At 44.1% G+C, this 60,471-nt stretch overlaps 1 protein-coding gene across 1 annotated transcript; it reads left to right on the top strand.

Moving 5' to 3' along the window:
• The first annotated feature begins 3,660 nt into the window (after positions 1-3,660).
• On the top strand, positions 3,661-33,244 carry LOC115021873 (forkhead box protein O3-like). Its single transcript, XM_029452609.1, has 2 exons — positions 3,661-4,281; positions 29,093-33,244. Exons 1-2 carry the CDS (start codon positions 3,793-3,795, stop codon positions 30,827-30,829), a joined length of 2,226 nt encoding a protein of 741 aa, XP_029308469.1. The 5' UTR covers positions 3,661-3,792; the 3' UTR covers positions 30,830-33,244.
• The last annotated feature ends 27,227 nt before the right edge of the window (positions 33,245-60,471 follow it).

Below are 60,471 nucleotides of genomic sequence, written 5' to 3'. Positions count from 1 at the left end.
AGATTTTCCGTGCATCAACATGGCACCGTTCACTCGCCTCTACTGTCTTTAAGCATCTTTGACATCTTCAGTTTATTATAATGCACTTCCACTGATTTTCCTCTTTGGGCAATTTGGTTGTTCTGTCTCTTTAAGAGTTAAATTCATTGTCTAAGGCAGATAGTGTTAGTTAATCATTTTTGCTAGACCTCTGAAAAGGGAGAGGCACCATTACCAGCACATGCCTTTTTACTTTCCATTCCACAACACAGTCTTAATTAAAACTCTTGGCACCAATTGTCTTTGATGCCTCTGAACATAATGTTCATAGTTGGCAGAGCACATGCCAAGATGCCACAGAAAGCTCGCTCTTGCTCGGGGCAGGAAGTCTTTAAGTCATCCTACTTTGGGCCAGTGCCATGGAAGGGTAAAATCCAGCTTTTACTACTCAGGAACATTTCCAATACTTGGATTTGAGCCCTCTCCTTCATGTGTCATTGGGAGCCCACATGCTTGTTAGAGAGTGTGGGTTGTTTGCTATGAGGGGAGGAGAACCAGGGGAAGTGTTTTCCCAAACAGGCATTGATCTCCCAAGGGTGTTGTTGTGGCTTCTCCAGCTTCCTCTCATCCTAATCCCAATGGGCAGAATGGTTGCAGGGATACGTTGCGCAACATCATTAGGTTAGCGAGGGCTGCCTGGAGTGGCCGGGCCAAGGAAGTGAGGATGGACCTTGCAGAAATGGGTGGAAAGAACGTGTCCTTTTTCCGCAAGTGAATGAAATTCCAGATAACTTTTTTCACAGTGCAAATTGATGGGCACAAAGCTCTGCCTTGTTGTTGATGTGGTGCTCTGCCTTGCTTGTGGCTGGCTGAGGTGATTACTGCTGTGCAGAACATGCTGTTCCAGGATCAGCCACTCAGCCTGAAGCCACGCTGCCTCTGGAATGTCTGGTATGGGGACAGCGTAGCAGTTAGCCTGGAGGGGACCGAACACATATGTAGTTTTTAAAGTTGTGCTGTCTGGGCCTCCCTCCTCTCTGTCTCTGATTCCTCTTCCTCAGAGTCTTGTTTTTGGAGATTCAGATCTGCTGTGAGCTTCTGAATCTGATCAAACGTCTTCAAAATGACTTTCACTTCATGTGTAATCAAAATGCACTGCGTAGTCTCGGGAGTATTACTCGTGAACAAGCGTCACACGTAGCACTCTGTGTTTCAGATTAGAGGATATATTTAAGTGGCAAAATGATGATTCAAATATAATAAATCATTTTTGCATTAATGAAATGCATAGTTGCAACAGGGCTCGAGGACACAAACAAACTATTAGCAACATGGCATTTTAACCATCTGATTAAATATTTCCTGTGACACACCATGACACATCCTCCCGCTTTTAAAAGCCTGCTATTTTTGACGCACATTTCTCAACATCATGTCTGAGTGCACACGGTTGTGGCTATGTTGTGCAACTTTTAAGTACAGCTTCCTTCCATGCACTCTTTGCACGAAGAGGGCGGGGTCCTCAGACGGTTTTAGCCACCTTGCTGCACAGGTGCTTGTTTTGACGAACTGTGCATGCGTCACTCTAGAATATGAGGGTGTTTTTATTTCAACTATAAGCTAAATATGTCGAGTACAATCCTCTCTTCAGATTGCGACTGCAGAGAATGTACATATCCGTGTCCAAGCACAATTTATTCAGCTGTTGAACATTTTGACTGCAGTCCATTCATACCAACATAGGTCATACTGATTACCCATGGGCGGTTAAAATGCCTGCATGGAACGGTTGCTTAACTTCCAAACATTATCAGAAATTGTAGCAGCCTGTGCGGTGTGTGTGAGCGAGTAGCAGGACTGCCTGTAAAAGTCCATGAATAAGTAATACTGTCCCCACAGCAACCATCAACATAACAGGTGTGAATGTGCATAAAAATGTGAGACAGACTGTTGCCGTAGAATAGCAGAAGAAAGTGAGCTCAGCAAATGTTTTGGACAAAGGTGAAAGGTGAAAGGTGAGGGGAAGTGTGAGGCTTCTATCCCCGTTTCTGTACAAAAAAAAATCTAAAGGGAAATAAACAGCCAATGGGATTCAAACCTGTGACTGTGTACACGCCCTGCTGTCAGATTTGGGTTGAGGGTGGTGGGATGGAGGGGCAGAATCCCTCATTGGTCAGTGTAGCAGAATTACGCACACGGGTCTGACCAGCAGGGCTGAGTCTGCCAGAGTACCGTGTCTTTGGCGTCGAGGCTTGGCAAATGCGATTTGAGATAATAATGTGCAAGTGATTTATGCCTTCTCACTTTGGTTGGAGTGCGGAACTCAGATGATCTTTCAATCTGGCCTCTGAAAACCTCCGTTTCACCTCACTCCTCCCAGATTAAAATCTAGGGTTACCTAATCTCTCTTAATCTGGACTAAATCTGTCTAATCGGCATAGGAAATTACACTGTCTGAGGTATAGCCCGCAAATAATCAGCAGAGTTGAAACCTGCTGCGCACCGTGAGTTCTCCCTGAGGGCATTTGGACGCTGCGCACGTTGCACGGGACTATTTGTTACGCACAAAGGCAGAACAGACACTGTATTTTTAAAAGACAAAAAAAAAAACCTTGTCGAGATTATGCAGGAATTTCCCCTTGTGTAATTTTCACATTGTCTTGTTTTATCACCGCTGGACTTGGGGGCTGGCACACAAAGCGCCTGGTGACGCTCCACTAGAATGATCATTATGCAGAGTTTTGATTAAGAATTTGAGGTTTGCTCTCTCCGTTCATATCAGAGACGTTGGAGAGAGAGAGAGAGAGGGAGGGAGGGAGGGGAAGAGAGAGCGAGCGAGAGAGAGAGAGAGAGGGAGAGAGAGAGTTCGGGATTTCTCTGTAATCATGTTCGGAGAGTATTGATTTCGTGAGCGCACTCCAATTGGCAGCATCTCCACTACAGCGCCGGCGCGTCATCCTCGGTTCACATCGACGGAACGAGTTGTAAGCAAATGAGAACATGTGTGGGATCATAGAGAGTGAGAAAAGGAAAGGGGGATAGAGGGGAGCAAGAGCATGTGTGATAAAAGACTATTTTATCAACCTGACAAGTGGATACGAAATTTGATCGCTGGACTTTTTTTTCTCTTTATATTTTTCAGACTGGGAATTTATCGATTCGTCACATGCGCACGCCTCTTCATTATAATTGCAGACAGTTGGGTGCTGTTCAGGCTGAATGGACTTGAATGTGCCGCTGCCAGCTTAATCCGTGCAGACTGGAAGATTTAATAATTCACGGTAATCACGCATTATCGCCTCAGTGGATGCTCTCAACACAGCTCTGGTGATTTCTCCCCCTCTTTCACCATTCTTCCTGTTGTCTTCTGGAGGATTTATCGACGACTGCTTTTCAAATATGCTCCTTATCTGAAATATCATCTGTTGCTGCAACTGGATTGAAAAGCCCCCATGACTGGCTCTGACACGCGTTTCAGATTGACTGTCTTGAGGTGATGTGGACTGTTAAATAAGAAGCATTTTCATCACCGATTGATATTTGTACTTCAGGTAAAATGGACGAAAAATTATTATTACTTTTATTACTTCTCTTATCTCTTCACGCGAGGATGTGATTTTGCTTGTGTTCATCATGATCCTTTTACTCCGTTGGATTGCTTCCTATTGATTCAGACTGTAAGCTAAATATATTACAAGGCGAATTTTAACGTGAAGTGAAAGCCTACTGAGGACAGTTGAATACGGGGATCGTGGAGGTATTTCCCTCCCTTGCTCTTCCTTTTGATTTATTCCATTTTCAACTGAAGGGTAAATGTTGATGATGGAGGACGACGAATTAGACGCTCATCAGGTTGATTCGGATTTCGAGCCGCAAAGCCGGCCTCGCTCATGCACCTGGCCGCTGCCTTGCCCGGAGGATTTCCCCGGTGGACACGAGGTCAGCGGGGGTCTTCCACTGGCCAACATCAAGGTGGAACCAGAGGACGTCCCGGCTTGCATAGCGGGGCTCGTGGGCGGAACGCCGGGAGAGCTGAAGCATCCAGCCGGCGCCCCGGCACCCACAGGCGCGACGCACCCATGCCTGGCTGGCGCGGCGCTCGATGTGACCGGACCGCTGCGCAAAGCCAAATCCTCGCGGCGGAACGCGTGGGGGAACCAGTCCTACGCGGATCTCATTACCCGCGCCATTGAGAGCACCCTAGAAAAGAGACTCACGCTGTCACAGATATACGACTGGATGGTCCGTTATGTGCCCTATTTCAAGGATAAGGGCGACAGTAATAGCTCAGCTGGCTGGAAGGTAAGGACTAAAACACATGATGGGGATTTGACGTGTTAATCACAGAGTCTCTAGTGATATTACCGAGTATTATTCCTATTCACTAAGCCATTATGATTTTTTTTCACCCCTCGTGCCATACACATGTCACCATGGGATTCCGTGTCGGTTACGCATGAATGGTGCCATGCGTTATCTTGTCTTAGTTCATTACTGCCGTCAGTCATTCTAGTAGATCATTGATAGCAGAATGTTATAGACTGGAGTATAGTCACTTGCTGTGTGTGTGTGTAACGAGGCTTTGCTCATCTCAGAGCAGCTCATGATGGGCAACAGCGTCCGTAGTAGTGCATGAAATCCTTTCACCAGGAGCAGGACCACAATGGTTAATGATTTATTTCCATATCTGCTGCGAACAAATGAGGCAGTTAAAGAGAAAAAAAAACCCTATTCAATCCACATTTTCAGACACATGTTCTTCTACTTATCAGTTTAAAAACACATCAAAAGAGGGAAACTTAGTAGTAGGAGATTACAGGTCAGCTGTCCACAATGTAAATATTCAGAATGGTGTTCACAACCGACCACAGTCCACCACCGCTGCCTGTCTGGCTGAGAGCCTAGAATAACCTCCTGGACATCTGCCCATGTTATCAGCCTCTGCTCCCAGCCTCATCATGTTGCTATTCATTATGGTCATCTGAGGACAGGAAGAAGAGGCAGGGAGATCAGCAGGGTAGCAGTGCATGTCCTCATGTTGCACCTTTGCTGAGCCGAGACCTTAAGGTCTGTACAGTATGATAACTCTGGACACTTGAATGCATTGTCACTGTCATCACAATCTGTTTTTAAACATGACTTCACATTGGCCAGCCATACTTCTTATTTTCCAGCATAAAGACATTACTGAATAGATGTATCCCATTTCATACTTACTTCCTGACTTGTTGATTTGGCAGCGTCCCATGACTTCGACCCGCCCAGAACCACCAAGGCGTGCCGATTCATATCATCAAAAACAAAATAATAGCCTGTTTCCAGCTACATGCATTATTATTTTTGCCTTTCTAAAGAAATCAGTCCGTTGTTAAAACTTGTTGCTGTTGCAAAAACATAAACTCTGTCACCGCTTGGAGTCTCTAATCTCAAGACCCTGAATGACACCTTAAGCCTGTCCCGTTAAAGTGAACTCCCCGGGTTTGTTTCATTAGCCCAGCAGTTGCACCAAGAGTCTTCGACCACAGAGCCTCTTTATCTTCAGTGCTAAAGTCCTAGTCTGCTATTTATGAAACTGCAAATTAGGGGGGGGTTAAGAGTGGCAGACTGAGGTCCGGGGCTATTTCAGGCCACAGGCGAGACATGGGGCCCATTCCATGTAATGACGGGGCATTAGGTAAGTCGTTTAAAGCAGTCAGCCATAATGCCAGTAACCGGGCTGACCTGGTTTTGGTCAGAGACAGAATGGTAATGTCAACATACACTTAGGAGTCACATGTAACTTACTTACAGGAACCAAACAAACAGCACATGGAAATATTCACATGTACAGTAAAACTCCCATTTCTGATGCAACTGCCTACCTTGGCTCTTGCAATACATTTGTTCAACTTTTAAGTAAACTTGGCTCGTCAAATGAGAATCCCATTTGAATTTGCTGGATTTCGAATACATAATGAAGCCCTGCAGAACGATTGTGACATAAATGTACATGCAAATTATTTCAGGAAGGTAGTTATGGAATAAAAAAACAAGGGTGTGGACACAAAACATCTGAGAGATCAACAGTGGGATAGCATGCAAAGCCTGCTCGTGAAAGTATGACGAGGTTTATATAAAGTCACATGTTAGGAGTCCATGAACCCAGGACCCCAAACCACGCTACCTCCCCCGTCACTTGCGCGCAACGCAGGTGCTCTACTCATACATGTAATTTTGCAATCATATCAGGCAATTATATTTGACAGCAGCATTTGCGAGTTGGAAAACATTACTTGTATCATTCACTACATTTTCATCTCAATCAAAAATATCATGCAGGAGCAAAGCATTTGATGCAAAACAGTCTGTTTTTTTGTTGTTGTTGTGGCAGGCAAAGGGGGGGGGGGGGAAGATAAAAGAATTGTTGGTAAGCTGCTGATGAAATAAAATGAAATGAAGTGGTATAGCTTGGCAGTTTTGCGTAGGAGGCGGGCGGGCAGGGGGTTGGGGTTGATGGCTTGGTGATGGGTGTTAGACAGCCAGTACACCTAGACAGATGCCATTAAGCTCTTTATAAATACCTAATGGCTTCTGATTTCTAGGAAAGATGCAGTATTCTGAGGTCATGACTTTCAAATCCCTTCCTTATGGAAAGGAGTTTACCTGGGACCGTGGACCTTATGGTACTTTCCCTCAGTCACTACTGCAGTGGAGATTAAAGGCAACTTCACTGGCCTTTTTTATTTCCCAGTGTTCTATAACTACAAGCTGATCCAACAAAGAAATGTGCAGGATGCTGTAAAGTTAGCAATTGTGTCTAAAGCCCCATATTTATGGTTGTGTTTTTATGTCTTTCTGGCTAATTATATCTAAATATATCCAAGAGTGCATGTGGATACATACTGCATTTGTGTGTGGGAGAAGCACATGTCAATTGCAACAAAGCATCAGTGTTGGGAGTGTTGTGTGTGTGTGTGTGTGTCTTTGTGGGGGCTAGTGCAGGGGGGAGGGGCTGTCTACTTCTATAGGCGTGTGTGTTTGGGCCTGCTGATTGGTCTGACAGCATGTCACTGCAGAGAATGCTGCGTAGTCTCGCTCTTGACTTCATAATGCCTCTAATGGTGGGGTTTAAAGGCAACTTGGTGTGGGGAATGCCCTGTAGGCGCCTAGAAGTTCATTAACTTCAAGGGGGTTAGATACTGCCATTGTTATGCTTGGGGGGGTTGCTTTATTCTGCATGTCAGTGTGGGGAGTTATGGGACATAGAAGTCCATAATACACCAATGCTTTTGGTGTGTTAAGTGTTTACACATTATGTTTTAGGTGTATGCAATTGTAACTACAGTGCATCTGTGAAGAATGTGTCTGTGTCTGCCTGCTTTAATGTACGACACTCAGTTTCACCCTGTATGTGTTTACGGGGCTTTTTCCGGCGCCTGGTCAGTCGGATGCCAGGGGATTGCGCAGCAGGTCGGCAAGGGTGCCAGGCAGTCACTCAGACACTTTAATCCAAAACGAATAGACTGTTATTTATAAAGTGTTTTTTGGTAGCCGCCTGTGCAGGGTCAGCAGGGCAAAAGGTCATAGGGCTTCCTTTAATGACAGAAATCAGACAGACAAGAGAGAGGGAGCTATGAAGAGTGCATGTGAAGACATTAAGAGAAGAGGAAGAAAGATGTCTCTCTAGGTATATGTCTCGTCTTATCTTCTGTAAAGGCACAGGCAGTAGTATTTATGATAGTGCTGGATCATATCACTTTATCTAATTGATTTATTAGTAAAGAGACAGACAGATTCTCGCGATCCTGTCACTACGAACGGGCTACGGCAGCTGCAGTCGAGAAACACTTGTCAAATATGAGGGATATGAATGTCAAATGTGCAGAAGAGAGTGTGTTTGACAGAAGCTTAGCATGGAGTGGAGAGACTTGAAACTTTCTGAGTGTGTGGAGTTGCTTGCTTTTTTCTGTTGTGTGTGTGTGTGTGTGTGTGTGTGTGTGTGTGTGTGTGTGTGTGTGTGTGTGTGTGTGTAGGAATGCATGCTTGCGTCGCTTGTTGATGGTTGGGGAGTCTGGAGAGACTGGAAAGTATCCTAGACTTCAGCTGATTCATTTTTTATCCTCCGTCTTGGCTCAGGGGAGCAGAGTAATTTAAGAGTGCGACAGACACACATTCACACACGTACACACTCAGAAAATGAGAGCATATGATGCATGCTGGACAGATTTATGGTGTAGGATTATGAGCACCTTACATCTCCCCATGACTCCTGCAGCGTGAGCCAGGTTTGGTTCAGGCAGTATATTCGGGTTGAGCTGGGGTTCTGATGCCAAGAAGCCTGTTCTCACTGCTGGTTTTTTTTCCCTCCCCCTGCAGCCGCCAGGCAGCCGTGGCAGTTCATTTCTCACAGAAAATGATTAATGTACATGCAAATTACCAAAGCATGGGCAAGCATTCAAATATGCGAGACAGCAATCAGGAGACAGTAATATGAAAAACAATATAATTTTTGCCTTAGATATTACTTTGCTCTCTCCTATCACTCCATCTAGCAGACACCCATGTCATCTCCTCTTTTATCTCTCCGCCTTTCCCTTTCGATCCGTCCGTCTATTAGACATTCTATACATTCTTTCTGTCTTAGTGGTTTTTGGTACAAGAGCCAATTGAGGTGAGGAGTCTTTCTCAAGAGAGCTACGGCGTCAGTCTCCTGCCACTGATCTAGATTGCCTTAAGCAGTGTGCCTCCTCTCATCTAAGAGAAATCTCATATCTCACATTATCTCAGAGATAATAGGATAACAATGCTGGATTTTCCTCAGCTCGACTCCTCTCAGCTACCGGGTCTTTTGGAGCAGAATACAAGAGGATGAGACCATCATGTTCCCAATTCGACAGGGTTGAACTAATTTGGATGTTCTTCTGAGCTGAACTGAACTTCAACTGTTGAAGCATTTCTTATCCAGCCTAAAACCCGTGGCTCTGCAATTACATTTGTATTTTACAGCCCCTTTGTTGACATTTCTCACAATATTAAACGCTCCTTTCACTTCCTTTAGTGTTCCTAAACTGAAGATGTAAAGAGAATTTGTCATTCTTTTCCCATCGCACTATTTAGGGTGATGGTTTCCAATATCCCTTCTGGCTCACGCAAACACACATTTGCACGAAACACACAACACACTTGTGCCTCCTCAAACCACCCATGGAGGAACACTCTGTTCTTGGGTGGGGTGAACCATTTTCGGGAGAGAAGGGGTCTGACCGAGAGCGGAAGCGACTTTCTGCGGTGCTGTTTTGCTGTCTGATTTGTTTTGAAACCTGTCTGACTCGCTGCGATTGGCTCATTTGGAAGGCGTGGCACTGTTTGGTAAGCGCCCGCGGATTTTTTGGCAAAACCGTTCACAGCTGCAGGGACAGAATGTGGTGTGTGTATCTCTCTGAGGCTGTGTAAGAGATGTCATGGAGATGATGGGAGAGGAGGGGACGGCGGCCTTGAGTGTTACACCAGCGCTGTGTGATTAGAACACATCTCTTTTTATTTCCATGGAAAGGGTTGTGAAACTGGGGAGGTAACAGAGAGAGGTCTTCTTCTGTTGAGGGCTCTGTATATCTAGACACACACTGAGCTCTAGGCATGCAGCCACAATGCCCACATTTCAATAAAACGGGAGTAAAAGTCCCAGTGTTCTTGCTCAGTTACCCTCCAGCCACATCCTATTGACACCAATACCCCTGTGACTTGTAGCCTTACTAATAAAAACTCCATGTGTTTCTTATATTCTGCTAGTTTAGAGGGAACACTCACACATTTTTGTCATCTGAGTTAATAGTAATATTACTCCCAGCGTACACTTCTTAGAATAAAAGCATTTTGCGTTCATGAACATAAATAATTTCCTAAATGACTCATCAAATAACTGGCTTACTTCTTAGAAATTACAAATTATTTCTCAATGCAATGCGGTTATGAAAATGCCCATTGTTATTACGCATGCTCGATCAGTAGAGTAAACTGAATGGACGGGACGCACTCATTGAAAAGGCTTTCTTCTACTATGTGAGATATTTGGCATTTCTCAAATTCAGTCAAGTGTTACGTCGAAGTCGCTTATTTTAATACAAAGAAAAGTCTGTCAGTTTCAATCTGATAGCGAGTTATTTTGTCCCAGAGAACGGTTATTTGTATTGCAAATGGCTTTGGATATTCACTTCAGCGTGTGAATAAAATGTGTTGGACCTTGTGGTGCTTGAAATCTTTGTCTCTGTGTGTGTAGCTGCATGCTTGTTGCTCATCTGTGTCAATGTGCATAATGTGTGATTGTCGCCGTGTGTGTGTGTGTGTGGATGTTTATGACTGCATTTCTTTCCCTTTTCCCTTGCATCAGTGTATGAGTGTGTGTCTGTGTGTGTGTGTGTGCATGTGGGTGTGTTGGGGGGGGTTGATGGGCTCAGTGGGAGCCCGGGTCCCGGGGGAACAGCTCTCGTTAATAATTCAGACGAGGCTCATTATCAAGGCAGCGCAGATTTCTCCCTGATTCCACCTTAATTGCAGGCAGGCTGCTCCACTCAGGCAGGCGGTAGTCACGCTGGGTCGACTCTCTCTGTCTTTTTCTCCACGACTACAGGGCCCGCTCTGCTCCGTCTTCAGTACTCACCCGTATCACGGCAAGACGGCCTCAGGCTAGCCTTATCCATGCTAGCGTACACCTTAATAGCCATAAATGTACTACGAACATGCTATTGTCTTTGTACTTAAAGGCATGCCTCATATATTTCTGATTAGATGCAGACCCGTGCACCGTTTGGGCATCGCTATGGAATGTTTGGATCAGAAAATTAATCTGCAACTATTTTTTGTTAAACTGAGAATCACTTCAGCCATTTGTCAGAGATAAAGTTTCCAGCCTCTCAGATGCCGCTTTTCATAGTTTAATACATTTAATATTCTGCATTTTATCTTCACACTTTTTTCCGACGAAAGGATTAACTGTACTGCATGTCATTTATTGATAAAGAATCATTAGTTGCAGCCTTTTGTAGGTTATATGGTTTATGGTTAATTATGGCTGAAGTACCATTTGTGCACTTGCAGATCCATCTAAAACATAAAGCCTTATGATGATGCACACTACAGAAGGCCTAATGTGTTTTCTTGTGGTTATATGCTTTGTGATATATTATAATGGCAAGTTTATCCTTGAAATAGCCTATAGCATATTATCATACTGATGACACTATAGAACGTGTGTTGCCATGATTGATATCCGGCTACAATAATACTCCTCTTCATGACCATCTGTAGGCTTATGTAATGTATCTTGTCTTCATAATTTACACTGACTGATGGGTTTCCATTCAATCCATTCACTGAAGCCCCGTCGAGAGAGCAACATAATGGGCCTGATCTTGTCATACATGTATATGAATATTTCAAATCAGGCCATTGTAACTAGATGGGGCTTTAGATAAACAACACAGATGCTTCTTCCTCTTTGCTCTCCCTATAAGATGAAGTGTGCTCAGAGCTGTATTTCTCTGCCGGCCACAAAACTCGCGTCCCACAAATCATGGTGCCCATATTTCCTAATTCAATTTTTCTATTCGTCAGATATCTCTTCCTGTATGCAAGGGATTGATGGCCGTGTGCGTGTGTGTAAATGTGTGTGTTTACGTGCACGCATATTGCCATATCTGTCCCTGAGAAAGAGATGATGTATACCGAGCTAAACGGTGTATTTCACAACGCTCCATCTCCGAGACCCTTCCTGGCAGCCACGTGCCGGGTCTCTCGCTCCTCTCTGCCTGTCCATCAAGCCCCTGTCATGAGCCAAAGGATTGTGGGAGGGGGGGAAAAGGGAGAGCATGAGGGCCGTCGATCAGTTTACCTGAGCTTGGCGGTCCCGGCAAGTGATGGAGGGAGCCGGCTCACAAAGGAAAATGTAGTTAACGTTGACTGATCGGAGCAGGTAGATAGAAAAAAAAAAGGAGGGCAACGGAGAGGAGGAGTAGCAAGAGTTATGTTCAAGAAAGATGCTTGTTATGCTAATAGCCGGTGGATATGCTGCGGCTGTGCCATGCGCCCGCGGCTGATGGATGGCGCTGCGGAGGTCACCTCGGGTAGTGGCTGGTCAGGAACCGCCACAGCACCCCGCTGAGCTGTAATGTCTGCTTACCTGTGCTGAAAAGAAGAATCTGACCTTGGAAAGAAATCCCTTTTACATGTGCCTGGGCGTGTACATATGTGTGTGTGTGTAAAACAATTCATGTGTGAGCAAATCTGTGTGGGAGCCAGCATATGTGCGGGGAGGTTACAGGATTGGGGCGAGGTTGTTGGGTTATGAGGTGACTGTGAGACCAGCTGGGATTGAGGGGGAAGGGGTGTGTGTGTGTGTGTGTGTGTGTTTTTGAGGGGAAGTATGGTTAGACAGGGGGGTGAAATTCTTCCCTCCCCAATTGGATTGGTATGTCACTGGCTTGAATCTGGGTCAGGACACTGGGTCCGGTGTTTAGTATGCTGACCGTGTGAGGTCTGAACTCCGAGTCTGCTCATAGCCCTGAATGAACCCAGCACGTCTGCCTCACTCTGTCTCCGTTCACCCTTTCTCTCTTTCTCTTGGACCTTTTTATTTCATCGCCGTCTCTTCCCCCTCTTTCTCCTCAGTTTTCTCTCTCTGTGCAGACAGCCCTTTTCTATCCCCTCCTCTGTCTCTCTGCCTTTTTTCTTTTCGTACCCCAGGCTTTTTCTTTTTTTCATACCCTTCTTTCTCGTGCTCTCTTTTTCACTGTCAGTCACTCACAGCCTTCTCTTCTCTCCTCACTTGTTCTATTTCACACTCTCAGTCCTCCCAACAAAGTAGCCTTTTTATCACTCATTTCCCTCTTCCCTCGCTCATTTCTCCTGCTCCTTTCATGTGCTTTTAAAATCCCCTTTTCATCTTTAGCTCTCTTTCTCTCTCTCTCGCCTGCTCTCTCCCTCACACGCACATGTACACACACATACGCACACACTGGCTCATTCAGTCATTCCTTTATTATCCCAAAACTAAAGTGATAAATGGCTCTCTTTCTTCTCCGTAAATGTCACTCGGGGAATTGTCTCTGCTCATTGATTGACTGGAGTAGAAGGATGGCCACACATGCACATGCGGCAGTCGCTCACACGTGCACGCAGGCACAAAAGAGAAAGACAGAGGAAGAAGAGAGAGAGAGAGAGAGAGAGCAGGCAAATGATCTATCATTAGAAGTACAGCTTGGCTGGGACTGTCAGGGTTAACATCTGGCCCTCACAGGTCCAGCTTTCTCTCAGAGGCTGATGCATTATTTGAAGAACTTGTGCGGTTGGTTTATAATGAAGCATCAATTCTCAACAGGACTTGGCATTCACGGGAGTGCTGGGAAGCTGGAGCTCGACAAGGGATCAATCACAGTTAAACAATCTGAGCAGGCAGGCCGGTCCGTCTTGCCATTATTTTCTTTCTGGAGTGACGTGACGCAGAATGCATAAGTGTTATTCCCAGTTTGATCATTTGTCTTCAGTATATCCTTAAGTGTCAGAAAAGTACGGGCCAAGGAATTAGGCATCAGAGCCATTGTTTAGTCCAGACAGTGTGTGTGTGTGTGTGTGTGTGTGTGTGTGTGTGTGTGTGTGTGTGTGTGTGTGTGTGTGTGTGTGTAAGTAAGTAGGGGTTAATAATGCTCAGTCATTTTCTTAATGTCTCATTCACCCTGCCTCAGGCACTACAGCTTGATAAAGGTCAGGACTACTGGTGGTTGCATGTCATCTTCCCTTATTTCATTCTCTTCACTGCACAGCAGGGTGGAGGGAGGAAAGGAAAGTCCGCGGCAGCGAGCGAAGATGCTGATCCACGTCTCTTCATTCTCCGAACCAGGATAAAGAGATTTAATAGGGAGACAGCGGGGAGACGGGGGCGGCCGGCTCAGTCAATGAAAAGGGGATAACAATTTTAAATTGATAGAGAGACAGAGATAGATAGACAAGGAGACAGAAGTGAGGAAAATGGAGAGGGAGAGAAAAGAGAGCTAGAATAGTAGAGAGTAGATTATAGGGCATCCAAGCAGGACTGGAAGCCAGACTTGGCTGCACTTCAGCTACACTCTGCACTTTTCAGCTCAAGTGTGCGTCCATTAGTGCACTCCCATTGCACTCAGAAAGTCATGCACTCTGAGATGCAAAACATGCACATGCACACACAAACACAGTAAACTTCTTGTATACTGTTCATAAATGCAAAGCCCCACAGACGCACAGTACAGTTAGCTTACAGTAGCTCTGCCCTCACACACTTTTACCCAAAACGCTACACTGACCCAGTCCTGCTCCGTCTCTCTCTCTCCTTCTCACTTTCTCACACACACACACACACACACACACACACACACACACACACACACACACACACACACACACACACACACACACACACACACACACGTTCACGATCCCTTCACTAACCACCAGATTGCTTCCCGTCAAAATAAATAATTAAATGCAATAACAGCTTCCGAAAAAAGATCCCTCAATTAGTGCAAAATGGGTAAATGGCGTGGGGTAGGAGCTGCGGGGGGGGAGAGAGTGGTATTTCGGGAACACACAGACACATACACATGCACACAATCTATTACATAAGGCAAATCATGACCCAAGAAGGTTTTTATGCAGTTGTGCAAGGGTAATTTGCCCCCTCCCCTTTAGCAATCAGCTTAGCGTCTTTTCACAAATCCTTACAAGTGATCCATGCCCAAAGACCGGCATTCCGGGGAAAGATCTAGATGAGTGCCAAGGAGGTGCAAGAGGGGCAGCTGCGGGGAGGCCGCTGGGGTCAAGGCTGTGTGTGTTTGTGGGGTTGTCTTTGTACATTTCCAGGGCTGTGTTATCTGGAGTGGTGATAAGAAAGATGTTGTAATTCATGCAAGGGAATTTGTGTGTGTATGTGCGAGAGAAAGAGATACAGGGCCAGGCATTGGTCTTCCTATGGAAAAAGGTGTGTGTGTGTGTGTGTGTGTGTGTGTGTGTGCGTGTGTGTTTGTGTGTGTGTGAGAGAGCATCGAGCTAGTGGCTGTGTGGTAAAGGGCAGAGGTTGCGATGTTACCTGGCTATGATGCGGGAGTAGAAACTGAGAGATTGCGTGTTTATTGACAGCGATTGGTGTGGTTGGGAGCTTTACAGCCTGTTTGACCGTTAAGATCAGTAATTACTTTGGAATTACCAAATCCCCTATGTGGGAGATAAAAGCGTGATTCAGACGTTAGTAGGGCTCAAACAAACACTTTTTGTCATTATTGCTTAATCTATGTATTATTCTAATGAATAGATTAATTGTTTAGTGCTTAAAATGAAGAGCGTATAGGGACAAAGCCCTAATGCAAACACCCAAAGACCAAGGGGTCATCTTGGGCCCATGTGACACTTTATGAAACATCTCGAGGCTTCAGTGGTCTTGTTTGCCTTGTAGCTGCCACGCTGTCCTCTGTTGCACCTGGTTGGTCACGTGTTCCTTGTGCAAATGCTCACATGCCAGTTTCATTTCTGACTCCACGCCATCTAAAACTCTTAACAGAGCTGGCATCTGGCCAAATAGCAGGGCTATAATACTAAACTACACTCATAGCAGGTGCCAAAACCAAGCTCACAAATGTTTCACTGGGACAAATGTATTACAGAATGGGCCTAATCTGTGTGTGATAAATGCTACAACAGTACAGCAAACAGATGGATCCCTGAACCTGGAAATCTACTGTGTAAGCAAACGGGGGGAGAATTAGCACTTGTGCTAACAGAGCTATCTTTGTTTAAGCGGTTCTGTTTGCTAAATGTCAGGCATGTTGATTCTGGTATTCAGCAGCACAGGTCACAGACCTGAGGCCTGTACGGAGCAGGATTTGGGGTTAGCGAGGTAACTTCAGGGTTAACCTGGGTTTTCTGTCCGACGACATAACCTGCAGATGTTCGGGATAAGAGATCAAATTGTGTAAAAGCGGCGCCTGCTGACCAATCGCAGCTCGGTGCGCAGATCGTAAGATAATACGAAGGAGTTATAGGCTATATAAAGTCATAATCCAGTTTAAACTGTGTGACTCTTAGTCTGGATCATGTGTTGAACTTCCTCATATTCGTCTCACTATTGTAGTTTGCTCTTCATATGTAACATATGACGCTCTGCTGACACTTGTCCATGTCTGTGATTGGTCATATGCTGCACACCCCGCCTCTTTAATCTGAACGCGCTCATAAACTCCGGGTTGATTTACCGAGTTGATAACCATCGTCGTGGGACCGCTTAGCGGGATCACGGTTGTTAGGGTTAGTTAAACCAGATAACACAAAGATATCTTGGGTATTTTGACCTTGCTTCGTAGTACAGGCTTCTGGAGGGATAGAAGGAGATCAGAGGGATCACTCTGACTAAAGAGAGGGAAGGAATGAGAGAACGACTGATGGTTCATGCGAATGACTGTGAACATGAAGCATGCTGATACTGAAAGTGTCAGATGAGTGGATGGATTGATGGGTAAATGTACAAATGAATAAGATGATGGTTGAAGGAGTGAAGGGCTGCCACGAACAACATGCAAGGGATGAAGTGTTGAGACGGTATGTGGAAGGAAGGAAGTGAAAAGAGCGTATGTCTCTCATGTGTAGAACAGTTGTTCCACCTTGCTGTGGTTAAGTGTAGCTCAACTTGCAATGATGCTTAGTGCAAAGAGAAGAGCGTCTGTGTGATGCAGAGTGGGTGAAAATGGGAGCAATGGGCTGAAATGGAAAGATGTAAGCGGAGAAGAGAAGCAGGATGGATAAATCTGGAGCTGGGGAAATGAAAAGCTGCAACGCACCGTGCTTAAGTGAGGGCACGGCTTGAGAGATACAGGGAGGGACAGAGAGGGTCAATCAGATATGCAGGGTGAAAGGGGGTAAGATGGATGGAAGGAGGGAGAGTGACAGAGGGGAGAAAATGACAGAGGAGGGGGCCGCGATGGGGTCTTTGCGGTGGGGCGATTGCGTGACTGAGAGGAAAGTGCACTGCTGTGTGTGTAATGCTCTCAAGACGGATATTAAGACGCGCTGCCCGACTCACAGTCACTGCCCCTCTCTCCCCTTTACTCTCCTCCATTCTGCTCCCTATCTCGCTCCCTCCCCGTCCACTAATGATCCTCGCGTCCTGCCACACTGCCAGGCTGAGTGATGCCCGCTGACAGTCGCACTCAGGCGGAAACGCTGCACCCCCCTTCCAGGAGTGCTGTGACACACACACACACACACACAACATACAGAGGTGTAGCACTTTCTCACATGTATGTATCAGCTTCTTGCAAAGCTGCTGACAGATGTGTGTGTGTGTGTGTGTGTGTGTGTGTGTGTGTGTGTGTGTGTGTGTGTGTGTGTGTGTGTGGGTGTGTGTGGGTGTGTGTGTGTGTGAGAGTGTATATAACCATAACCCTCTCTGCAAACCCACCAAACCCATTCACGGTGCACACAGTCACGCACTTACTGTAAATATGCCTCCATCCAGCTGCATCTGTCTTCAGGAATTTTTATGTGATGGATAGACGTGGGCCATCGAGGTAATCACAGGGTACAGCTAGCTCGATAATGATGCTCCCAGTCTGTCTTTTGGCCTGTGAGCTTGATGACAAATGAATTTGTAAAAGCCGACATGGTGAAAATGAGAAAACTATAGAAAACAGATTTTGAAGTTAAGAATGGCTGACTATAGAGGCACAATGGTTCGCATAGAATTTTTCATGTCGTTTCTGCAGGTACGGCATCAAAGTTGCGGATTAGTCCTTTGACGTACTGCATATGTAATCCACTTTATTTTGAGATTCAGATGACAGAATTAGACAATTGGTGATCATTGCACTGAAGTATCCTGTTGACAGCAAAGTGAAATCTTGAACTCAGCCTCTTAAAGTACAGTGAGCCTTGCCAATGCAGTCCCTTCTCAAAGGTTAATTCCCCTCTCAGTACCTCCACTGGTTTCCCTCTATCATGCCTAGAGTGTGTTGGCAGTAAAGGCAGTAAAATGGGGGAGAAGGGGGAGGGAAAGCAGCTCTTGGTGCTGCTGCTAGTTTTTAAGTCAGTGGAATTATTATTATTATAATATATATATAATATATATAAAAAATATATATAATATATATATATTACATATATATATATATATTATATATATATATATATATATATTATATATATATAATATATATATATTATATATATATATATATATATATATATATATTTATATATATTATATATATTATATATATATATATTATATATATATATATATATATATATATATATAAAAGATAAGATAAGGTTTCATGAGCAGTACCTTAAGTGACAAAATGGTTAACTTTTTAAAACCCAAACAGCATTTTTCACGTTTACTTCAGAAATATTTAACCCTAAACTAACTATAAATTATTTATAAAAATGAGAGAGCATCTATTTGATGGTCAAAAAGTAAAATCTGCAGTTTCATAACGTTCTAAAAAAAATGAAGTTATATTATATTATATATATATATAGTTATATTATGTGATGCACATCAGTGTCACACATTGAATTTAGCTGCAGTCTTAGATGTCTCAGCCTCTGATACCTAAATCCTGTCACCTAAATGAAAATGCTCCCATCAGTACCTTTCTCTCCGAGCCTTTCCATTCCTATACTTCTTTCTGTGAGGCACCTTCCATTTTCCCGCCCTAATCCAACCTATCCAAGCAGAGGCTCCGATCCCGACTGCCGAGGGGAGATTAGGAATTAGGTCACAGCATCTCACTCCTCTAATTAGATGCTGTGAGTGTACGCATGTCGGTGTGTGTGTCTGTATATGCGTCTGCATGCTGGATGCTCTTAATCCGTAGGTGGCCTCTATGGTAATGCAGTGTCCTGGGAAGACGCGTTAACCCGCATCTTTGTTACTCTCCATATGTTATCAAAAAATGTGACGTCAGTACGTGAAATGACGATGAGGAGGATAGTCAGAGAGGATGCTGTGGTAAAAAGTATCCCGGGGTGAAAGAACAGGTCGGATTCAGCTATAAAAGATGCATGTGATGCATTAACATTCCCAAAGTACAAGCTCCGGTTGAGAGGCCTATACATGCCCTGAGATACAAACGGGTTAGGATTCAGTTCACCCCATCAGTGAGATGTAACTCCAACTTCTCTGTGGAGGTAAATGGCGTGTCAGGTGAAAGAGTTCTTCACCTTGCTCTTAAGAGCCCTGTGGATTTGTTCCATCCTCTTTCTGAGATGTCTCCACGTAGGGGGCGAGGAACGACATACCTGCCTCTGCAGTTTTAATGTCGACCTGTGTTTTTTCTTTATCTCGGGATGTGTGTGTGTGTGTGTGTGTGTGGTGTGTGAGTTAACATGACCAAGAAATTGACGTATTCATAAAAAGCCTGCGTGAGTCATTTTAAGTTTTAGACCCAGAAATCTACTGTGCTTCAGCTCAGCTGGGGGGGGGGGGGGGGGATGCAAAGGGCAAGGGGGTAAACAATCAGCATGCACTAGGAGGAGAGAGGATGAGAATGAGGGATCATAGAGATATGTTTGTGTGTGTGTGTGTGTGTGTGCAGGCATGCGAGCATGAGCCAGAGTGTGTGCGTGGGAGTAAGAGAAAGCAAAAGTAACGCGGGGCTAGTCTTAATTAAGTTTTCAGGAGGCTCTTAAAAGGTCATGGCACGACTCAACCCCCCACCACCACCACCACCACCACGCCGCACCAAAATTTCACTTTCCCCCTTCCTCCTCTGCCTCCCTCACCTCCCCGTTGCAACTATCCAGTCATCAGCCCCCCATCTGTGCACATTAGCCATTCATGAACACACTCATTAGGGTGGGAGTTTGAAGCGATTGTGTTCACTAGTCTGCGGCTGGAGCGTGGCGATTAATATTTCAGCGTCTCCCGTCGAGGAGCTGAGAGCAAGTTTGGCCCTCTTAGGTTAGAGAGAGAGAGAGAGACGGGGGGAGAGAGAGAGAGAGAGAGAGAGAGAGCTTTACCCATCCGCTTTCTCCCCCACAACCCCAACAAACCTTCCTCCTCTCCCCCCCTTTCCCCTCTCAGACAGTCTCAACAACTTACAGTACATTGCCCCCCTATTTCCATTTATTGCACACACACTCATGATTCGGATACACAATTTTTGCCCACACACACACACACGAGACCCTAACTCAAACTGACTTAATTGGGCTCTTTTTGTTTCAGAAAACGGAAAGAGGAGGGGGGAGGAAGGAGGGATGGAGGAGGGATGGAGGAGGGGTGAATCCTGTCTTCTCTCGTCCCCCCCACCATCTCCTCATTCTTCTCAGTTGGACAGGAGTGTCTTTCTCTCGCTGTCCTTCATTTTCTCTCCTTGTGAGCTCTTATTGAATTGGTCAAGCTTGGGTCGGGGGTGGGAGAGGTTTAGGGGGGTGGGGGGGGGGGGGGGGGGTGGTGTTCTTAACCATATATAACCACATGGAGTTCATTCAGACCAGATCAATACTCTGCCTTTTTCATACTGTACACTCGTACTTAAAGTATGAGAATTTGAGGCAGCGAGCAGCATTAGGGGTTATCAATAATAATAATTATTATTATTCAATAGCAGAAGCTCTGCTCCTGAATACAGAACTCCTGTTGACCCTGCAACAGGAGTTCAACTCTCTTCTCCTTGATTTCACAAGCATCCTGCTTCTGAGGCAAATCTCACCACTAACTAGGATTATGTTTCTCTCCACATGAATATAAACCAAGGGGACGCTTTGGACCTCCAACAGTTTATCTCTTTGAAATAAAAGGAAACATTTGAAAATGCTGGTTCTGCAATACCAACAGAGCTTTTTTGTTTTGATTTGTTTATTCTCAAGCGTGTAATTGTCATGTCATTCATGAAAAAAACATTTTAGGTTTAATTTGGACTGCAGTACAGAATGATCTCCGCATGCCACTGTTGAGTGAAAGTTTTCTTTAATTCATCCAACTTTGTGAGGACTGTCTTCAGTGATTTGGCCAATAAAACCACTCCTCTGCTTAATGTCATCTTTATTTCTGACCCGTGCATGGACATGGATGAATCTGTCCTTCCATCCTAATCCAAGTGAGATACACCTGAAGATGAAATTTATCCTTAAGTGGATACATCTAAAAAAAAAACTATGAACCACATTAAAGATGATAGAAAATCAATACTCAATTTAATCAATTTAATAATACAATTATAATCACAGGGACATTTGTAGGCTGAGATGAAGTGCCTTGGCTGTGCTTGCAGAAGCTTGATAAATTGTCAATCTTACATTAGTGTTTTCGACATTTCCGTTAACAGGTAGTGTTTATAGCCATCATTCACAATCAAATCACTATTTTATAGTCTGACAACAGAAACTGAAAGAGATATCAATGACAACATCTGCAGTGTGTGATTGGTTACAGTGGAGCACAAAATAAAGGATGATAGAGAGTCTGAGGTGGCTAAGTGGAGCTGACTGTTTCTATCCATGTGTTGGCGTTTTAGTGTGCACAGCAAACTTTTACAAAACAATCTCATAACGCGAATTTAGTGGAAAAACGATTATCAAGTAAACAGCGTTTTCATTTCTTTTTAATGTGATTTAACAGCATGTTCTAAATAACCTACACAGGTGGAGTACTGGCTGTATAGAGGAACAGTTGCAGTTGTGTGCTTTGTCGTGCAGTTACAGCTTCTACAGAAAAAGCATACAGTATGTATGTGCTATTCTATGGTTTGAAGAATAGAGGCTGGAGCTGAAGGTCAAGGTTGGTTAGGAGCTGGCACAGTTACAGAGGGAACTGCTTTCATACAGCCTTAACTACCTAAGAGTGCACCAATCTTTCCAGCAGGCCCCCACATCCAAGACTCTTTCTAAACTCTCCTTTGTTCCCCCATCCTCTTTTTGTTCCTCACCCACCTCTGCCCTCTCAACCCCTCCCCCTACAGATACACTCGACCCTCCCTGCCAACTCCCTGCTTTTCAGTCTGAGCATGCCATTCTTCATCTTCTCCCTATAGGTGTGTGAATAAGTGAGAGTCTATGGGGTGTGCGTGAGTAAGTGGGAGTCTGCAGGCTGAAGTGTTGCATGTGGGTAGGCATTCATGGGAAGCAGTGACTGGTGCAGCGCACACTGATGGCTAATGAAGTTCCTCTGCACCTCATAGCCCTATTAAACCGCTGCCCCCTACCTCTACCCACTTCACCCCCCACCTCTTGCCTTGTTTCTCCCCGAGGGAGAGGGTTGGCAGGGAGAGAGCCGGCTGCTATGGCAACAACAAGGAACCCTCCCTCTCCCACAGGTCTCCTTAGCAACTGGTAGCTTGGCATTGCGGTAATGAGTGTGCCCGGTGTGCCAGGCTTTGTGTCATGTTGGCATGTGTGTGCAATGTACGTGTGTGACAGAGTGAGTGTGTGTATAGGTGTGTGTGTGTGTGAGCATGTTTGTGGGGTTGTTTGGTACAGTTTGCCAATTTAGGTGAGAGTTAAAATGTGTGATGACAAAGAGATGTGGAGCCACTACTTGGTGCAGGTCCAAAACAAAATGTGAAGCTTATTTTATTAAAATGTACCCAAAACTGGCACTTGACTGATTACTTATCTTTCCTCTGTCTAGGGGTGCATGTGTGCGTGTGCGTGTGTTTGTGTGTGCTGCAGATGTGTGCCTGTGTTTCTGTGTATTTGTGCATTATTTTTCTCTGCACTGTGATTGCGGTCATTCTTCTCTGTACTGTGAAAGTGAAACAATTAAAGGGACGATCCGATGAATTTTGCATGGCTGCCTATGAGTTTCCTGCTCTGCTGAAATTAAATTAAAACGCTGAGAATGATGTTTATTAAAGTGTGATCAGAGGTGTGCACTGACCTTTAGAATGTGGGAAATGAGATTCTCATTGTTATGAATGAGATTATGTGGAGACAAAGTGTGAAAAAAGCCTGGGCCTGCATTGATTCCATTGTTGGCCGACAGTTTCTTTGTATATAGCAGAGTGAGGTTTCAATATAATCAAATCCACACTGTGCCTGTTGGCTATTAAATGGGCTGATACACAAATATAGACACACAGGCGCTCACATAAATGCAGATTGACTTGTGCATGCTTGCACACACGCATATCATGCAGATCTTGTAAAAATAGCAGTAAAAAGCTCTCCAGAAACGTGTTGGTCTTTAACAAAAGCATGGCAAGCCCAGTGGAAAATGTTAGTTTGCTCTCTAGACGAGGTGTGAAGTGCGAGCAGGCGGCCGGCCCCACAGGTGGGCCAGTCCAAACACCTGTTGTGTGAATCCTCAGTGGGAGGGCGCAAGCGCTTCCTACCTTGCAGGTCCAAGTGGAAAAACCACACCCTTGCTATCCTGTGGCACGTGCTCATTCATGTGCTCACACCCACTCTCCCAGCTCCCCCTTTTTGTGCGTGGGCATCAGACGTGATGGCCAGATTGTGTCCCCTTTGCGCCCACCGGAAACACTCAGCTGTCCCTGGCATCAGGCAAGCGGATTTTCCGATCCCCTGTCCGGGTCTCAGATGCTCTACTAATCTGTCAGCATCTATTTTTACCCGCCAAAGCTGCGACAGCCCTTCTCTATCCCACACCCTGCCACCCCAATGCCAACCCTTCCCTTGGCGCCAGGGTGGGCACGGCTGATGACTCGCCAGCCATTGGATGCAATTAGTGCACAGTCAGGCAGGAATCCCCTACCAACTCCATTACACCCCTCTCCACAGCTACTTCCTGATCTGAGGCTAGCAGACACACTACCACATACTTGCTTTCCATTTTAAGCCTTTTTATAAATGGCACTCCTGCAGTGTTGTGGAATAATAGGGTCGAATACAGAGCACCTTTCACAGTGCTTGAATCACTCTACTGTGCAAACTCAGTCTATTCAAGTACAATGGCAGCCGAGGGAATGCACATTTGAATTGTACCTGTTTAGATTTCGCATTGAGATTAAGTGAAAGTTCTGTCCGTAATAGGACAGATATTGGTGAAAAATCCTTGAGTGGCCCTGGCTCACTTAAGCCTTTTTTGTAATGATTCTAGAAGAAATGAGAGCCTGACGTTTTTGACTCTTCATGTAAATCATATTTATTCAACAAGAAATTAGAAATGCTGCCAATCCTTAAGAGACCCCACAGTGATACACTGCGATAGATACAATTCCTAATCGCAGGTTTATTTCTTCCCCAACAAGAGCTGTAATGTGCCTCGCATGCCAATGCAGTCGTGACCACTGCTGTGGAGGCGATGATGGCATGTGGCAGAGAAGTAACTGTTTCTCACCTCCTAATAAAAGAGACTCCTTTTTAATCTTTTCAATTTGATTGCATTCCAAAAACAGGCCCGTCTGCCCATCTGTCTCTCTTAAAGAAGCCTCCTAAAGGGATTTTAATCATCTGACTCTGGGCTTCTCAGGCAAATGGCTACATCCCTCTCTTTCTCTCTCGCGCACACATTCTCTCTCTCTCTTACACACATACACACACAAACAATTTCCAATTTTCTTCCTTGTACTCACTGTCATAGTCTCACTTGTCTTCTCTCACTCTCTGATACACCATATCGTCTTAGCTCCATTGGGCCATATCTGTGCAGCCATTAGGCCCTTCAGTCCCTCTTCAAGTCCCCCTCCGACATATACAATTCCCCAACCCTGTCCCTATTAATCCACATGGCTCTAAATTCTTTATTTCCCTTCAAAGGGACAACGCGAGCCGTGACATCAATCATGGAAAGCGAATATTTAGCCGGCGCTAATTTCCACCAATAGCCTGGAGACAGGCTTAGCTGACAAAACTCATTCCTGTGCTAAACAAAACTGCTTGTGTTGAATCCTCCCCTCCCCCTGATCCCTCCTGCCTTCTGCACAGGCAAAAACAGCATCACAATAAACACAGTTAGTGCTTCTGTTACTCCCCCTTGATTTAGGCTTATCAAATGAATGTGCACCACAGAGAGATACCCTTTGACAATACATAATGGCTCCATTCTGCATGAAATGGTTTGGTAATACCAGTCGAGTGTGGCAAACGGCTTTACCCGGTGCCACTACAAGAACAGCTGCTGTGTTCTTAGCTGGGCAAGCGCACCATGCTGCTTCACCCTTGAGGTTGTTTGAATCGGGTGAGTGGTTTCTTTTTGCTGGTTCCCAGACCCCACTCATAGTCCTTAGTTCGTCACTCAGTTCTGTTTGAATGAGTGCACATTCGCCACAAGATGGGTCCTATAAACCGTTTGACCTGTTTCCTCGCCCCTCTGTGTGTGAGCATGTGTGTGGGTGTGTGAGCGGGAAAAACCCTGAGTGGGTTCTGATGGGGGACTAATGGAGGGGGATGGGGTGAGTGGGGGGCATTTTGAGGGCACCCTTTTGTGTGCCGTGGAGGGGCCCCTTGTGGTACCTCTGTATTCCCACCCTTTACCCTCAGGCCCCTCCACCTCCTGCTGTGCCCCCCAGCACAGCTACCCCCATGCCAGTCAGTCAGGTTATCCCAGTTCAACCATTGGGCCCAACATAACAACCAATGCTCCCATACTCATATATTCCCAATGCTAATGTCTGACTGACATCTTGGGAGAGGCAACAGAGGGACGCTTTCGGCAACAAGCCAATCTGCACAAGTGGGCACAGCCACTTAACTGACAAGCCTGTCGCAGTTAAACATTGTTGTGCGAAAAGTGGGGACATGGCATATTGAGCACCCATATTAGCCTTATAATGCAGGTGGATTGTTTAGGGTTTTCAGACCTTGATGTGTGCTAAGCCTCAGCACTGATAGCCATTAAACTTAATTGATTATTAACATTAAATAGGCCTCTCCATTCCCTAAATCAAACCAATTTTGCATGGAAGAAGGCAGGGTAAACAGGAAAACAAGTGATAGATGAATCCCAGGAACCTGTTTCTGCTCACCAACAAATATTTAGCAATAATATGTTTCACCAGATTTGAACAGGAAATGTCTGTCTGTTTCTGTCTCCTTCCTTGAGCCATCAAAAAAACCAAAACCCTCTTACTGCTTAGTCCACCTGTGTGTTGTCGAAAAAAGTGTTAACATGTCAGATTTGTTCAAAAAGATCCTAAGTTTTTAATCTGAAGGACAACGAGTGCAGTCCTGGGGCTTGATGTCTATTGTCTAAATATCTAAATCAGCTATCGTGATTTTTAGGCTCTAATGAGAGTTGAACCAAGGCTAATTGTTTTCCTGCAACCAAGAGAACCTTGTTCACCTTAATTGGCTTTGATTGGTCCATAAACTCGTCCACTTATCCTCTTTTACCTGATGTCCAAATTAACCCCTTTCAGGTTGATTGGATTTCTGTTTGTAGATTTAGGACAAGGGTAAATGTCCCTGATAATAAACAAATAAGTCACACTATTACTTATGACTCTGTCTGTTCTTTTCAGTATTATGGGACCAGGCAGTGCATCTCTCTGCATAAACCCAGCCACTGGTTCATTCATTATTTAGAACCCTCTTCACTAGGCCCATTGTATTAAAGGGGTATGATTTGAATAGGAAGCAGCTTCCTGGACCCAGGCGTGTGATGTGTGTGTTCCTCTCTGTCATTGTATGTTTCTGTGGGCTTCATCCGTCTGCCTCAGCAAGCCAGGGGGCTGAAAGAGAATTTCCATTTTATGAATATTTAATACATAATAAAGTTTTCAATTTTATTCTATTCAACCCGTCGGGGTAAAAATGTGGCAAAGCCAACCCTCAAGGACAGAATACAGAGAAAAGGTAGTTTATTCAATGGAGGCATCAAAAATGCGGTTAACATCAGTTCACTGCCTCAAAAATCTACTAAAATGCACAAACACAAACATTAGGATGCCCTTATGCTGTGTTACTATTGGATCATAGCATATCCGGGCTGCCCACTGTGTCCGTGGTGACCTGGCATGGCTCTGTGTGAGACACCCAGCTGGGAGTGCCCCTGAATCAACTTGGGATTAGCCCAGGATTGTCTGGGATTACTCGGGGATGGAGGGGGATTAGCGGTGACTGCTTGTTTCGGGGGCGTGAGGGCCATAGGCTGGCCAAATTGCCCCTGACTCAGACTCAGGGAACAGGAGGCGGACATAACCACACCCACAGTGGAACCACCTGCAACTTGAGCTATTCTTAGATTCTAAAACACACAAACAGGATGACAGAGAAAAACATGTGTTGGAAAACTACACGACAGGAAGCCGACAGCTAGTGATGATGATGATGCTGCTGATGATGATGACATGGCTGGCCACCGTCCGAAATCTCTCAAATCTCTCTGGCAGGTGGATTCATCAGATAAAGAGGGTTTGGGATGATGACAAATCCCTCCAAGTTCAATGGGGCTGCTCTTCCCTCATACAGGGATAAATTGCGATTTGAATCAGACAGGTCACATAGAGTTGTAGTATGAAGTGGTTCAGCTCTATGAAAGATGTCCCATTTACAACCGGCCATTGTGGAATGGCATGAAAGCTTACATATGTTTTAATTCAGGCATGTACAGGATTGATGGAGATGATTTGGAGTGGTATGATAGGTGGATGATCCAGCCAGGGTGAGACAGGGAGTTGGCGCGGCACGTAGAGAAGCCGTCAGAAGCGGGGAGCGGGCATCCCCTGCGGACCTGCACTGCCGAGATGAAAGGCTGTTTAGTGTTGGAGCAGCAGCATCAAACAACTGCCTCCTCTTCCATCCTTTCCCCCATCCCCCACTCTCCCTCCATCTCTCCCTGTCTTGACTATCACCACAATATGATATAGTTCTGCAGTTGCACGTTTACCCGGTTGCCATGGTTACCCAATGCCGTAGGTGTCACAGCGAGATAACCCAAGGAGGCATTCACAGATCACCTGAATTCAGTTCGCCTCCCATTTATGTGTTCTCTGCTGCAATTTGATTTATTTGTTTCCCTGCCGTGCAATTCAGTGTGAATACAAATAATCTGCAACATAATGGAGATGGTAGAAGTGCGAGTACCCCTCAATCTCAAACAATCTATTGTCCCAGTATATTCCTAAACCACAGGAGGTGCTTTTGATTTGATATTTTCCTGCATGAGCGTCAAAATGCCTCACGCTCAACAAAGAGCAGAATTGCCACGACAGACTCTGTTGCACACAACCCTTGAGATAAATGATAGTAAAATGATAATAAAAAGACACTATATCCTATGAATTACTGAGTCAGTGACTGTACAATGCCGGTGTAGAGGATAATGGGAAAGAAATTGGTGACACACTGTATAATTGAAGGCACAGAGATTGAAAGCAGAAGTGGAAAATGACTGTTGTGTGCAAAGAAGTGTGTGAAATAAGAAAAATACAAAATAGGTACAAAGGAGAAAAAGGGACCATGATAAAGACAGAACAAGGGAGAGAAGGGGAGATAGGCAGTGAAGGTAGATGTCGGAGGGTGGGATACATCCATTAGCCTTCCTTGCTCCCGGCTCAATCTTCCGATGCATCCCCCCATTCAAGCTACAAGAGCGAAAGAGACAGGGCTGGCACTAAGCCAGACTGGCACTGACTTCAAACATACAGTACGCCCAACCACAGCAGCTTACATCAGCCTGGCTGAAAGGAGAAGTAGAGGAGGACAGATGGATTGATGGAAATGAAAGTGGGAGGATTGACGTACATAGGGAGAGTGTCTCATGACTGAGTCTCAGGTCATTTCAGGTTGGTTGAGGTTGACAGGGTCGTGCTCTGTGCCAGCTGTAGCTGTCCTCCGTACATGTTTGTATATTTGAACATGCGCTCAATTTTTCTGACTTTGGTTGATACTGATTGCATAAAGAGTTGTGCATATACTTCTGTGTGTTTTGTACATCTAATAATAGACGTGAATCAACCTGATAATTTGGCACATTATTTCTATGACTGAGCATGTATATACTGAATGATTTATAAGTAGGTTTGTCTCTGTTGTTGATTTTTACGTTGGATGTAAAAATGTCTTATATTCCTCTGGAACATTTTATATGAATCTTATGCAAATTTCTCTCATTTAAAGTGCTCACCTCTGAAAAGTGATTTGTGTATGAATGATAAGTGATGTGAATTTAATTTGATCTCTCTCACTGTGTGTGTCTCTCATCTCTCTGCAGAACTCCATTCGCCACAACCTATCCCTCCACACACGTTTTATCCGGGTGCAGAATGAGGGAACAGGGAAAAGCTCTTGGTGGATGCTTAACCCAGATGGAGGGAAGATGGGCAAGTCCCCCCGCCGGCGAGCAGTCTCAATGGACAACAGCACCAAATACCTAAAAAGCAAAGGCCGCGTCAGAGGCAAGAGGGTTGGCCGTCCTGGGATAGGAGTAGGGTCTGTTGTGATTGGTCTTCAGGGCTCCCCCGACCATGACAGCCCACCACGGAAAGGCCTCCCAGGAACTGGAGGTGCATCTGGGACAGATGGAGAGTTTGACGCTTGGACAGACCTCCATTCCAGGGCTAGTTCGTCAGCCTCCACACTGAGTGGGCGTCTGTCACCCATCCTTGCAGAAGGAGAGCCAGAGGAACCAGAGGAGGGTGGCCTGTCCTGTTCCACCTCCCCCCACCTCTATCCCTCACCGACCAGTGCCCACTCTCCATCCAGAGGGGCAGGGAATCTCTGTCCTCCCCTCGAACAGCTGCCTCAGCTGGCTAACCTGACAGGTGCCATCAGTCTGGATGAACAGCTGATGGAGGATAGTTATCATCACCATCACCCATCGCAGCAGCAACACCAGCAGCACCAGCAGCATCCAGCTGTTGGCAGACATAAGCACCAAACCCCTGTCTACCACTACAGCTCGGGAGTGAAGGGTCAGAGCCCCTATGGTGCAGGCGTCTATGGTGCAACAGGCATGGGGATGCTGCGACATCACTCACCCATGCAGACCATTCAGGAGAACAAGCCAGCAAGTTTCTCTGGAACCATGCGGGCGTACTCCAGCACCAATGCCCTGCAGAGTCTGCTAACAGGTGGTCCAGCTACGCAGCAATACTGTTCCAAGGACATAATGCTGGGACAGGAGAGGGAAAGCCACCCTATGATGGGTCAGGCTAGTAATGGAGTAGGCTCCAACCATCACAGCCACCACCCTGGCCACCACAATGGCCACAGTCACAATGGACCTCATAGTCACAGCTCAGCTCATAGCCATAACAGAACTCACAGCCATACTAGTAGTCATAATCACAACAGTGTCACCAACCACAACCACAACCACAATTCACCTCACAGCCTCGCTCACAACGGTCACAACCTTAACCAGAGCCATAACCACACACCGCCCCGGGCTGTGGCCCTCATCCCACGCGGCAATAGCAATCAGCTGCAGACCTACAACCACAAAGCTCCCTACCTGTATAGCCCCCCTTCACATGCCCATCTCCCTGCTTCCACCACTCTTCCACCAAACCCAGCAGGCATGCTTGGCATGCCCCAGGACTCCTGCCATGTGGCCACTGCCCCACACCCTCGTCACAACCATTACCCTGACCCACAACATCAAGGCATGACTAACGGACCATACCACCATGGCCTTGGGATAGTTAATGGTAGTGTTGGTAGCAACTACCATGGCTATCACCAACCTCACCCCCATGAGAGACTACCAGCTGACCTGGACATTGACATGTTCCACGGTAGCTTGGACTGCGATGTGGAGTCCATTCTCCTCCATGACATTATGGACTCTGGGGAGGAGTTGGACTTTAACTTTGACTGCTCCCTAGCCCAGGGGGTTGGCATCGGCATGGGTATGGGCATGGGTGTGACCATGGGAATGGGAATGGGAATGAGTGGTCTGACTGGTCCACAGCAAGCCCATAGCAACCAGAGCTGGGTGCCTGGCTGAAGTCTTGGACAAAACATCTTACCCTCTGAACTAAAAGAACTACCCTAGCCATGAAGCACTGTGCTCAACTGTGACATTCCTGACTTGACACAGAGACTAAAGGACCAACAATCCCGTCCCGCTTTGTTGTCTTGACAATTCTTCTGTCACCCTATCCTCTTCTGACTGACCCCCCGCCCCCGAGAGATCTAGTTCATGTCGCATTAGGTTTTTTTTCATATCAGCTATACTGTGATGACAATCTCTCAGCTGTGCTTGGCCAACATCGCTTCTCATCTACCATGAGAACTGAACTCTCAATGCACTTTATTGCAAGTGGGTCACATCTCCTAGTGCAGCACGTTCACAGAGCAGCTCAGGCAGAGCTTGGCATGTTTTGTAAGGTGGCTGCCATATTTGACGGCAACAAATTAGGAAATCAGGAGCTCCGTAAAAAAGTGTCACATCTTGGCATTGAATTAAAATTGGACTCCTCTTCTCATATGGTGTCGTTGTCAGTGGTGGTGGGGACAATCTTTATTTTTGCAAAAAATCCTTAGTTGCTTTGTGATTAGATCCGTGGTTTTTAAAGCTTTATCTCAAACTCTTAGACATTACCTGTTCCTTATCACTCACTGTACCAAATTTTAAATATTAATTAATACAATATTGCTACATTTCATACGATATATTTAAATAGAGAACTGATCTGAAACGAGTTTACCATTTTGATGATAATGACATTCACATGCTCATCAGATACAATTAATTATCGTACACCAGCAGTCCTGTTATTTACAGCTACATGCATTTAGTCCTTGGCGCTTTAACTTTTCTCTTGGATGTAACATTTTGTAAATGCCCTTTTGCCTTCAGTTAGAGAATATTGTCACTACATCGTTAAATGGATTCTATCATTACTGGCTAGCATGCAATTTGGGGAATTAAAAGGTTGTATCACCTTGTCTCACCTGGGCTTCTCGTGCCAGTTTCTCTCTCTCTCTCCCTGCCTGCCACTGGAGACAAAGTGACCATTCCTCACACCAAGCCATTAATGTGGCTTGATTGAAATTCAGCATCTTGCTTTTAATCTCCAAAGTGATGCGGCAGCGATGCGTCATTATTGGGAATCTAACGCGTTGTCCTCCCATCTCTCACCCCGGCCGTCCGGCAGCCGCTCGCCTCTCCGACTTAATGTGCCAAGGAAGCGAGACAAAACTGTGATTAACGCCAAGTCACTCTGCCTGCTGTCCTGCTCTGAGAAGGGCCAATGTCACTGTCCGCTTGCCTGCTCACAGAGGGTACAAAAGTCTGTTGTTGCAGTGGAATCAATCATCATTCATTAGTCTCAGTTTCCATACTCTTTGGGTGTGTGTGTCTGAAAACAGGTTGTGTATTCGTATTGTAAATCATCTCCAATCTCTGTATTTTGTATTCCCCTGTTCCCATGTTTTCAGTGCTTATACCCTGAGCTTCAAATACTCAAATAGGTGCAAAGGGAGAGATTTAAGGAGAAAACAATCAGCCAATCTAAGTGGCATAAGTCTACGTCAAGCCATCCACATCCAATTTTTGTGTGTTTATTCTGTTGTCTTGTAGTTGTTGTTGTATTGTTGAAATTCTAAGGACCAACAAGGACAGCGCTGAAATACACATGGTGTACGAACAGAATTAAATGGTGAAATGATGTTGGTAGTGCAGTATGACCTTCCTATGCTCTAAGACCGTGCACCCCTCCCACACGTGCTCTCCTCAATTGTCTCTATTTGTGAGTGGGGGAGTCTGAAGCTTGTTTCTCAATGGCCTTGAGAGAGAGAAAAAAATACCCATATTTTCTAGTTCCCTTAAGGAGACTCTCTGCGCTTGGTCTGCACCAAGTACGGCACACAAAGAAAAAGATAGAGGGTGAGGGTGGGGTGAGGGTTATTGTTACAGCCAAAGGTCAAGCACGGCACAGACTATCAGACCCATTATTGAGGTAAATACCTTTATTTCAGGGCTTTTAGTCGCGCTGGTTCCAGCTAATCTCCGAGTGGAAAATAAATGGAATTTTCTAAGCAAATGGGCCACACAAAGCAGTTATGTTAACCTATGCTTCAGACATTCAGCAATGCCCTGCTTTTGGAAAGAGAGCTATATATGATGTCTAATTTTCCTATATTTATTTATGAAAGAGATTGGTCTTTGTCACTCCTAAATGTGGTAGTTGTTTGAGTCAACTCCTTTCCCCTTCCTTTTTTTCTCTGTGTTTTTTAAGATGTCACTCTCCCTTTGCCCCTTTTACTGACTTTTATTTTGTACAAAATCTATATATTAAGAATATTGTATAATAGTTTTTAAAAATCTCAAAATAATATCAGTTTTGTTGTCTATTTCTTTTCTAAGAGAATGTATCTCATCATCTGGTGACTGTTAAATAAATGAAATTAAAAGAAAGTCTCTGTCGTTGCGTTTTTTGTGAATCTGACCATGAACTAGATTTGTTTTTGTTCTTGAAAACACAACAAAGTGACCTTTTCCTTACAATTCACAGTCTTAGGTGGATTCTCCTGAGCTTACTTTAGCTTGGCAGGTGCTATTTATCTCATGTGCTTCTATACAATAGCTGACACGATCAATGAATGTGTGTTGCTTGTTAATTTATTTATTTATTGTGTAGTTTGTCTACTCTTTTTGCACATGCAAACAACCCATATTGGCAATTGTGTTTGAGCAGGACACCTAGTTGCTGCGTGGGAGGCAGAAAGAGTGCGCTGTATGAATGAAAAATGTGAGAAAAAAATATATACCTTCACATATGTCGGGAGGCATCACTTGTGCTAGAGACTGCATGAGAAAGAAAGAGAGAAATAGGGTGAACTTATCCAGCGTGTGTGTCTGAGAGAGAGAGCTCCTGACAGACAGACAAAACAAGGACAGACAGAGTAGGCAGGAGATTGGAGTAATAGGTGTGTGTGTGTGTGTGTGTGTGTGTGTGTGTGTGTGTGTGTGTGTGTGTCATAGGGCTTGTTGTGGCCCATGAAGCAGTATAGGTTGGCCACAGCTGTCCCATTCCCATTGGAGGCGTTTTCGCAGGAGGAGTGTGCAGCGCTACACCGCCATACTGTCAGGCCCCAGGGGAGCCCCCTCTTCTCCGCTCATTCAGACATTTGAACAAACACACACATTCACACACACACACACGCATTTGAAAATAACACAAATTCACACATTTACACAAAGAAGCACACAGCGCAGTTATGAAACCATATGCACCATCACGCACACTCAAACACACATTTCTCACTTAGATGTACAGTTTTAATTGACTCCACTTGGCAAAGCCTCTCTGCAGGGAGAGGAGTGAGAAGTCGAGGGAAGGGAAATATATAGGTGTGTGTGGGGGGGGGGAGGAAGCGAGCCAGGGGGCATATATTTAAAGATGCCTGACACAAAAGTGTTTTGTAAACATGTTAAGGGGTCTGATGAGCTCAAACATGGTCCAGTAACTTTATAAGATGTTTCATAATTTCACAGTTAGACCAAACGGAGTGTGAGCCTGGCGTACGGCCAGAGTCTCACTCTTCTGCTTTGCCTCTCCTGAGAGAGATTGAGGCTGAGGTAGACAGGAAGGCAGTCCAGTCCAGGTGCTGCGCCTCGGGGAGGGTCTGCTCTTCTGTTCCTCATTATCAGAGAGAGAGAGCGAGAGAGAAGCTGTGTTACAGTGTCATTATTCATCCACTCAAGCATCTGGGAGCAGGTCCTTTCCTTACTTGGCCCAGTGATATCGCTATAGAGACTGCCCTTGGTGCTAAAGGCTGGCAGGGGACACTGCTAACTGCTAACAGACAGACCCACCCAGGCAAGGCTCCAGGGTACTAATGTCCTTCAGTGCTTATGAGGATTCAGCAGTTCTCACTCTCTGGCCGTGCTGCGGAGTGAAAAACTGCTACATCTCCAAAGTTCAATTGTTCATAGAAATGATTAATTCATCAATATGGAAGGATGGAGTTTGATGTAATGCCTACAGAATGAGACTTCTCAGCTACGGCAGTCAAATAAATGTAATAATCACCATACCGGCAATAACGTTACATCATTACATATAGTAACTATGACTTTTAAAATGCAACTGAGCTCCACAGACACATACAACTGTGATCTGCGTGTCCTTAAAACAGACGAGTCTTAAAATAAATTCTGAAGCTAAGATGTAACCAGTCTAAAGGCAAAAGGTTGGTGTAACATGATCTTGATTTTAGACTGATGAAGGAACACAGAGCTCAGGTAATATAAATCTAAACGAGGGATTATTAAATGGATTTCTTTTCGCAGACCGGTGGACGATAAACAAGTTTAATTGTGGAAATATCTCTTAGTGGAAAAAATGATCCTAATGATTGTCTTCCAAATTGACTCCATATGGAAAGAGTTCAGGTTGGACACTAAAAGACCGCCAGGAGAAGGTGTTGCTGTCTGATATGTTGAATTTGAGGATTACATATTGTATTTTAACAGCCAATACCAACAACTTATAGCAGCATCTTGTTCTGCTCCAGACTTTAAGTCAAGAATGAGGACAATTGGAGGCCACACAGATTTACAAGAATGAAAATGGAGCTGTGTGCTTGTATCTGCTGGTAAACTAAAGCCAAGAGCAGTCTTTGTGCTTTGTATTCCTAAGATTATATCTAAATATATCATTTGGCTTGAACCTTAAGTACTGGATAAGAGTCAAAGGCAGTTCACATGATCAAGGGTTTTCTTAACAAGGGGATGATCCACTGAGGGTTCAACTAGAATGAAAAAAAGAGCCTCGGGAAAAATGACGGTTTTAAGGGAAATGCCCAAAAACAACATATCAGAGATTAGGATCTAGAGATTGTGAGAGGTTTTGGCACACAGTAACATTTTCCCCCTAATTTGAAATAAAATAGTCAATCATTATATTACATTGTATAGTCATATTTTGTTTTGTTGCTCGGCAGCGACAGCATCAATGATATAGTCGAAGAAGAGGTGTAAAATGGCCTCCTCGGGGTTGAGGCGAGGCACCAGGGTAGTGTTAGAAGAGGAAAAGAAAGGCCTCTGAGGTAAACGCTGAGGGACTGAAGCACAGACGATAACGCAATAGGTTTAAACAGCATGTTTAAAAACTGGTTCTATGTTCGTATATCTCTCTTTCGCTACATCTGAAGCATTAAAATAACCCCATGGTACAGTATAAAAACTGTATTTTGGTATCATTTATTCCAGTTTCTCACACAAATCATGAAAGATTGCACAATTTAGAGTTAAGGCTCTCTAACCTACACCACAGAGAGGTCTTTGCATCACTTCATACGGCTTGAAATTTCCTCACATTGATGTAAACAAACCTTAACAGCTTCAGCAAACATTAATAACTTGGATTCAATTGCTGTCTAGTGTTAGACGCCGTATTAAAAGACCTGTCAATCAATTTAGGAGTGATAGGAGTTTTTAGCCCTGTGTTTGTGGCTACTCTCTTCTTTATATTTTGAGCCATAACAACATCTAGCCATCTTTCTCATTATAGATGTTTTGGGATATCAACCATGCAATCAACTATTTCTTGTCGGCTCTAGCTGAAAAAAAATGGATTAAAAATAGATTAAATAGTTTACTAAGATAAATCAAGGCCAGTTATCATGAAACAAGTCTAATAATCTGGTGCATATGGTGCTTGATAGCAGTATTCATCTTTAATAAGAAACAAATGAGAACTAATCCTTCTAAAACAGGACCTTGTGACTTTCCTAATTTGTATTTGGCAGTGCAATAAGATCTTTATAAGCGTACTTTGTAGTTGCTCGAAGGCTTGTATAAGAAGTCTAACAACCGTAGTTTGGTTTCAATCCAACCACGATGCACACTGAAGCAGAAGCAGGGTAGGAAACTGTCTTGTCCAAATCTTCATGACATAGAGGGCTAAGAATTCAGTTTTAAACCAGTAGACCTTCAAGACCCAAGCCACACACCTTGCTGGAGTGTCCCTGAACAAGACAATGAATCCCTCCACGCTTCAGGGTCCCTATCAGCTCTGAGGCTCTAACTAACCTCTGCAGGGGCGTTGTGGGGGATGGATGGCTCTCCGTTCATTGATCGATAGCAGTTACAAGAGGTGCTCAACAGTTACTTTAAGGCTGAGATATACTGTAAAGCAATATAACATCATGAAATGTGCCTCAGGATTGTGTTGCATCAGTTATTCGTCTATCCATCACTTATTTTGTGTGAGAAGAAGTCCTTGCGAAGTTCTTAGTAACAACTTTGCTGCATCGTGTTGCAGCGTTAACACTTAACAGTCTTGGCTAGTAAAGACTTTAGTCATGTTTAAAGTGGTTAAGGAGACGTCTGTAGTGCCTTCCAATCAAACGCAGTCATCGTAAATCGTAAACAGGAAGTCATTGTAGCATCACAAACTGTAGCGTCACTTACAAAACGGGAAGCAAAGCCATATATTAAACTTAACTGATAATTCTTTGTAGATATGCGTATGACTTTAGTTGATTTATACATACAAAAATGCGTATAGGGGACAGACGGTGTCGTGTGCTGTAGGCCTACACAGTGTAAAGCAGGGGTGTCAAACATGCGGCCCGTGGGATGACTTTGCAAAGTGTATTAATGAGTTGTTTTGATCATAAAGTAAAAGCCTTTGTAGATACACTGCGATCAGTAAGTTGTAACACACATGTGTAAATGATAAACTAATAATAGTGTTGAAATTTAAGAATGTAATGTGTAAGAATTTTCAGGTTGTTCATAATGTTTTGTAAAAAGATTAAGATTGAACATTTTCAGAATGTTCTTTTCTGCATTAAAACGAAGGGAACATTTGGAGTTGTTGTTATTTATTTATTTACAGGTTATTATGCTGTGATTTGGCCGCATGTGGCCCCTGAACTAAAATGAGTTTGACACCCGTGGTGTAAAGCCTCCTGAGGCAAATTTGTCATTTGTGATATTGGTCTGTATAGTTTGGGATAGTTTAACTTGTTGCGGCGGGAGAGTATCCGTAAACGAGTGACTCCTGTGATAAAGAATTTCTTCCTGCTTGAAACACAAGATGCGAGACTACTGTTGGATTAACTGTTACGTATTTTGCTCTTTACTCTTTTAAACCCTTTTGTGTTTGTGTATTACTTAGTGTTGATCTGTCACCACTTTGTTTCTTCCTGGCATGAAGCACACTGTAACTTATTTGACAGCTCGTCGATATTTTTGGTGAGTCCAGTTTCTCTGCCTTTTCTGATTTGCAATTTGCAACTAACAGTTTCCACTAAAAACTCCAAAGGCCATCTCCTCATCTTCAACCTTTACTGTCAAAGTGTTTAACTCGCTCTATAGCTGTGCCCCCACACACACACACACACACAAGGATGGCAGAAGTTTTACATTATAAGCTAAGTTTAAACACAAGAACAGTGAAACAGGCTAACAACAAGGGAGACTATACAATTTGACTCAAAGCTTTTTTAAAGCCCATGTCATTAATTATTTCTTCAAAAAAAAGAAAATCTCCATAAAATTATCCAAACCACCAAAATAAAACAGATTACATAATCAAGTCAAACGTCCCTTGGGTGTCCAGGGCTACTGAGTTTCTCCTGATTAAAAGAAAACGACCTACCAGGAAATCCTTCTATCTTCTAATGCTCTCCTTCGTGCGTTATTAAACCAATCACTGTCCTTAATGACTTCAAACCCCCCCCCTCCTCCACCTCTTCCCTCTTGTCCCCATTTCACCGTCTTCCAGCTCAGACAGACAAGACGGATCTAATCAGATCTTTTCTCTTCTCATCCGCCAATGATCCACTCATCAGGAGTGGGAGAAGAGGAGAGGTGTGCATGCAGGGGAGGGGAGGGGGTGACCTAAAGCAGCAATGACACAATTAATGTCAAATTAATGCTCCTCCTGAGCACCGACATCGCCTCACCTCCCTCTTGTATTTCTCCCCACCCTCACCTCACTGCCTCTGTCTTCCCATCCTTTCTTCCTCCTTTCTTCCCTCCCAACACACATCCAGTCTGCCTCACCCCTTCCCTCCCTCCTCTCCTGCTCCTATCTAACCGCACGTGGCCTAATCGCACACGTGGGGGAGCTCATCTCAGCATTGTGCTATACTGTGCAGCAACTAGCTTAGCTCGCTAGCACACAGAGTACTGATGTGGAGTGATAATAGATGCGGGGGGGGCGGAGGGGTAGCAGAGCGGGGGCCTGATTGGTGTCTCTAATTACGGCTTGATACTAAAGAGTAATTAATGAGTTTGTGGCTGATGGCAGCAGCTTTGGAGCGTCAGACTCCATCGCAGGAGATAAGAACTGCTTCTGTCGAGGCCATGCGAGATCCCTCGGGACGGGCATACATGCAGGCACACAGACATACATAAATACATTAATCGTGCTAACTATTATTAACAGCTACTCTTTTCATGAAGCCCACTGCTGAGGTGAATCTGGGTAACGTAATGTTCCCCATGCTTGTATTTAACCAATCAAAAAGGAAAACATAATGGAGATATTTAAGAGTACATGGACAGGATGTTAGCTTCTTTTTCACTTTCTTTTAGGAGCGTCTGCGCTTCAATTGTACGCCGCAGTCTACGCAGTGTACAGAGTAGTTTTGTGGGCAACCATTTAAAAAATCTGGGTGAATGAAATTGATTCTCTCAGTGTTTTAACTCCACCTTCTAGAATCGGCTCAGCTCGGCCGAAGTGGTGCCAAATAATTTTAATGTTGTACCGTCAGTCATTGTCTACACGTAATATGCTTTCAAAATGGCGTAAACTCTTTAGTTGCACTTTTACTTTTTACTTCATTGACTTACTGCTATCATCACATATAAACCAACAGATACTGTGAAGTGACCACGCCCACCGTAGCTACACACAAATACTGAGGTCATGAGTGCAAATTAAGACCAATTATTTAGAATTATTTTATGTATTCAGATAACTACTCAATTATACTGTAATTGTAAATTAATTCATGATTCTAATAATGAATTAAAAGTAGTCAAAATGAAATAAATGGAGTGTAAGAACAAACTGGAATCATCCTGTGAAATACCCAACAATGTAAATCTGTACATTTCCCAGAAGCCCCAGTTTATATTTACATTTCCAAAGGGTCCCACACCCTGTGTTTTATATGATTCTTTGACTTTACACCAAATCTCATATACCATGCTGGAGCAATTTCTTTACACTCACATGGTTTTAGCTGAGAGAAAAAGAAGACAATTAAAGAACTTACCATATGTTATGTTAGAGCTGACAGGAAACAGAATCCAAAACAAAAGAAGCCATGGACATATATCAACATTTCTAAGCCTGGTCCAATATTAATTCATAATATATATATTCTTTTGCCTCAAAGGAATCAAAGACTTATAAAAAAATAATGTGAAATCTGTGAATAATATGTGTAAAATGTAATGATTAGTGTTCTTGTGCCAAAGGAAACATATTCAGATGTGAGGGATGAAAATCCACGTGTAAACGACAACTCCTCCACCTACTCCAACTATTAATTATGATTTTACAAAACCTGAGAATTCTTTGGTGAAATTCTGTAATAAACTAAACTGATGAGCCTTGTGATAAGAGGTCTGTAGGAGACACAGATAACCAGAGATAATGATGCCAAAGGAGAGGAAGAGAAAGTGAGCACAGACAAATAAGGACAATGTGTGTGTCTGTGACTCTGTGTGTGCATGTGTGTGTGTGTGTGTTTGTGTGTTAGGCGCTGTGAGACAGAGAGAGGAAGCTGTGTGTGGTTGTGAGAGAGAGAGAGAGAGAGAGAGAGAGAGAGAGAGAGAGAGAGAGAAAGGGAGAGAGAGAGAGACAGCGTGCTGAGGAGTGTCTCTAAAACAGGGGCAGCTGTAGTGTAGTTAATGAGGCCTGCAGTCGAAAGCCCAGTGTGTGAGCACATCGAGTGTGTGGCAGTGTGTGTGTGTGTGTCTCTGAGAGAGAGATATCGAGAGGCGGTAAATGTGTGTGTTTTTCGTGTGAGCAAGGTGAGTTACCCAGTGTGCAGTCTTGCTTGACCCTCAGTAAGCCTGTCACCTGGAACCAACGGGCCTTAGAGAGGAGAGGGAGAGCAGGAGGGAGGGCGTGGGGATGAAACAGAGACAGTGAGAGAGAGTTAAAAAAAAATAAAAAAAGGCGCCTCTCACTCAACCGAATAACTGGAGCAGACTTTAAGCATGGCTGCTAACAAGCTCTCTGTCTCTCTTTCTCTCCATTTCTCTGCTTCTTTTCATTTCTCTCTCTCTCCTCTCCATTTCTTAGCCCTCTCCAGAGTGCCACTTTAATGAATGAGTGTGTGCAAGCAGCGGCCAGGTTACCATAAGAGATGCCTCACAAGAGCTTCTGATTATAAAAACCCATGTAAAGAGACAAAGAGAGAGAAAGAGAAAGGCCCCTAGTGAGACAAGCTCCAGCTTTTCACAGCTCACCCCCACAGGGAACTGAGCTGACAAGCGATATGAAGTCCACAGCCTTCATAGCAGCATGCTAGGCTAGCCGCTAACAGCTGCTCGCTCTGTGGCTCCTTAATGAACTTTTTGTTAGAGATGGTCGCTATGACAAAGCCGCACTGAAATAAATCACCTCTTATTGAGTCAAAACTGTAGTCCTTAGAGGAATTGTTAAATAGTTCTTAAAGGAAACTGTCTTTCTGTGAATGAAATGAGAAGAATTGATCTTCTCACCACACGCTCGGAAATAAAGCAAATAATCAGATAAGAAAATGTTACACTATTCCTTTAAAACACATGTTGATTGTTGCCAGTGCAGTAAGAATACTTCAACCTGTTTCTAGTGCAGATCTTTTATCACATTTCTAGAAAATTCTGGATACATTTATTTTCAGAAAATAAGGTTTTCAGGACTCAGAAAATAATTTGATGAGATGGAGATTTCCGCGGCGTGAAAGGGAACAGACGTCGCCATCTATCAAGCTTCCTTGGTGGATTTGGTTGCCGTATGTTTTCTATTTGTGAAATATTGAATCAGCCTAGTGGGCAAACGGAGACAAGAGTTGAGATGGATGCTGGGAAACATGTGTAACTGAGTACTTCTGATGACTTTGCCAGTGGAGAGGTCTCACCAGAACCACAGAGGTCCCCCTGGTGTTAGCAGAGGTCCTGGTGATGGAGCTCCGCCATAGGCCTGCCTATCAGGACATAAAAAGGGCCTCTGCTAGCAGAGTGTGTATGATGGTGGGATTTGGAGGGCAGATTTCTTTTTTTTTTTGTCAGCCTGTGAGAGTAGAGCCTAACAGGCAATCACAGTGGAGGAGGGTGTGTGTGAGGGCATCCATCATAATATTGTCTGCCCAAGGGCCAGTTTCTCACACACTCGAATTATAGAGATAGCAATGACAGTAGCACACACTGTCACCACTACATGTATGTGCACGATATACACAAACAAGACAAACACACACTCATTCCCCACAAAATGCAGCTCTGCCAGTGTACCCCTCACACACACACACACACACACACACACACACACACACACACACACACACACACACACACACACACACACACACACACACGCACACAGATGGCCAATGCCTTTATATACTGCTTCTAGACACACAGCCTCACACACACCCACTTCAGACACACACTCTCTGCTCTCCACACACACAAACCTTGCCTCTCGCTATTCCCTCAGCAGCAGCAGCAGCAGCAGCAGCAGTAGGCAGGCAGGGTACAGTGTGTGTAGTGCAGTGTGGTGGTGCTAGTGATTCTTTGCTGAGAGGAGCGGTCCAGTCTAGACGGAGGCGATAGACATCTCATTAGGCTCTCGCTTGCTCTCCCTCCTCTTCAGCACCCGCCGGCTAGCAGCCTGTCTTCACTCTGAGGGCCAGAGTAGAGAGGAAAGCAGGGAGGAAGACGGTGGAGGGGAGGAATTTAAGGTGGGAGAGAGAAGGAGGTGAAAGACATATCAGAGAGGGGAAAGAGAGGGAGATGCAGATGAAACAAGAAGGACGGGGGAGGGTGTGAAGGGGGGGGAAATTAGACAATGATAATAGCAATAATAGCCTTGATCCTCTAGGAGGCCCACTCCCAGAGGCTCTCTCTCTCTCTCTCTCTCTCTCTCTCTCTCTCTCTCTCTCTCTCTCTCTCTCTCTCTCTCTCTCTCTCTCTCATGCTCCTTCTCTCCTTCAGCCCCTCTGACGCACTCCCTCCCATCTTCCCTCCTGCTGCTGTTTCACTCTTAATTAATTTCTCACCACTCACCAGAGCCCAGAGCTGCAGCTCTCCTCAGCCGGCCTCCGAGACTGCTCTCAGATCAGCGCTCCCGTTGCCTCACAGCCACAGCAGCTCATCTCTGCCTGTGCCGCGTTTGGCTTCAAATCAGTGCTGAAGGTAGGCCTGCGCCGTGACATTGCCATGAGGTAGGGATCTACGCTTGGATCAGTTTCACTTGCTTAAGTCACTGTTTGGCTATGTGCTCAGTCCATTAGGCTCCACGGGGGTCAGATGATGTGCACTTCAGTGGGAGGCAAAGTCAAATGGCCTGCGCTCAAATCAGATTGTTTTCTTCCATAACCGCAAACCACTTGAGTGACTTTTAAAATAAAAGACCCCCGTCATCTGCTTGCATATTTTGCAGAAATAGTTGGCACTGAACGTTCAAAGTTGTACCAAATACTTCTTGAACTGACTTTAGTTACAAGTAAAACATCATAAATTAAGGAAAGTATTAAAGGAGAAATCTGCAATTTGGATCTTATTTTTGTACTTCCTTCCTGTTAGTAATAATAAGATTTTACTTCACAAATGAATTGATCAAATCTGGGAATACAGCAACAATGCTAAAAAAGAAACCTGAGGAAGGAAGAAACAAGCGTTCATATAATCTAAACTATAAGATACAGTCAAATTAATGCTTAAACTCATATACATGACACGTTATGGCCCTAATGTGCGCATGATGTGTGAGCAGGTCAGCTAAAGAGATTCTGATTGTTGAAAGTATCCTGTCTTTCACAGGGAAAAAGATCAAAGTTTGAGAAAAGTCAGAGAAAATTAAGATCCACGTCCATCACAGTTCACACGCTGACTTCCAGGGTCAACTACGACCTACTGTACTTGCCACGGCCGCGGCCAAAACTATGAAAATAAGACCCACGTTGTAACAAACTGAATGCTGGGTCAGTTCCATTCTTAGGACCATATTCTCTTAATCTCTGTTTACATCAACACCTAAAAAAACACACATTCAAACATACTCACACTTATCCCTCTGACCTTTGCCTTCCTCCCTAATTCCCAGCCCATAATAATCCTAGCCCAGGGCATACCCTAAAGTGCTTACTGGAGCTTTTCCTGCTAGTTACGTGGTGCCTCAAGAAAATAGGAAGGCGCCCTGATCTAAGGTTTACCTCCACCCACCCACCCACCACACACACACACACACACACACACACACACACACACACACACACACACACACACACACACACTCACACAGTACTCTGGAGCATTGTGTCTCTTCCCTTAGCAGAAATTGAGATTCCTTTATATCTGAGCTTCCTATAGCAGTAATTGTTCAGTGAGTTATAGGAAGGATAGTAAGACGGGAAAAAAAGAAAAGCAAGAAAGTAAGCAGAGATTCTGAAGGTCGCTCTGCAGTGTGTGTAGACGCATGGATGAGCTTAAGGGCAGACCTGTGTTGTGACCTTCCTCAGGGGAACCAATCACTATTGGCCTTTAGGTTTGACCTTTAACCCCCATGGCCACCAATTTAACTAAGAGTAAACCCTATATAGCACTGCACTCCCCTTTCTCCCAGTACAACTACTCACGATGTTTATCTCTCCCTTTGGAGACCACTTGCCCTCTCTCTCTCATTCAGAGCACTTTAGTTACCTGGACAGTCTCAGCTGTCTGCAGACTTCTATTCAATGCCATGTCACGATAAAACCTGGTTTGCTGAGTGGGGCTAAAGAATGAAGATAAATATGGTTAGAACAGCGAGATTATCGCTGGAGAAAACGGACTCATTGTGCTGTTTTTAACGGTCTCTTTTGTCTTTTCTTTCTTTACATGTTTATGACACTGACTTCAGACACGGAGAGTATCACTGTGCAGCTAGTCCGGTGGGATGAAAGGAAGCATCATTACTACATAGCGTCATAGTGTCCTTGGATCCAAAGTGATTAAGTTCAAAGTCTGATTAAAAGTGATTTGCATGTGCACAGTAGCCAGACTTCACACAATAATCAGGTTTCTTTTGTGCATGTAAATGTAGTAATTCTCTCCTTCTGACCAAACCTTGCTCTATCATCCTCTCCTCAAATCTCCTCCCCTCCTCTTCTCTCTCCTCTCCTCTTTCTGCCTCCTTCTCTGGTTAAATGAGCCACAGGGGAGCATCACACATGCCATGACCTAGCAGCTGGAGCTTCCAGCTGGGTTAAGAAGGAGAAATAGAGGCAAAGGCACCAAGAGACAGAGTAGATTCTCCTCATGGAGATGGCAAAAAAGAAGCAAGGCTTCCTGGGATAGAGCCTGCCGCTTAAAGTCAAACGTGCTCTTTGTGTGAGTACACTTTTTACAGAAAATATACTCTTTTACTGCTCTGCATCTGTCTCTATTCTTTTCCCCACAGTCTCCACATCAGTTCTGTTTTTATACATATACATGCACATATATCTAAATTATGATCGTACCTTTTGCAGTATGCGGTTTTGTGTTTATGTGCATCATATTCTACCGTCAGAAACGTGGATAAAACCATATCCCTGTTTTGAAACATCCAAATACTCGCTGGAAACGGGGATATTGTGGAATCCAGGTTCCGATCACTGTTGAAAAATCAACTGGAGTAATGAAGTACTACAATTTAGCTGGGTATTATTGGATTTGGCTTGCATATCGTTTTTTGTGAAACGGGCCCATGAACACATACCTGAAGTGAAACATCTCCAAACACAGACTGAAACTCAACCATTTCCAAGCTCTTGCAGAACTGTAAGGTCTCACATTTTGGATCACTGTCAGATATGCAACCACAATGCAACAAGATCCAAAAGAGACTTCTCTCCAGCTCGAATGCACCTTTTTGCCACCTTCATTCTCCTGCTGCTTACGTCATAATTGCTCTTCACGTGTCTCCTAACCTGATGGAGATCAGCCTCACCTGATGAGGACGGGTCCGACCGAGCCAAAGTCACAAGCTGGATTTCTTACAGTAATGTGTTTTTAGCAGCTTCCAATTACCACTTTAATTTGAAAGACATGGCATGGTTGGATTTGGAATCACAAAAAGCTATTAACTTCAGCATGCTTAAACGCATGCCACTGTAGCCTAAAGCTGCCACTTGCGATATATAATTGTTTGACAGTCAGTATAAATCAGATAATTAGTAGAAATAATGTAATAGGTTATTCATAGTGTCTAATAGGATCAGGAAGGATTGAAGCAATGAATAAGTCGAGCAGTCTGGCTCTGATGTTAAGATTACGTAACTCTCCTCATAGTACTGTAGGTGGGAGGTATACTTAGAAAGCTAGTGGTAGGGATGCTAATCCAGATCATTTGGACTCTTCTACGTCACCCAGAAATGCGCGGCTTCTCGTACCTTGAACTTGAAATTGACACGCCACTTAAGTCGTTACGTTAATGAGATTGGAAATGAATAATACGATTTGAAAACATGCAGAAGAAGGGCTAATTTGGGATTGTTATTTTGGATACAGTTTTACACATTTTTTGTCACCATTTAATGTTTTATGACAAGCCTACCTCACCATCTGTGCACCGTGAAAACCTTGATAAATGTAAACGTCTGCCTCGAACGTGGACGTTCTCGTGGGATTTTTTTCCCCTCTATTTATTCTCCTTGTTCTCACATTTAGAATAACGCTATTATTACATTTAGGAAATTATACCAGATCAAACTATGAGGAATCCCCGATGTCATCTCGTTCATTAAGATTTGAAGAGTCCCGAAGTGAACCTAAATCAGACCTCCTATTGTGCGCAGGCGACGAGGGGCAAGGTAAGGGGGTCGATGGTACAGGCTAAGCATGAGCAGCCGAGCAGGCCAAGTAGACAGAGACTGCTCCCCAACCTCCCACCCGTGAACACTGACATTAATTGAGAGGTCCATGAAATATAAATGATCTCTGTGGTGGCCCCCCTCTCACTCTCCCTCTCCTCTCCACTATTCCTCACGTCCTCTGTCTGCCTGCTTGAGTGAGTTGAGATCAAGATTGCATGCAGACGCCGTGTTGGCATGCACATGCCCCGCTGCACACTAGGTATATCAGGGATGGTCCAACGGACATGATCGGTCAGCCCGGTCGGTCAGTGTGTTTGTGTGTGTGAGACAGAGACAGCAGGGAGAGGCGAGAGGCAAAGGTGAATGTATAGGATTGTTATAATCTGAACATGAGCAAAGGAGAGAATAATTGTGAGTGTGTAATGAATTTATATGCTTGTATGTGTGTGGTCTTGGTTTCTTTCCTGTTTGTATTTTTGAAATCACAAAATATCCTGACGGGACAAAAAGAGAAATATGACAAGAAAAACTTTAAAAACAAAATTCCCCTTTCTTGGGGGACTATTTTAGTGCTAGGTTGAGGTTGTGGTTAGTTTTCCTTGTTTAACATTGTCCACATCAGAAGGGACATGGTGGTGAGGAGTCATGGTGGGCAAGAATGTGGTGAGCGAGGAAATAGTAAACCGGAAACATACGACCCAAAGGATGCAGACAAAATTCTCACAACATTGTTGACCAATTTAGGTGACAGTGAAGTGGGTGGCAAATAGAGCAGTGGGAAAAATTTTCACAACTTTTGTCCGCCAGCCACAGTAAAAAAAAAGCCACATATTGTTTTGGTTGCAAATCTGCCATTTTGCATAAGTATACAGGCCCAGTATCCGTAGAAGTAATGTTCGTTTTCAATCTGCAGCTTGAGATTTACAGAAAGGATCATTGACAATGCTGGAAGTGGTGTGTCTGTTATGATGCAAGGTGGAGAGAAGGGATGAGGAGGTCCAGGTAGTGGATAGTTGTGAAGTGCGTCTGACTTTCATGCCCAAGATCCAGACCAACGATTCATCTTGTGTCACTTAGTCAAGAAATAAGTCCAGCTGGAAGGCAGTGTTTGTCATCTTTGGCCCGTCTAGCTGTGTTCCCCTGCTTCCCGTCTTTGTGCTAAGCTAAGCTAACCGGCGGTTGGTTGTAGCTACAGTGGGTTGGTGCAAACATGCAAATTGCCAGATTGACAATGAATCAAATTGAAACAATATCAAAATTGCTTTCCAAACAAATTCAGTGCTTCTGGAGAGTTCTTAAACAGAGACGCACAGACCCTCTGTTAGTCAGGTGAGCAATGAGGAAAACTGGATCGGAGGTAACTATCTGGCAGGCACTTGGCCTTATCATCATGTGTGCAGTGTCAGTGGAGGTCAGGGTTAGAGGTTAGTCTGTGAAGGTCTTCACAAGTATAATTATACGAACTTGTGTGTGTGTGTGTGTGTGTGTGTGTGTGTGTGTGTGTGTGTGTGTCCTTAGAGAGATCACAAGGATGGAGAGGTCACTAACTTGCCCTGCAGCTGCAGAGGAGATGTTTAAAGGCCAACAGTAGAGGACGGATGGAGGCCCGTTGCCACTATGTTTATTTTTAGGGGATCCACAGCACAAACACTCCAAGCCACACAGTCACTGAGGAGTGCAGACTTATATCTAAACTATTTCTTCTTCTTTTCATTTGCTTTGTTTTTTTCCTGCTAATTTCCCTTCAGTTCACTTTAAATCAATGATGTTAGGTTCATTTAATTCAACTGAAATGAAGCAACTATTTTGACCATTTCATATGGACATTATAAAAGAAAGATGTCAATACAGTCATTTTAAGAAGTAGTAAAAAATTCACTATGGGAATAGAATAAAGCTCTGCCTCAGTGTGTGCATTTCTGGCAAACACGCACACGCACACGCATACACACACACACACACACACACACACACACACTCCCTTCTGTCCTGGCTTTCGAGAATTCCAGGAGAATGTTGCTTACCATCAGCACTTTGCCTTGGCTGTCAGTCGTCTCCCTGCTCTCTCCGATGGCTCACACACAAGTGGGAAATCGTGCCTCTGTGCGAGTTTGTGAGCACATGATGTGTGTGTGTGTGCTCTCATGTGCAGATGCACTTGACTGTTTAAGTACATGTGTGTTTGTGCATGATCAGCTGAAAAGCCTGGCGTCGTTCTCAAACTGTACTCGGGAACAATACTGGGTGCAGTTCAGAGAAGTAGCTCCCTCAGTCTGGAAATAAAACATCTTAGTTTCGATGAAGTGCCGGTGCTCAGTTTTGCCCTTTTCACGATGATAAGTGACACAAGCTGACATCGGGGTCAGCTGTGCAGTCAATCGAATAGCTGTGATTTTAAGCCCCTTTAAATCTCATTAAATCCCTCATCCGCATCTGCAATGCATTCTCCATCAAATGTCACATTATAATTTGTGGGAGTCCAAATCAGACATACTTTTCTTTACAGGTGCGTGTGAGAAAATCAATGAAGTGAGCCACAGGAGAAAGTCAGGGCATGGGAGAAGGAGACAGCCAGCAAAAAAAAGGAAAAAGGAAAGTAGTTGTCTTTGTCTCGTTCGTGTTTTCTGTCTTTCACCTTTCTTTATGCTACAGGCTGAATGCGTCATGTTATGTGTCTTTTGTGACTGCATGTTGCATGTTGCAGTGTGACTGCATTAACCTTTTGACCATATTTATTAACTTGCTCAGGGTGGAAAGTACTACACTGTACAACTGCATCTGTTTTAAAGGCCCTGCGCACCCACACAGGTATTTCCACTTACACTGGGTGATTAGACCGCTGCTCAGGTTGAATCTGTATGAATTAATTCATGTGACATAACTCTACAAACCAATGGGAATGATAACAGTGTAATTTGTCCCGGCTGACAGGTGCAACAAAACCAACAGAACGTGTGTGAAACGAGCGTGTGGTCAATCAAGGCCAGTTTGTACACAGTGATACAGTCCAGAGGTCGAATCAGGAAATACACCGTAAGTACACCTGTATGAGTACACCTGTATGAGTACACCTGTATGAGTACACCTGTGTGAGTACACCTGTGTGAGTACACCTGTGTGAGTACACTTGTGTGAGTACACCTGTATGAGTACACCTGTATGAGTACACTTGTATGAGTACACCTGTGTGAGTACACCTGTGTGAGTACACTTGTGTGAGTACACTTGTGTGAGTACACCTGTGTAAGTACACCTGTGAGTACACTGTGTGAGTACACTTGTGTGAGTACACCTGTGTGAGTACACTTGTGTGAGTACACTTGTGTGAGTACACTTGTGTGAGTACACCTGTGTGAGTACACCTGTGTGAGTACACTTGTGTGAGTACACTTGTGTGAGTACACCTGTGTGAGTACACCTGTGTGAGTACACTTGTGTGAGTACACCTGTGTAAGTACACCTGTGTGAGTACACCTGTGTGAGTAGACTCTGTGTGTGTGCAGATCTGTTAAACTACCATACATGAAGTAGGCTAGCCCACTTACCCTGGCTATATTCAAGTAGTTGTATAACCTTTAAGCATTACCTGGTATTCCTCTGGATACCTTGATATCTTCACACATTACACACATACAGTTGCTTCTAATATTTTATTTTATTTATTAATATCCCTTTAGCTGTTGCTGAAGCAGCAGATGGACATTCTGACTTTGCACAGGTGTAAATAATAACCTCGATTACCTCAGCCTAGCTTTGTTCCAGTGGGTGTTTCAGTAAGGCCCTGATTGTGTCTGTCAAGTAGAATAAATAAAATATACTGTGCACTGACATTATAGCAGCACAACCGTTAAATTTGGGTTTAATTATATCGAACGATGGTCGGGCTCATGTGAGGCCACTTTTGTGTTATAAAGTTCCAAGTCAGACATAACAGAGCTTTCTGGAAAAATCTGAGTTTCTCACTTGTAATTACTTCCAATATGACATGAAATATATATTCCCCCTGTGCCACGGTGCGCACACTGTTATCAGTTAGCTTTCAGGCAGTCGACGGTGCAGTTTGTTTGTGATGAGAATGCAACATGAGCAAATCATAAGATGTTATAACATGCGTGACTCTGATGTTTATGATCCACCAGCACTATCACAACGTGCACATTCACTGAATGAATCGTGCTCCGCTCCGTTTTCGTCCGTCGAGCCGGTGAAACGTGAATTGGCAATGAGAAAAAAAATGTAAAAGAAATCAGTGAAAAGATAAATGTAGGTTTGATTTCAAATGTTACTTTCATTACGTCTTGGTGAGCCTGAGTAGATAGACAGCAAGCTATAATTTCTCAGCGTCAAAGTGATATATACACTACCTCCAAAAGTCACTCCTCTCCACTTTCCTCCATTTTCTAGACTTCTCCTCTCTTTGGTAGCCCTTCAACGTCCCTTGTGACTTCTTTCATACAGGCTACAGTTTCTCCATCCATCTTTTAAATCATCAGTTTCTTTCTTCACCATCCCTCCCTTCTCCCTTCTCCCTCCCTCCCTTCCCCCGTCCTCCGATTTCCTTCTCCCTCCTCACCCAGGTTTTGTCGTCTGCCACTGTGGCATGCTAACACTCTGACAATGCGGGGAACTGAATAATTGATGTGTGGATGTGAAAGTTTGATGCCTGACTCGCGGGCAGATTGAACCTGCAGGCAGCTTGCCTTTGCCCATCAGCCGACTCCCTGCTCTCTGCGCCACTCAACACTCTCTCTTTTACACACACACACACACACACACACACACACACACACACACACACACACACACACACACACACACACACACACACACACACACACACACACACACACACACACACACACACATACACACACACACAAATACCTTACAGTATACATATCTCCCAATGGACTTCTCCACTTCTGCTCTCAAACTCATCGTAGAACCTCTCAGATATTTGCTGCAAGATTCTGTAACTGTTACATATATAAATTGGCCTGGAATACTTTTACCAGTTCTTGGCCTATCGCCTTTATGATACTGATGGAATAAACAATATGTTCTGGAATAACGAAAACATAGAGAACAAAGAAATGCCAGAGTTGTAGAAAAGTGTAAAAGTGTAAAAGTCGCTGAAGACAGTCAACATTTAATCCCGATATAACGCACACGTTGGACACACTGGCACATAAACAGAACCTCACATATGAGGCTTGATATAGCATGAGAAGTGAATAACGACCGCTGCACTGGATTCACGAGACCTTTTGTATAATTTCACTTGATTTATCACCCGAAGAGTCGATCTCTCTTCTAATGTCTCACCAGGAAATGTGTTGTTTAATATTACCTTCATAAAAATAAGACTGGCTTATAGAGATCTGGATATCGTTATAGCTCAACAATACGTTTCTCCTTGACAGCTAAAATCCCCCTAGAAGAAGACGTGCTACCAACAAACTAGAGAAGTCACTAAGTGCTGTGCGCGCAAGACTTGGGAATCTTTAGTGTCAGTAGCAGTTCAAGTAAACTTTCATTACAGTTGACTCATATTTCCCATGTGATAGGATTTACCATATCCATTAATTAGTAAGGATTGATCACTTTAAGTACTTAAATAGAAACTGGTTAAACATTTAGTTAGTAAGATGTCTGCTCCACAATCCCTCAGACGGTACGCTGTCAACAAAAACTGGTTAACTTATGTTTACCATAAAGAACAACCTGTCACTGCATTTACTCTTAAACCATTTAGTAACAATAACTGAGGCCTGATTTAGTCATTTATTTCAGCGTCATTCATATTCCTCCTGCAGAAATTAAAGATGAAATCAAAACTCGGCTATATTTAGGAACAAGTCGTTTTCTTATGCAGCTAAAAATAACTCGGTCAGCACTTTTTGCACTTGCCAGTACATCATTGTGTTTACATGAACATGCAATAAACTGTGTGTATCATGGTGATGTAAACTAAAAGCAACGCATCTCAGGTTGCGTATTATGTCCAATTATTGAATTAAAGGTGTAAACAGTAATATTTACTGTCTCTGTGAGGATGCAGTATGTTAACTAACGATTATTTTTCATCGATTAATCTGCTTATGATTTTCTCAGTTAATCAGAAAAGAAAAGCAGCATATTTGAGTACAATCATAAATGTTCAGTAAACATCATTAAAAACATTTTCTTAATGATTAATCCACTAATTGTTAGCTTCTGTATATGTCAAGTTGTTAAAACAGCCAGACACGGTGCATTTGGGGAAACTCCATATTCCCAGGGACCCTGAACTAACCACGATGTGCTCTGCACTTTGCTTCCAGAGCTTCTGTGCAACGAAAGGTGGAGGGGAACACTTCAACGTGGACCCACAAGTAGCTTAATATTTGTTGGACAGATATGAAATAGCTAATGTTAAACACATAATCTAGCTCACAAGTGTTCATTGTTGACACACCATAGCAAACATCAGCTCGCCACAACCTCAAATGCATTCAAATGTTGCAAACATCCGACACTGACTGTCATCGTGCATCGCTATTTATCTAAGTTAGCTTAACACATACAATAATAACACAATGAGAGGTATGCTAGCCCTCCTCTAGCATGCTAGCACATTGTCTTGTTGACCATCACCAGCTAACATCTAAAATATAGTAAAACATATACTTAACATTTCTATATTCAGCCTCAAGTTATCTCTGTAGTTCCCTGAAACTGCTGCTAGATGCTAAGGAAAAAACATTTTGCAAATCACGCCCTTAAGCATTAGAGTCAGCGTTTGGATGCTCAGATTTAAAATGCCTCGATTTAAGCATTTTTTCTATAATCTACAAGGCCATTAAGTGTTTGTGCTGCTTTAAACATACTGTGGAAATGACTGTTTATAGCCACAGGATTTGTGTCTCATATTTCTCCCTCAGGTCACAACTGAAATGGGCCGAAAGTGCTTCCATGAACTTCATCTTAATGGAACTCAAAAATGGCTTAAAGCCGCAGGAGCTGGTCTCCAGGTGAGTTTAACCTGTTAATGAAGAATCTTGCAGCAGACTCGGTGTGTCCTTGCTTTGTTCACTTACGATTTACCCAGGCTTGATTCATATGAACCTGTGAACCTACAGCCAGGTGGAACACATTAAGCACATTTGAAAATCTTACTTTTCTATCACAAGCTAAAACAGCAGTATGAGGCGCTTTGCAAGCATATTGTGAAAGTAATTCATTGTTTGTTGTTTTTAAGCAAAATTGCCAAAAATGCATCGGTTCCAGCTTCTTGATTGTGAAGATGTGTTACCTCTCTTTGTCTTATATGCTAATCAGCTGAATATCTTTTGGGTTTTGGACCCTAGTCAGACAAAACAAAATAATTGTTAGTTGCAGCCCTGTTTTACAGTGACTGTATTCAGTGTGTGTCTGTGTGTGCGTGTGTGCGTGTGTGCGTTGTGCTCTACGTGATGGCATCCTCGTCCCTCCCTCTCTGTCTTCCTCTCCCTCTGTCTACTGTATGTGAATGTGAACGTGTCATGGAGGAGACGTTAGGGCCCTGTCTGCTGATTTATTCATGATATGACTTTTAATATCATTTACTGAGACATGGGAGTCTGCATCTCAAATAGGCCTGCAGGCCCCTTTGTGTGCATGCGACAGAGAAAGAAAGACTGCACTTAAACTTGCACATACTGTATGTATGTATGTGTGTGTGTGTGTGTGTGTGTGTGTGTGTGTGTGTGTGTGTGTGTGTGTGTGTGTGTGTGTGTGTGTGTGTGTGTGCGTGTGTGTGTGCGTGTGTGTGTGTGTGTTATTGTGCATACATGTAGGTGTGCATGACCTGAATAGGAACATGCAGTTACATTTGTGTGCAAGGATTAATTTTTCGTCGGGGATGAAAGCGAGACAAATTGCGTCCGTGGCAAAGTGTGTTTGGGCAGTGAAGAGGTGGACATCATGATGATTGCCTTTAGTCGGGTTGTGATTGAGTTATCGGACAACAGTAGGAAGTCATTGTGTAATGGGCGATAGCCAGCAATGGGGGCCGATACCAATCTGTTAAGCAGCATAGGGTGTGGAGAGGAATGTAGGAGGAGGTGTCTAGTTTCTGTGGTGGGTGACTGTTTTGTTAGCCAACGTGCATGTGCATGTGTGTGAGTGTGTGTGTGAGTGTGTGTGTGTGTGTGTGTGTGTGTGTGTGTGTGTGTTTCCATTTGATTTATCGCTATGTATTTGTCAGTACACGTTTGACAGTGTACTGTTTGTTGAAATCCAGTTTCCATGTTGCGTTCTCGCTAGATGAGTATATATTTAATTTATATGCCACAAAGACGCATTCCACATATATTTCTGTCAATTAGCTGCATATCTGTGCAGAGTTTATTTTTTTGTCTAACCATACCTATTAGGGACTATAATTAAATGATGAGGAATAGGTGGGTGGATGGAACAGGAGGCGGACAAAGAAGGGGGAGGCTGGAAAGCGTGATTTAATTTGGTTATGATCTAATTTGCTTTGATTAAAAATGTATGCAAATCCCTCTAAGCATAAGGGATCAGTGAGGAGAGGCGACACCTCTCTTGCTCTCTCTCTCTCTCTCTCTCTCTCTCTCTCGCTGTCACCCTCCTCCTCTACTTTCAGTCCTCCTCCTCCCTCTCTGTCTGTGGCCACTAAAGTGAGATGTGTGATTTGCAGAGTGCAGTGTGTACATGGTACATGTGTTGTCGGAGGTGTGTTCTTTTGAAAAGCGACGAGAGGAACCCACTCACATTGGGTGTTATTGCACCTCGTATCTATTGGCTGAGTATCTGCTACAGGCTGGCTCTGGGTGTGAGGTGCTTCTGTGTGTGTGAGTGTGTGTGTGTGTGTTTTTGGTAGCGTGTGTGTGTGTTTGCTTGTTTGGCCTGACCCCGTCTGCCAGCCATCCCCGTGTAGGAGTGACTTTGCCAAGCCGCCCATGTCTCCCAGAGGTTGATCCTCCCCACACCCCGACACTGAAGGTCACACTGCTGAACGCGATCTCCTCTTTCCAGTTTCCTTCAACATTCTTCTATTCTTGTTGATCTTTCTATTCTTTCACACACTGTAGACACACAATCTAACCCTCCACCTCTCTCCAGTCTGTCCTCGTTGCTCCCGGCCACTGACAACCTTCAGCTTGAGAAAAACAGCCTCGCACACAGTGCATGTGCACCTCCACTGTGAATAGATTTTTCTGCGCACCATTTTGTGTTTGTGATTCTACTCTATTGTGTCTGTATAAGGAGCAGGCCATCTAGGTAACTGCATGTATTTGCATGGGGACTCAGAGTATTCACGCCACTCTTAATTTCGTCCCGTCTCTGCACTCTCTCTCTCTCTCTCTCTCTCTCAGCACTGCCTCTCCTAGTTTACTGTAATGAACTCTGGTTTGCCTCTGTGCTCCTCTCTCTTGTCTTCTCTTCTCTTGCTCGCTGACTCCAGCCAGCCAGTCAGCCAGGCAGCCAATCTGATGTTTAATCAGTCATCCAGCCTGTGAGTCAGTTGGCCTGACAGCTGTCATGTTAGGAGGATGACTAGTCAGTTGGTCAGAATGAGCCTGTGAGTCAACTAGATCGTCACAACTATCATCACGACTATCATCACGACTAAGTGGAGCAAGTTCGGACCAAATGCATTTCAATCGTTGTTGACCGTAGGGAGATAAAATACTACAATGTGTGATGTTTACTTTCTTATACAGCGGGGGGGGGGGGGGGGGGGGGGGGGATACTGGAAAATAATACGGTCTTTTGCAAGGGAGAGGGTATTATTTTATGATCCAAGTGAGGGTTTCAGTGTGGAGCCACAGCTTATTGACGTTCATCCGCACTCTTATGGAGCTCTCTTTCCTCCAACTCTCTCTGCAGAGTTTTTTTTTTCCTTTTACAATTTTGCATTTCCCCTCCATTATCTCGCCTTTTGCCTGCAAATCCCAGAATAAATTTAGGAGACAGTTTTTATTTCTTGTAAGGATTTCTGTTTTGGTACAGGAACACATCAGAATTTATTCTCACAGGGATTCTAGTGTTGAGTAGCTATGCAACTAACTTTTTTATTTGATATTTGACAGTGAACAGATTGACAGGAAACACAGGAAGAGAGCGGGTAACCAGGACACCTCAGCTATGCACCTTAGCTATGCAACTTTAAAAGTGTATTTGCAATTTCTTTCTCTCACTTACTGATTCATAATCATATTCATTTTTTTTTTGCTCGCCCTTAATCACGCCTTCCCATTGACTTTGTATGCAATATTCTGCATTTACTTACTTCTTTCTCACTGTCAAGACTAAAAATATATTCATATTGATGGAAATGCTTATGAGTGACGAGTAGGGCTGCACGAATATGAACAGAATTATATTGTGGGCGCAGCTCTAGTGTCTATTGTCTTTCCTATTTTTAACTAGACAGCTAAACAGTCGGTCAAGTCAGCAAGTTTTTTTGGTCGGTTTGAAAGTCAGTTTGTTTACTGAGTCAGTTGGTCAGTCAGTCAGTAACTCAGCCAGTCAGCCCGTCTCTGCTCTCTTACATAAGCTGGGCGACAGATGCTGAATCATGAGCTGCCCGCTGGAATGCTCTCTCTACCCAGAGGGTGCCAGGAGGGAAGACGACACACACACGCACACGCACACACACGCGCACACGCACGCACGGCCATATCCTCCCTCAAACACACACATGGAGAGAGAGAGAGAAGAAGAGGAGTGAGAGAGCGAAGGGGGAGAGAGGATGAGAGGAGTAGAAGAGAGAGGGGACGAGAAAAAATTGAGAGTTGTAGAGAGCTATGCGAGCGAAGCTAGGGAGAGGAGAGGTGAGGAAGGAGAGAGGAGAAAGTCGCGTTTCGAGAGACTTAGAGTTTGAGAGGAGGAGAGAGAGAGAGAGAGAGAGGAGAGAGAGAGAGGAGAGAGAGAGAGAAGGGGAGGAGGAGAGATAGAGAGACAGAGGGGAGAGGGATGAGAGAGAGAAAGAAAGAGAGGGGGAGAAGGAAAGGAGAGAGAGAGAGACAGAGAGGGAGGAGAAGAAGAAGAAGAAGAAGAAGAAGAGGGAGACAGGCAGAGAGAAAGAGAGAGAGCGAAGGGGAGAGAGAGAGAGAGAGAGAGAGAGAGAGAGAGCGCAAAGGGGAGAGAGGGAGGGGGAGACAGAAGGGGGAGAGAGAGAGGTTTGTAGATAGACTGTCAGAGAGTTCAAGAGAACGAGAGAAGAAAGAGAGTGAGATCTTCCCTCAGCTGTCTGTGAGGGTTTTGATGTGGTTTAAAGGGTTTTTCATGTTACGCAACTTTGAAGACGAAGCGTTTGATGTTTAGTTTGCTAGTTTGTTAGCTATTGGATTAATCTCTCTACCTGCTACCTCTCTTTCTCTGCAATTTATCTGATTAGTGCTCGGGGCTTGCGTCACCCTCTTTTTTGCCTTTTGTCTTGAACGGTACTCAGAAGGGTGTTTTTCAGCGTCTCTTCAGAAACTTGGCACCTATCATCTATTTATGGGAGAAGCAATTGAAACTGGAATAACGGCCCTATTTGCCTGCCTGTCTAGCCTTTCAAAAACACGACTGAAATGCTGATGGAACAATGACAACTATTTCTCCCTTTTCTTCCCTCTCATCTCTCAGTTTCTCTCACTACCTCTTCCAATCTCGCCTCTCCACGTCCCCTCAGCATGGGTGATTCATTTGTCTCCAACACAATATAGCACAACATGGGCTCGCCATCATCCATATTGCCACAATGCTTATTTGTAGAACGCCAGGGATTTCATAAATGTATTTCCACATTCTCTCCTTCCAGCGTTTTCCTTCTCTGCCCTTCGTTTTTCTCCCTCATTCACTTATTCCCTTTCCTTTCCTGCAGCAACACACACTTTCCCAGTCTCTCCCCCCTCTCCCTCTCTCTCTCTCTCTCTCTCTCTCTCTCTCTCTTTTCAATCCCTCTCTCTTTCCCTCTCTCATCAGACGAATGTAAGAATAGAACAGGGGAAGCCCTCTCACCTCTCCCTGCACACTGGCTAATTAGCATATTCATGAGAGGTTCCATAAATTATACATGAGATCCGGAGGGGAAACAGAGGCAGAAGAATGAGACGCAGACACACACACACACACACACACACACACGCATACTCGCACTCCCATATGCAGGTATGCTCACACACACACAAATAAACACACACATAGACACATCCTCACTTTCTCTTCCTCTCACACCCTCGCTCAATCACACAACACAGACGGAAAGATACAGACAGGTAATTGGTGAGAAGGAGTGTGAGGTACAGTACCTTGGCAGTGTGCAGGGGAGATGGCATACACAATATTGAAAGGGAGAAGTGGAAGTCACTCTGTCAAACAGAAAATGCGGTGAACACACGGTGTGATGCTTAGGTTGACTGTATTCTTGTCCACACTCGAAGGTAAGAGGGTTTAGGCACTAAGTAAGGTTAATGCAGCTGGGGTTAATGCTAAAAGGAACATGTGGAATGGAGAGTGTTTGATTAAGATAGATTTGGATGTCACATGCGTACTTTATGACCAATACTTTATAACCAATAGGGTACTATTCATTCCAAAATGTGACCATATCAGAGGACACATTTCTTGCTTGGAAGTAATTAAAAAAACATCTGGTAGCTCTCTTATGGTAGAGTCGGAGCATAGAAGTTATGCAGCATCATTCAAACTATACCATATTTGTTTTAAATCCAATGAATGTGTTTTTCTCTCTTAGGTGATGAATATCCCCATTTGAGCCCCGACTCTGACTCAGCATGCTGACGGATGACTAGACATCTTTGTTCACATTTATCATGTATGGTCCAGAATAAATGCAACGCGATGGAAGCTGACAGGAGGCTGGAGTACGTCCTAGATGGTGTACTCCATTTTGGGTGAAACGGATCTTCTTCAGTCTTGAGAATTAAGCCTCCGTGGCAGCGTCACTTAAAAGGATTTATATCACTTAAAAAGTTAATTGTATCAATACAGGAACTAGTAAAAAAAACACTTTTACACTTTCCTGAAGCTCAGATGTTTGGTCGGACCAAAATAAAAAGATAAAGTTATTCGGTTTACAGATCCAGAAGAGATACGAATCCCCTTCAGTGAAAGAGCTAATACATAACAATGATGCTACATAAAACAACGTGAACATTTCCCACAAAGGTCTTTTAGTTTGTAACTTCTTCCTGGTTTAGCAGCTGACTTAGAAGTCAGGGATCGTTGGGTGTAAGCGACTCTTTATCACACCTGAAAGGGGAGGCAGTAACTGATGATGCAACATATTTAAAGGCCAACATATAAATTCAAACTAAACGGGTTTAAGTCCTACATAATCTTTGATGGCCAAGTGATTACATGTACATGGACATATAGATTAAAATACGAAGCATCAAGAATACATATAACAAACACAAAATGTCAAGCAGCTCTTATACATATTACACATACCTCCTTTTGCTATAAACCTCGATGCCTTTATTCCATGAAACTATCTATACTATGTAACGTATTTAAATTGTATATTTGCCGCCTCATTTGCATTTATTTGAAGAACTGCAAACAAGCGAGGAATAACACGCTGCAGATACCTGCAACAATCAGAACTCCCGCTTCATTTGCATCGAG

Source organism: Cottoperca gobio, chromosome 16 (genome assembly GCF_900634415.1).
Source record: "Cottoperca gobio chromosome 16, fCotGob3.1, whole genome shotgun sequence".
Lineage (NCBI taxonomy): Eukaryota > Metazoa > Chordata > Actinopteri > Perciformes > Bovichtidae > Cottoperca > Cottoperca gobio.
The sequence above is the reverse complement of the archived record's forward strand: the minus strand, read 5'-3'. Positions and strand labels throughout refer to the sequence as shown.

Bases quoted from the DNA above. Each gene is read 5' to 3' on its own strand.
- LOC115021873 (XM_029452609.1), top strand. From the start codon at position 3,793: ATGTTGATGATGGAGGACGACGAATTAGACGCTCATCAGGTTGATTCG. The intron at 4,282-29,092 runs GTAAGGACTAAA...ATCTCTCTGCAG, and splicing joins ATAGCTCAGCTGGCTGGAAG to AACTCCATTCGCCACAACCT.